The following is a 72,089-nucleotide window of genomic DNA, read 5'->3' on the forward strand; positions in this document are numbered from 1 at the left end:
ATGTTTGCTAGCTCTCTTAGGGTTTTTATTGTGTGATTTGATCAACCCATTGAAGTCAAGGAGTCCATAAAGACCCCTTCAAGTAGGAGACTTGGTTGTGAGACATTCACGTATAAGTACGTGTCAGAGTTAAATGTATGACTACTGCATTAGAGGTATGTGAATACGAGTACTTTGTAACTAGCTTTGTCTTCTGAATAGTGAATTTCCTAAGTTTGGCTGTCTCGGAGTGTTTTTTTCTCTTGATAATAGTTTACACTTTGTCAACAAAATATTTGTCTCTTTTAAATTCCGCATTTAAATATTTTATTGCACAATTGATCACGAACACATACGTTAAATTAAGAGTCTTTATTTTTTGCACATGTTTTGTCATTGAATTTGCTAACACTAAAAAATCTAACAAAATTAATATATAAACAAGGCCAATCTATTGTCCCTGTGGTGAGAGACCTGGTAAGAAAAAAAAAAAAAAAAAAAAGGTTATAAAATGTGAGAAAAGAAATGGTGGAGAATTTGCTAGCTAGAGCTATAGATAGTCCCGCACTAAGCTATTTTTAAAAGGGTGGTTGTTACGCAAAGAGGGGACAAATCGGTCGAATACAATACATTAATTGAGCAGTCTCATGCGCACGCGCAAATGGTCCTCAAGTGGGGGAATACATTAATCGTGGCCGTTGTTTTTTTCTAATCTACTTTGGATCTCCCCCGGCCTGGGCAATCATTTTCTAAAATTTTTTCCCGACTATAAATACTGAAATCAGAAGCCATTGCTGATTCATGTACGTGTTTAATTAATATGATCCAAACAATGTTACCGCTATTCGCACCTTTGTTTGGATGGACGACGTCGTTGGAGGATGATAGTATAAGGCCTGAGCAGCAGAGCTACGTTTACAGAGACACTACTGAAATTTCAGAGTCATATCTTCGTGTCCCTCCATCTTATCATTTGCCGCAAGATGATGATGATCACCACCATCGGCTTGCAAAGTCGGTGATGAGTTTTAGCGGCGACCCCACGACGGTTAAGAAGCTTAATCACAACGCTAGCGAGCGTGATCGTCGCAAGAAGATGAATTCTTTATACTCCTCTCTCCGCTCACTACTTCCCGCGACAGATCACACGGTAATAATTAATTTAATCTTAATTTTTCTCCCCTTCTTTTCGTCACCTTCAGTTATATATATATATATATCGAAAATGATAGAAAAACATCACAAGCACAACAACTACACTCACACAAGATACATTGAGGTTATATATATGAAATTTTTTTTTTTGCTGAAAACAAAACCGGCGACCAAAAGAATCATGGCAATTTCTGTTAAATTATCATTTTTTTTTTTGTAAAAGCTGATATTTTAAGTACTCTATCTCACGTGTTGGCTTAAACCATTTTTTAGAAGGTGAGGCTCGACATTTATAATATTTAATCAAAATGAGAAATAAATAAAAAAAACAAGGTTCGAATTCAGAATTTCTGCTTTGATATCATGTTAAATTATCATTTTTCTTTAAAGCTTAAACGGATAGAATGAGATGAATTTAATAATTTAATCAATACTTTAACAACTTCTTCAGAAGATCTTGCATTAATGCGTAAAAAATGTCAGTAGTTCATCACTTTTGCAGAGACCACTCTTTTTCAGAAAATTAAAAAACAATTTTTAAGTCAAACTTTTTTGCAACACAAAAAGTTAGAACTTGATGAAAATATATACAATTTTAATCGATAACTTCATAATATCTCACGTTTTTAATAAGTAGCATTTTTCAAACCATCGTTACAAATAACCGCCTGAATTTTTATAATTTTAAAATCTAGAATTTGAAAAAACTGACTGGCTACCAGAGGCGATGAAAGCATTGACCTAATTCATTGACACCATCTTTAAAAAAGGGGGAGTTTTCATTGATAATTATCAATAATCAATTATTGATAGTTAGTTGATAGGACAGCTTATAAATAACTTATTATATGGGATTGATTGTAGGATCCGGCTTACATGAGCGCGGTATATACCTCGACAGATAAAAAAAAAAGAAACTAATTAATTAAAAAAATCACTATATTTTCATCCTTGTAAACTCGAGATGAGCTAATTAGCGGGTTCGAGTTTAGTAAAATAAAATTTGGGTTTAATGATGTTGACCCAATTAGACACAATTAATAAAAGACGGTTAATTTTAGGTCAACCCGCTTAACTCACGTGTGACTTATATAATCCGTATAAATCAAAATATATGTTAAAAAAAATGATATGGTGCTCCTTGATATATTAAACGCAGCAAACATTTAAGAAGTGATTTTTAAAACTAAACAAAACCCCACTCAAGTAGACCATCCATTAGATATTATAATACACTATATATATTCATGGTTTTCACAGTTTTCATGGCCCTGTTACAGAAAAAACTAAGTGTTCCGGCAACAGTTAACCGTGTGTTAAAGTACATTCCACAACTACAAGAGCAAGTGGAGGGACTGCTGCAAAAGAAGGAAGAACTTTTATCAAGCTTTTCTAGGGAAGGAGGTCTAAATCGTCAAGAGACGAAGAGTAAAACTGTAGCAGGAAAGTCTAGCTCTGCTGTTTCTGCAATTTGGCTTAATGATAGAGAAGTTTCCCTTCAGATGACCCCCTATAAGTCCCACAACTTTTCTCTATCTGAGATCTTGCTATACTTGGAGGAAAATGGGCTTCTTCTATTAAATGCTTCTTCTTTTGAGTCTTTTGGAGGAAGGGTGTTCTACAATTTACATTTTCAGGTACATTTTGTATGTTTTTGCTTATTTCTTCTGCTAGCTCTTTCAATTTAACCTTTATTATACCTATCAAAAGACAGACATGAATATTGTTTGATAATCTATTCAGTACATTAAACGTTTTGTTTTGTATTTGTTTGGATTATACAGGTGGAAGGAACCAATAGATTGGATTGTGAGTTTTTGAGTGAGAAGGTCATGTACTTGATTAATAAGAGGCAATAATATTATTTCTGTTGTTACCGTGCACAATAATGATGAATATATGAAATCGAAAAGATCGAGAGTAAGAGAAAATAAAGACATAGATTTACGTGATTCAATAACGTACTTACGTCCATAGGAATGCGGCTAGCTATTTCAATAATGATTTAGGGTTACAACATAATATATTTATAACAAAATTCTATTGTACGGACAGATATGAAAAATTTCAAAATATCTTGTACCTTACCGACAGGGACGGAGCCAGACATTTTAATGGGAAGGGGCCGGGCCAAATAAATTTTTTCTTAAGTATAGGTTAAAGTATTTATATATATAAAGGTAAATTTTAAGTAAATTAAACATAACCCAGTTTTGATATTTTATTATTCCCTTCAAATTGAAAATCAATAAGCAAAAGTGAAAATAGTTTTTTGGAAAAAAGAAAAAGTAAAGAAAACCGTTGTCCAAAGATTCAAAAAATAAAAAATAAAAAATGTCTTAATTTCTGTATTGAAATTGAGAAATTTCAGTTGGTTGAATTGTGTGCTTTTCGGCCTTCTCGCAAGGCTTTACCTGAATGACATGGCTCTTGAAGCTAATATTATCATACTCCTTTTGTTATAACAATCCACTCCAACTAACGCAATAACCCACTAACTGTTATTTAAAACACATTTTGCTAAACACAACACAATACAAATGAAACGCATATCTTCTAGACTTTTCTAATGTCATCTTGCTATTTTTATCAATTTTACGTTATTTTTGCCACACATCCTTAGGAAATCGAGCTTTGTTAGGCGTGTGACTCCTCAAATCCACATATGTCTTCTTCCAATGCACTGCTTTACTAAACCCTTTTAATTTATTTTGAACAAAGCTTTTACAATTTTGTAAAGCTTATTTTATCGTTACCTTTTCAGACATGTCTGTTGCTACCGTGAAATATTAAAGGAAAAAGTTTTGATAATAAAGCTATCGTTCTAAATGAGATGAAATCAGTTGAAAAGATAATAAAAAGGAAAGGGCCAAGGGGCAAAAAATTTTTTTGTTAGGGGTCAATAGGCAAAACAAACTTTAATTTTATTTTTTTTTACCTTAATTATTTTTTTTTTCTTGAGAGTTGAGGGGGGGCCATGGCCCCCACCGGCCCCCCTCTCTCTCCGTCATTGCTTACCGGAAGGCGTCACAATGCGCTGCCAACTGACAACTATACTGGTATTCTCGTATTACTCTCTATGCACAAGCAAATATGAACCACTAGTTCCAATAATTTCCATGAAAAATCTTTCTCATCAAAATCCGGGCACCACATAACCATAATTAATTTATTGCTTTCTTGGATCAAAAGCGGATTAATGCTCAACATGATCTAATCGGTCCATTGTTGCACAGAAGTAACCACATTTGCAAGAGAATTTGGTAATGAAAATAAAGAGAGATGTGCTGAATACTTACATATTTTGCCACGTTAAAAATTGTACCGACTTAAACATACCCGATATATTTAATTAAATGGATGAGACTTTTTGCATCTAATTCCTAATTTCGTGTTAAGTTCGTAACGGATTCAAGCAAGAAAGGATGGAAGAAAAATTTCCAAAAACAATTGTCCCGATCACAATGAAAGTTGAGATTTCTTTTTGATGCAGCTGGATCAAGAGGGCGAGAAGCTTGCCAGCCAATCATAAAAGACTGGAATGTTTGGGCTCGTCGTTTAGTTAAGGGCGCCCCCTGTAATGCTCTGTTAGGAAACCCATCATGATTATAGAAAAGGTCTTGGTCTCACAAATCCCCCCTATTTGTCCATTTCGTTGGGGCTATTGAGATGAACCAGGGTTCATAAAAATAATAGGAGTAATTTGTAATCATAAAAAATAAAAAAATAAAAAAACAATTGCATGCAACCAATTCAAAATTTAAATCCTTAAAAAAGAAAGGAATAAATAATAATAAAAGAAAGCAGGCCTTAATTATCTGAGAATTGCTAATCCAAAAATCTCTCAAAGGTTACCAAAAAACAAAGCAAAATTGTAGAAACTAAAAGTCATGTTGCTAAGACTTGCATATAACTAAGGAAAAATTATTGTAGAGATTTATGTAGTTTAACTTTTTATTTTTTATTTTTTCCAAATTGTTTTTTAGGATTTAAAAATTATTAAATTATTCGATAAGAGAAATGATTGTCGTACAACTTTTATACAACTTTAACAACTTTTTATTTTTATTTTTTATGATCAATTATTGAATTTGTTTTCTTACATGTAGGACCTAAATATCCAATGGTTGATTTTAAAAAAAGTTATTAGAGTTGTACAAAAGTTGTGCAAGAAACATTACTCTGTAAAACTATGTCAAACCTAACAAAATGGGGAGGAGAAATGATCCCTACACTCATTTCTTACAACAGACCCACAACAAGCTGACGTGGCTAGTAATATTTTATTATTATTTTTGTTTTGTTTTGTTTTGTTTTTGTAAAAAAATAATAAAATATTACCAGCCACGTCAGCTTGTTGTGGGGCTGTTGTAAGAAATGAGTGTAGAGATCATTTCTCTTTCAAAATACTTCAACGTGAAAAAGGGGCTTGTTATTTGCACTTCAAGTGCACAACACCCCTTCACATGGGGGTGGGTCCCAGTGTGTGGGGCCCACCCTCATGTGAGGGGGTGTTGTACCCCTGTTGTGCACTTGAAGTGCAAATAGCATTTTCCTGTGAAAAATGCCACATTAGCTTGACATACAGCAAAAAGAAAACTAAAAACTGAAAAAAGGAAAAAAAAAAAAAAAAAAAAAAAAAAAAAAAAAAAAAAAAAACAGAAAATTAAAATAAATATAGGAAAGAAACTGTGTTGGGCAAGTTGTTGCCCACCCTGGAGGGAGGTGTTTGAGGTTGCCTCAATCCCTGTACCCCCCACCTGCAAAGTGGTGGGTGGGCTTTGCCCTCAAAATCTCAAACCACACGGACTAAAAATGTATTTTTCTAATATATATATATATATATATATATATATATATATATATATATATATTTAAAAAAAAAATAAAAATTGTTTGGCCATGGATCAAGCTAAGGTGGCACTCACGTACACAAAGTTATTTTATTGAGTTTGACATGGTGTTACACCTGTGTCACAATTTCCATTGAACACCCTAACGACATGTGTATGGAGGGAATAATTTGATAATAGAGCTTACCTTATCTTAAGTAGTGATTTGAAAAACGTTAAACCTCATGGACATTTATTATAATTTTCCTAGTAACTAATGGTCCTATTTTTTTTTATTTTTTATTTTTTTTATTAGTACTTAGACTAACTAGGATTCACATAAAAGATAATCATGTTAGAATATAGAGAAAAAGAAAGGATTTTTACATATAATATAGTTGGTTTTGTCTTGTGGCCAAGGGGTGAATAAACAAATATCAATTAAAACAACAAGGAAAATCAAGCGAGAAGCCAAAAAAATAATACACGTCTACATAGAGAGGGTTGATGGCAACAATCGATTGTTTGGGTGGTGGTCAAAAGTTGGAAAAAGTGAGAATTTGGGTAGGGAGACTAAAGAACATAGAGAGGGAGAGGGTAGATGAACTACGAGAAATAGGGGGAGAGAGAATAAGAGACAATAAGTGATGATCTGAAATCTGCACGGCCATTCCACCTAAAGAAGGACTTGAAATCACTAAGAAGAATTGCCTAGAAGCCTGCTGGGGTGAGCCGGCGGGAGATACCTCCGATGCCTAAGTCAGTTGAGAACATGGAAAAAAATATCTATTCCCCAAGAGGAAGAGTTATGGAATTAGTGTATGTCTTTCGAATGAGTGAATTGAATGAGGTACTCCCCTCCCTTTTTGAACCCTTCTACCTCCAATTAAAGGCCATTCCTTCCTCGTATGACCTTGCCACATGTTGTCTTCTGATTGGGTTGCGTGTGGTTTGTCCATGAATCAAGGTCATCGGCTTTGTCAAGGGGTGTCCCTGATAACCCTTCATATGTCACGAGTCACGTGGCATTAAATGCCAACTACCCTTGTGACGAGAGGAGAGTGGTGCTTCCATACCATCTCTACCATAGGTTCTTTAGGAAAGCTGGTGACACATCAAGGTTTGAACCATTTTAGGTAACATGAGATATTGTGCAACACCCCGCACTAAATTAGGGTTAAAGACACCCTAATTCATGCCTAAGTGTGTGCGTAGCGTTGGATTAGTCTTAAATCCCAAAAAGGAGAGAAAAATGAGATTTTTTGACACTTAAGATAATTTATGCGCAGACCAATCAAACGTTTCATGAGACCATTCCAATGGTGCAAAACATTTGAACGGTACTTTAAACGTTCGAAGGGTAACAATCTGCATGCAAATAAAATTAGGCAATTTTAGCATTGGCTCATGGGAGAAAGGCTATATAAGGGTTTAGATCGAACCCTAGACCCCCATTTTGTCACCCTTCAGCCACCAAACCCATAGAGAGAGAGAGAGAGAGAGGAGGAGAATGAAAGGGTTTGGAGGGTTTTGGGTTTCCATCTTTAAGGAAGGTAGCCCTAAACTCTAAGCTTGGTTTATTTCGTGGTTTATACCTTGTTTATTTCATGTTTAGTTTCTAATTAATGTCTTTTTTCATGTATATCTGTAAGAGAGTAGTTGTTGATAGAAGGTTTAAGTGTGATTTATTGTAGATTAATGATGATTGTAGGGTTAGAGAGTTGGTGTTCATTGATGACATGAAATGATTCATTTTTCATGCTGTTTAAAAGTAATTCTCCTACTGATTAAGGTGTTAATGTATAGATTTATGTGCTTTTGAGTTGTTCTTAAAGGAAAGCCTTGTCCTATTTAAGAAATGTCGAGTTTTTGGTAAAAAGCCTTGTCCTTTTCGCTGCTTTTATTTTGATGATTGTTAATGCATGCGGCACTTTAAGTCAATTACTAGTTAATTGATTTAAGGGTGTTGGTAGTGACACTCTGTGTTAATTACCATTGTTAATTAATTTCGGGAGCGTTACACTTCAAGCCCAAAAGAACTGAGTACTCTAGCTCCACCCAACTCCACAAACTGTACATAATTGGAAAAAGCTACATCTATTCCTTATGTCAAGTTGCACAAATCAGAACTTTACAAATCCCACCCAGTTTTTTAAGAAGGGAATTCACTTTTACAGGTTTTTAACCGTTTTTTTTAATATATTTTTTATAAGGAATTTCTAGTCAATTATTTGGGAGTTTTTATGCTATGGACTTTTCCTTCTATAGTGTAATAGCAACTCTTTTCCGAGTTAGTTTTGGACTTGGTCATGCGCTTTCGAGGTAGCTATCTTACAGGCTTTAATTGGCTTTAATTATTCGACTTTGTATCATCATAAATATGAATTGATTCTTAGACGTTGTTGAGAAGCCTTTGGCTTGGGAAGCTTGTTCTGTTGGTTTATTCAAACCTTTATGTTGTACAGAAGGAGCTCTATATGTGGTTTTCAGCTAAAAAACAAAAAAAATAAATAAATGCTTTTGTATTTTTATTTTTGAAAACAGAAACAACATTTGCCAAACGAGCCCTTCCATATCCAATTAGATCCTAATAGATTACTTGTATGATTCGGTTTGAAAGATATTAACAATTGTTGCTGAGGTTAGGTATGATATCCTCATTATGACCATTACTATCTAATGTTATGTTGCACCGAGTACTAAAAAGTTACATAACCATATGAATAAATTTTGTTCTTCTTTGTCTTTCTTTCTTCTTTTTTTTTTTTTTTTTTTTTAAAAAAAAAAAATTATTTATGTATTTTTTATTTTAGCGGTAAGATAAGCATGCACACTAGATTATGAACTTATGACTCTAGCCACTAGGGTTGGGGCACGGGTCAGAGTTTCAGGTATTCCGATTGCTGACCCATGGTCTTCAAGTTTAGAAACTAACTTTCGATACCTGATAATATAGAAGTATTTCTGTTAACTGTCAGGCATTGTGGGTCGGGGCAGAATTGGGTCGGGGTTGGGTATTCATCAAATGACATTTTTGTTATTTGTTTCAACTTATTGGGTTGGGCATCTAGGCTTATTTTTCGTTGTTTTGTTTCCAATTTTTATACAACATGCCATGAATATTATATAATTGTCTTTTTGTGTGTGAACCAAGTTCAAACATGGGCTTTAATTACATAAGGCAAAAGCTAAAAACTGAGAAACCAAGTCAAATAACATAAGGTACAAGCTATATTTTGAATCATAGATCATAAACATATTCAATAATTACATGCAAAAAAAAATAAAAAATTGAGAGCACTATAATGATTGTAATGACCCAGGGAAAAACGTTAGGTGGTCTAGTACCACATAGCCCAGCATTATTAGGTGGTTCTGATACCATTTGTAACGACCAAGGGAAAAATGATAGCCACATCTGCACTATTTAGGGCTGTAAATGAACCGAGTCGAGCCGAGTTCGAGCTTTTTTGGACCTACTCGAATTTCTTTTAGCCTGTTCGAACTCGACTCGTGAGCTCGAAAATTTTTGGAAATTCTGCTCGAAGCTCGGCTCGTTAAGGATTTTTGAGGTTCGAACTCGGCTCGAACTCGTTACATATTTTTGAAATGAACGAGCTCGAGCTCGGGTTTTTTTTGGGCACTTTCAAGCCATTATAACAAGCATTTCAAGTTTTTAACATTCAATTTCAAAGCAATTTAAAACATGTAAATTTAAACTGAAACATTGAAAGTTTTACATTGATTCAAACATTCATAATGTTAACAAGCTATCAAACTTACAACTTAATATTTAAACTTAAAACTTACAATTTACAACTTAAAACTTACAAATTACAATAACTTCCAAATAACAAACTACATTAATTTACAAATTACAACTTACAAAATACAAATTAAAAATTACAAACTACAAACAACAAATTAAAACTTACAAGTTGCGACTCACTTCAATGACTTCATAAAGCCAACATTCAACAACAAATTCCAGATTACACATTCTCAAGAGTTCCAACATTAAAAAAAAGACAATATATAAGAATTCTCAAGAATTCCAAGTATTTTAATTTTCCAACACATCCAAGTATCCATCAATGATCTATCCAAGCTTCAAGCTAACAAGATTTTCAAGAATTTCAAATTTCCAAAACATCCAAATACACAAACATAGAAAACAACATGAACTAGAAATCTAAGTTATCTAAGTTATCTAAGTTCTAACTTCTAACAATAAACTAGCAAGTATAGCATTCACAAAAACAAATCCAGTAGCATTTCCATGTGGATGGATAGTCCCCATCTCAAGAATTCCAACAAAAACTAGTCAATAGTTAACCTACCAAGGCTGCCAGCTTGCAAAGCTTCAAGCTAACAATATAACATCTTAACATACACAAAATAACATAAACTAGTAAACTACACAGTCTACACTACAGAACACAAGCATTAAAAAAAATTAAGTCCAATTGTTAAGCTTACAAAATAAACAAGTTTAAATACATGGCACTATGGCAGTGTAGCAAATCCCCCAGGAGGCAAGGATTAACTTCTTCACCTGTTTATTACACATTTACAAGAGAATAAGAAAAAATTAGTAAGAAATTAATTATAATAATAAAAAAAAGCATGTAAACAGAACATAATCAATGTATAACCAGTGTATAAATGAGTCTAAAATTACCATTAAATAAAGTATAATCAACTTACCATGAGCTTACAAAATACTAACAAAAACTTCCCCCAAATACAACACTTCCAGAATAGTTTCAATCTATTGGATTAGATAACGTAGAAGACTTATCGGCTAGTGATAACACCGAAGTATTCGAGTTAGAATAGGGTTCTTTCTCTGTTGATAAACTCTAGACTAGTTGAGTTGTGTTCAACTAGGTCTCTAGAGTTATACTAGACTAGTTGAGTTGTTATAAACTAGGTCTCTAGAGATATAAGATAACTTAGAGAGTTTGTGTTTTAGTCAAATACATGTAAATCACATCTAGAGTTTATCTAGATGATTCGGTTCTCTATATAAACAAACACACTGCAGTACATTAAAGTATGCAGATTATTCCAAACATCATGTAATTCTATATGGTATCAGAGCCATTGAAAGACAAACGTCTATGGCTATCCCAACTTCTGAAACCGAATCCACCCAAACCTCAAACCCACCTCCTCTCTCCATCACGGTTACCCCTTCTGCACCATTACCACATATCCACAATGTTCATCATCATATCTCCGAAAAACTCACCCAAGAAAACTATATCCTATGGCAATTTCTTATGGTTCCTTTTCTAGAAGGCCAAAACTTGTTCGGTTATGTTGATGGCACAATTCCGCAACCTCCCAAGCTTATTCCTGATAGTACCTCTGGTCTTCTCATTCCCAATCCTGCTCACTTATCCTGGTTTCATCAAGATCGAATGATCTTTAGTGCAATTATTTCCACCCTGTCCGTTGACACCCTACCCCATGTAATCGGCCTCACTACATCTCGTGATGTCTGGACTACATTGGAAACATTATTTGCTGCTCAGTCTCAATCTCGTATTCTCCAACTTAAGCAGCAGCTCTCAAATCTGAAGAAAGGTGCTCAATCTGTCTCTGCCTATTTCCAGAAAGCTCAAGGCTTAGCCAATCTTCTGGCCGCTATTGGCAAGCCCATTGACAATTCTGAACTCATCTCCCACATCCTTGCTGGCCTGGGTGTCGATTATGACCCACTTGTTACCTCTGTCACTACAAGGCAAGACTCGATCCCTCTCACTGATCTCTATGGCTACATGTTGTCCTATGAGCAGCGTCTTGAAGCCCACAAATCAGCACTTGAAGTCAACATCTCTACTGCCAACATGGCTCAAAGGCAGAACCCATCCTATTCACGGAACAATCGGGGCTCTCGCAACTTCAACTTCTCTCGGGGCAGGGGGCGTGGCCGTGGTCGTGGACCACCTCATCAACACTTTTCTGCTCCTGGCCAATTCCAACGTCCGATCTGTCAAGTATGCCACAAGCAAGGCCACACGGCTGCAACCTGTTGGTATCGGTTTGAGCAAGGATATCAGGCTGAAAATTCCCAAATGAATGCCAACTTGGCTGCTGTTTCTTCTGCATCAGATTCTCAATGGTATCATGACACTGGCTCCAATGTCCACCTCACCAATGATTTCTCCAATCTCAACATGCATGCTGAGGAATACAATGGCAATGACCAGATCCGAGTAGGCAATGGGCAAGGTTTGCAAATTTCAAATTCTGGTCGTGGACTCTTACCCACTCCATCACGTAACTTTCACTTATTTTCTCTCTTTCATGTTCCTCAAATACAGAAAAATCTTATCTCTGTTAATCAATTCACACGTGATAACAATGTCTTTATTGAATTCCATCCTACTTTTTTCTGTGTTAAGGACCTTCGAACTCGGCAGCTCCTCCTCCAAGGCCCGAGTAAACTTGGCCTCTATCCATGGCCATCCTCTTCCTCTTCCCTGTCCAGGAGTCTTGCTGCCTTCATTGGTGAAAAGGTTCCCCTAGATCAGTGGCATCTCAGGCTTGGTCATCCTGCATCTCCCATTGTCAATCAAGTTGTTCAATTCCACAAGCTCCCAGTGTCTCCAGCAAAGTCTTCCTCCATATGCTCTCCATGTCAACAAGGGAAAAGTCACCGTTTCCATTTTAGTTATTCCCCTTCAATTTCAAATAGTCCTCTCCAATTGTTGTTTCTTGACGTTTGGGGCCCTGCCTCTGTAACTTCTGTAAACAACAACCGTTTTTATTTAAGTGTGGTTGATGATTTCAGCAAATATACATGGCTTTTCCCACTTGCATCTAAATCTGAAGTTTGTGCAACCTTTCTTCGTTTCAAACAACTTGTTGAAACATTCTTTAACACTAAAATCAAATCGGTTCAAAGTGATAATGGTGGTGAATTCCTCCCACTTCAAAAATCCCTCAATTCCATGGGAGTTTCTTATAGGCTAAGCTGTCCTTACACCCATCATCACATGGGAACCGTCGAAAGAAAACATCGCCACATAGTTGAAACTGGATTATCTCTTCTTGCTACGGCTAGTGTTCCATTCACCTTTTGGGATACAGCCTTTGAAACAGCAACCTACCTCATCAATCGACTTCCCTCTAAAATCACCAAGAAAAAGTCTCCTTATGAGTGTCTATTTCATAGCATTCCCGATTACAAATACTTGAAAATTTTTGGTTGTGAATGCTGGCCATTTCTTCGACCATATAACTCCTCCAAACTTTCTTTTCGTTCCTCCTCTTGCGTGTTTATTGGATATAGCAAAAACCATCTTGGCTATAAATGCCTTCATATTCCTTCCGGTAAAGTTTACATTGCAAGACACGTTGTCTTCAATGAAAATAGTTTTCCATTCTTAACTTCCAAGTTAAACACCTCCTCCTCCTCTCCTCAGATATCTTCATCTCTATTGGTTCCTTATGTCCCCTCATCAATTCCTCCAACCTCTAGTTCCTCTCAGAATTCACCCAGTATTCCTCCTTCATCAACTTCTGCATCATCTCCCATAGAACCTCTCACTACCTCTCCCCCTCTTCAACCTACAGTCACTTCTGAATCTCCCTCTAGTTCCGAGTCAACTCCTTCACCTGAACCCCTGCCTATCCTTCCAGCTCGAGTCCATGGCATGACCACTCGGTCTCAGAATTTGATTCACAAACCCTACACATTCACTGATGGCAGAGTGAAGTATCCACCTCCTCGAGCTCTTACAGCCACTATAGCAGCACATGAAGATGAACCCACTTGCTATTCTCAAGCAAGTAAAAATCCTGAGTGGCGTGCAGCAATGAACAACGAATTTGATGCTCTTCTCAAAAATGGAACATGGTCCCTTGTTCCATTCTCCCCACAAATGAATGTCGTTGGTTCAAAATGGGTTTTCAGGATTAAAAGGAAAGCTAATGGGGATATTGAACGCTACAAGGCTCGTCTAGTAGCCAAAGGGTTTCATCAACAACCCGGGATTGACTTTGCAGAAACTTATAGTCCAGTGGTTAAACCTATCACTATTCGTACTGTGTTGTCTATAGCTGTTTCTGCAGGTTGGGAGATTCGACAAGTAGATGTCAGCAATGCCTTTCTCCATGGCCTTCTTCAAGAGACTGTATATATGGCTCAACCCCCTGGATTTCAGCATCCTCAATATCCAGCTGCTGTTTGCAAGCTACATAAAGCCATCTATGGCTTAAAACAAGCACCACGTGCGTGGTTTTCGCGTCTAAGTGCTCGGTTGATTGATCTGAAATTTACAAGCTCCAAGTCAGACTCATCGTTGTTTATCTACAATGCTAAAGGGATCACTATCTTTGTGCTCATATACGTTGACGACATCATCATTACCGGCTCCCATCCAGACACCATATCTCAGCTCATCACAGATCTTCACGACTCCTTTGCACTCAAGGATCTCGGTCGTCTCAATTTCTTTCTTGGTGTTGAAGCTACATGGCACCCGGATGGTCTTCATCTTTCACAACAAAGATACATCCATGATCTTCTCACAAAGACAAATATGCTCCTTGCCAAACCAATATCTACTCCCTTATCGGCCTCAACCACTCTCAGTCGGTTTGAAGGATCAACTATCACAGACCCAACCTCATATCGGAGCACAGTAGGGTCTCTTCAATATCTATCTCTCACTCGACCTGACATTGCTTTCGCCGTCAACAAAGTCTCACAGTTTATGCAAGATCCTAGGGACTCTCACTGGTCTGCAGTAAAGCGCATCCTGCGCTACCTGAAATCCACAATCTCTCATACATTTTGCATTCACAAGAACTCCTCCAAGCAACTCACTGCCTACTCAGATTCAGATTGGGCCAGCTGTCCAGATGACAGGCGTTCCACCTCCGGCTATTGTGTTCTCCTTGGGAAAAATATTCTTTCATGGAGCTCCAAGAAGCAACCAACAGTTTCACGCTCCAGTACTGAATCTGAGTACAAAGCTATTGCCAATGCAGCTGCTGAATTAACATGGATTCAAACTCTACTTCATGAACTTGGTGTTACATCTCCTACGCAACCAGTATTGTATTGTGATAACATTGGTGCCACCTACCTAGTCTCAAATCCTATCTATCATGCTCGCACAAAGCATATAGAAATTGACTATCATTTCGTCCGGGATATGGTTGCCAAGAAGACTCTACAAGTTTGCTTCATCTCTGGGAAAGATCAGCTAGCCGACATCCTTACAAAGTCCCTTGCTGCTGCCAGATTCAACATGCTTCGATCCAACCTCAACGTGCAACTTCCCACGTCGAGTTTGAGGGGGCGTATTGGATTAGATAACGTAGAAGACTTATCGGCTAGTGATAACACCGAAGTATTCGAGTTAGAATAGGGTTCTTTCTCTGTTGATAAACTCTAGACTAGTTGAGTTGTGTTCAACTAGGTCTCTAGAGTTATACTAGACTAGTTGAGTTGTTATAAACTAGGTCTCTAGAGATATAAGATAACTTAGAGAGTTTGTGTTTTAGTCAAATACATGTAAATCACATCTAGAGTTTATCTAGATGATTCGGTTCTCTATATAAACAAACACACTGCAGTACATTAAAGTATGCAGATTATTCCAAACATCATGTAATTCTATACAATCCACTTCCATACCAAGTATACGCTTAAACCGAACAAAAAAATAGATGAGTTATTTTTTTCAAGGCAAAGTACAGAATAGCAAAATAAATAAATAAAAAATATATTAGAATTTGATTTCATTAACTATAACAAAGAAAATACTCCACAATCCAACATTAAGGTAAGTCAATTTCCACCAAAGAAGGTTCATCCAACTACAAAAAAAACAAAGAACATTGGTTACTAACTTACTATTTATTTAAGGGAAAAAATAAACTCATTTAGCAACACACAAAATACTAACAAAAACTTCCCCCAAATACAACACTTCCAGAATAGTTCCAATCCACTTCCATACCAAGTATCTGCTTAAACCAAACAAAAAAGTAGATGAGTTATTTTTTTCAAGGCAAAGTACAGAATAACAAAATAAATAAATAAAAAATATATTAGATTTTGATCTCATTAACTATAACAAAAAAAATACTCCACAATCCAGCACTAAGGCAAGTCAATCTCCACCAAAGAAGGTTCATCCAACTACAAAAAAAACAAAGAACATTGGTTACTATTTATTTAAGGGAAAAAATAAACTCATTTAGCAACACACCTACAAATTATAATACTCACATTAGAAGATTTACTAAGTCCATGTAGTGCTCGAACCCAATCAGCTCCACACAGCAGAATCTCAACAGTTTTAGTAGATAAAGATGCACGATAGGGATCAATGACCCTTCCACCAGCACTAAATGTTGATTCTGAACTCACTGTAGTGATAGGAATTGAAAGGATGTCCCGTGCCATCTTAGATAAAATGCGGTACTTAAGTTGATTGGATTTCCACCACTCCAAAGCATCAAACTTCAAATCAGCACCCTCATCACAGATATAAACATCTTCTTCCAAATATATTTCCAGATCCGACTTCACAGGTTGAAAGGTATCAACACTTCTTACAAAAGAGTTAAACATAGCCATTCCACTTTTAGTGCTCCTTTGAACACCACTAGATGAACCATCACTTGAAGATGAAGCAGAATTAGAATTACTTTGATGCCCACGGTTTGGGGCAGCAGATAAGTTGTGGGCATCAACATACTCACCATACAACTCATTTAAGATACTATGTACCTTTTCAACATTTCTAGTGGCTTCAGGCTCTTCATAAATTTCAGGGAAACAAAATTGTATAAGTTTCAACTTAAACCTTGGATCCAAAACAGCACCAATAGCCATGAGCAGATTGCATTCCCCCCAGTATTTATCAAATTTCAAATACATTTTTTCTGCCATTGTTCTTACATAAACATTGGCATCCTTAGATTTTTTACCCAACACATCTCTTATTCTCCAAACCTCAGGAAGAAATAAATTAGAAGTTGGGTAGTTACTCCCTGATACTATCTTTGTCACCTCATTAAAAACCTCTAAAACATGACAAACATTATCAACTTTAACCCAATCATCAACACTTGACACCCAACGAAAGCTTTGATCCCTATCTTCATACCTTGGGAACACCTCCCTAAACTCTAATGCAGCAGACAACATCATATAAGTGCTATTCCACCTAGTAGGAACATCTAAAATCAGTTTCTTATAGGACAATTGTAACTGCTTTGCAATTTCAGCAAATTGCTTCAACCTACCCTTCGATGCAACTATATACTTTATACCATCCCTAACACAATCCACAATATCTCCAATTTGACTAATACCATCTTGCACCAACAGATTAGTAATATGAGCACAGTAACGTACATGAAAGAGTTGTCCCTTAACAGCTAATGTCTTTTTCAAAGAAAAATCATCTTTTAAAATTCGAATGGCCACATCATTGTTTCTTGCATTGTCTACTGTTATTGTAGATACCTTATTCTCAATTCCCCACTCAATAAAACTCTTTTGAAGTGCATCAGCAATTATAACACCACTATGAGGGGGTGGGACATTAAAAAAGTTCAAAACACGTTTTTGTAAATGCCACCAAAAATCAACAAAATGACATGTAACTACCATATAAGACACTCTCTGACCTGAGGTCCACATATTAGTAGTTATGTTTACTTTGTTAACATTTCTCAACAAATTTTTCAGCTTCTTTTTCTTTATTTCATAGGTAGATATACAATACTTTTAGCAATTGCACGTGATATCTTTTGCCAATAAGGAGTGTTAGCTCTCATAAACTTGTTAAACAAAACATGTTCCACTACCATAAAAGGATACTCATGGTAAAGTATCATATGAGAAGCAAGCTCTCGTACCTTCTTATGATCATAAGTAAAACATGATGCGGAGCCCACACTGCTACAATCAGAGTCAAATGTAATCACCTTCTACTTCTTGCTAGCTGCTATGCGTGGAATACAGCTATTCAAGTGCCTATGAAATTGAGTTGTGGCCCCCGAAGCAGGAATGCCAAGGATAGATTTATAGTGAATGCACTGAGCTTTCTTCACACCAGATTGCAGTAATTCCTTAAAGTCCTTCCAAATTGGAGAGGTCCTCTTCCTTGGCTTCCTTTCATAAGCATGCTTTTGAGGATCATTATCCTCCTGAACCTCCTCAGCCGCACAAGCACTTTCCCCACTGGGGATATGCTGGACAGCATCTCCATCAGGTGATTCAAGACTTGTAAGTCCATCATCATCATCTGATGCAATATTCATCAGATTTAGGTTCACATCAAGTAAACCTTCGTCTACATTAACTATCAACTCGTCCATGGACAGAGAGTGGTAGCAAACTACATTACAATAATAAACACAGACTACAGTTACATAAAGATATACAGAGTATTAAATAAAACAGAATGAATAATAAATCAAACCTAAAAATTTAAATAGCATCATGTTCACACTACAAATTAAAACCTAAATAAAATCATAGTATATTATACAGAGTATTAAATAAAATAGAATGTATAATTAATTAAACCTAAAAATTTAAATAGCATCATGTTCATACTACAAATTAAAACCTAAATGATAATCATGAAACATCAAAATGTATCATTTTTCATGAATTTCTCAGAACCCAAACAGAGACAGAGAGCTGAAAAAAATCATTGTGTATTATCTAGAGTATTAAATAAAACAGAATGTATGATAAATCAAACCTAAAAATTTAAATAGCATCATGTTCATACTACAAATTAAAACCTAAATGATAATCATGAAACATCAAAATGTATCCTTTTTCCCGAATTTCTCATAAACCAAACAGAGACAGAGAGCTGAAAAAATCATAATATATTATACAGAGCATTAAATAAAACAAAATGAATAATAAATCAAACCTAAAAATTTATATAGCATCATGTTCATACATTAATACCTAAATGATAAACATGAAACATCAGAATGTATCGTTTTTCTAGAATTTCTCAGAACCCAAACATAGACAGAGAGCTGAAAAAAAAATCATAGTATATTATACAGAGCATTAAATAAAACAGAATGAATAATAAATCAAACCTAAATTGTCATAAGACCCTAAAATCAATTTATGATCGAACATCAAACAATTGAAACAAATCAATTAATCAAACAAGGAAAAAGCTCTCTGTTTTCTGAAAAATGGATAAATGAGAAAAAATGATTTTTTTTTTTGCCTTTCTTGGTTACCTTAGACCCAAGACTTAGGGCAAGAGATATGGCAAGAAAGAGTGAGAGAAGATGAATAAAATCAGAAGATAGGCTAAAAGGATGAAGGAGAAAAAGAGATTCACCAAAAAAATCGGAAGGCCTTTGAAATTTTTGGACAAAGCACTCAAATCTTAGAGTTCTTTCTACAGGAGAGGAACCGAACCGACTAAACAAAGAACAAAGAGTAAATAACAAAAAAATATATATATTTATACAACCCATAAGCTGATGAAGCTGAAGATGCGAATCGTGGTGTGGGTTGTCGTCCTCATGCTCAAGATTTGACTGAAAATACTAGATGTGAAGCCTCAAGATCTACTGGTACAGAGAGAGGATGAGAGAGGCTGAGAGAGGGGTTGAGAGAATATGGAGGAAAAGCTGCTGGCGGTGAGGGTTAGAGTCTTAGAGACGTTTGTGAGAGAGATGAGATCAAATCTCATTAAATGCAACAGGTGTGTGGTTGAGAGCATTTACTCTCCTTGAGTCTGTCGAGGTGAGAAACGAAGAGTTGAGAAGAAACAAAGAAAGTGAGCGGCGGAAATGACAAAAATGAGAGAAACTCAGAAAAGAAAGAAACCCTAAGGCCTAAACTTAAAACAATATCTCTCCCTCCATCTCTTTTTGGCTGTTGGATCTTCATCATTGATGAAGATCCAACGGCCAAAACAAAGGCAACAAAATTGATAAAAAAAAAAAAAAAAAAAAAAAAGGGAGGAAGAGGCTGCTTGCCTACTTGGTAATTACTAATTCCTAAAATCCAAATGGAATCAGACCTAACTACTAGTTAGGTTTTTAAAATATTATTATATTTTAATATTTAACTTTGACATATATATATATATATATATATATTAATTACTTATTATTATTATTATTATATATATATATATATGAACGAGCCTAGTCGAGTTTCTACGAGCTTTGTTCATGATCATACCCCGAGCCGAGCCGAGTATTGACATGTTCAGCTCATTTATTAAACGAGTTTAAAAAAATGTTCAAGCTCTGTTCGTTTAATAAATGAACCGATCCCGAGCCGAGCTTTGTCGAGCCGAGTCCGAGTATGCTCACGAGTAGCTCTGCTCGCCTACAGCCCTAGCGCTATTACTCAAAATGACTTGTCAATTTGGAGTTTCCTTAGAATTTCTTATAATGCTTAGTTTTATTTAGTAATTAGGCAATGTGAGACTTAGCACCTATGATCATCTCTTATAAATCGCATGCTCTATGTGGGCTACTCCTTATCTTCCCAATGTGGGACAGATGTGTTACAATGATCCTTAACAATTAACCAAAATAAGAACTAAGCCTACTGATCAACATCTTACTATGAAAATAATAAAAATATAAGCTTGATCCCATTAGACTAGCAAGTAGCAACCTCACACAACAGATAACAAATAAAACATAAACCTAAAATTTCATATCGAATACATGAGTTAGAGCCATCTTGCTCACCCTAGCACACATTAAAACAAAACTTAAAACTAAACTAGTAGGCCTAGCCACCCAAAATAGTTACATAAAAGATAAACTAGCAGGCAACAACTTCCAAAAAACTAAACCAGCAGGCCCAACATATCAGAATGCTCAAAACACCAAAAAAAAAAAAAAAAAAAAAACAGCAAATAGCAGCCATCAAGCAACTAATCATCCTCAAACAAAATGCTGATGTTATTCAAAGTTCTTTCTACAAAGGAGAATAAAACAAAAGGGATTTACAATCATAATTCAAACCGATAAATGAAATTAGTAAATAGCTAAGTAAATTAAGAAGTGGATAATAAAAAGCTTACCTAATTCTAACCTATAACTTTCAGCATCACTAACTATCTCGGAATCATAACCATTGCCACTACGTATGAGTTTTAACCTTAACCAATTTTGTGAACATATCAATGATTCAACTGTTCTTGGAGCCAATGAACTCCAAAAAGAGTCTAACATACTCCCTCAGGTGCTAAAAGCCAATTCTAAAGCAACCATTGTAATGAGAATGACCAAAACATCTCGTGCTACTTGGGCAAGTATTAAGAATTTGGTTGAGTTCACCTTCCACCAATTTAAAATATCGAAATTAACACTTTTTTAGCATCCTCCATTAAATATTGATCTATCTCCGATTTACTTTCTACAACACTTTTAGAAGCACGGTACTTATGAAACTTATTCATGAAGTGAAGTGAAAGGTCAACACTCTCACTTTCATCTGTTGTGATTGAGGAACATTGAGGAGATTCACTACCATGTTGAGCGAGATGAATTCCCACCAATGTTGTCATAGTGATCTTATAATTTGTCAATGTGGTGCCTCAATTTTGTAATCATATGAGTTGCTTTCTCAACATCGAGAACTTCTTTGAACAAAAAATCTAATGAATGTGATTTGGTGTGTGGATCAAGTACAATCGCAACAAAAAACATCAAGTTTACCTTATCAAGATTCCCCCACTACTTATTATATTTTGTTTTCATCATTTTCTTAGCAATGACACTCAATAAATAATCACCACTCTCACAATATGCTTGTAAATGTGATTAAATGTAAAACATTTCTTGAAAGTACATATTAGATGTCACATACAAAGAGCCTAAAAGTCACATTGTGACATCATAAAAAAGTTTGAGAAACTTGAGAAAAATCCTAACATTGTCCCAATCATGAAAATGAGGAGGTTACAAAACCTTTGTCCCTTGCCCTTCCTCAAACAACGTAGAAACATAGTACCCATCTTCTTTTTCCATAAGTTGGAAAGCACTTTTGACATTTTTCAATGGCTTCCAACATATAATATGTGGAGTTCCATCTAGTTGGAACATCAAGACACAACAAACCTTTAAATGAAAGTTTTCCCTTTTCATATTACCTTTAAACTTCTCAAATTTTGAACTTAAGACTTCACATATTTCACAACATTTCGAACCTTTACTATGGAGTCACTAGCCTCTTTTAAACTAGGGTTGGCAATTTTTGACCATCGAATCCGACACGAACACGACACAAAGTTATAGGGTTTGTGTTAGGTTAAATGAGTTGACAGGTTGACCCGTTTATGACACGTTTATAAATGGGTCAACCCGTTTATTTATTAAAAATAAAAATAAAACAAAACGAAATATCAAAAGTTAGAAAACCCTAGCGCCTCTCTCTAGCAGCAGCAGTTTCTCACTTTCACATAACTTGCATTTTTCATTCACAGTCACAAATTCACTCGCCCGTCGACTCCACACCGTCCGTCCATCTCCACTCGTCAAAGTTGTCATTCTCTTCGTATATCCATTATCCCTCACTCTATGCAGCTATGCTCTTTTTTTTTTTTCTTTTTTTTTTTTTTCTTTTTTTTTTTTTTTTTTTTTTTTTTTTTTTTTTTTCAGTTTGTGTATATTTTGCTGCAAAGGAAACCCTAAATCAATATCTAAACCTACACTATCCTTACTTCTTCTTTCTTTCTTTTTTTTTTTTTTACTTTCTGTTTTCCTTTGAATTTGAAAAGTTATTTCGAACAAAAAGGGGGGCGGATTAGGGAAATGGAGCAAGATAGTGAGTCAACTAGAGTGAGCTTCAAAATCTACCAAACGGCAACAAGGGTTTGTAGGATTTGGCTTTGGTTCTAATTTTTTTTTTTTTTTTTTTTTTTTTTTTTTTTTTTTTAACAAGACCAGATACTTCTTTTTTCAAGTATCTGTTAGTTTTTTCAGCTTTTTCTAAGTTACTTGAGTTATTGAGTTATATGTAATTTTTTTATTTTGTTTGGGATTGCTATTGTTAATTTTTGTTTCACCCATTTATTAAAAAGGACAAAGAAAAAGAAAACTCGTTTTTATGAGAACCGTGGCACAATTTGTGAGGGGTACCTAAAATTTTGAATGTACTTTATGGAACTTTTGGATTTGAATGATAAATACTTTTCACTGTATATATTGTTGAAATCCTCTGCATTTTCTGGGTTTTGAGTTTTAATAGGTATTTTAGTAGGTTGTCTTGTTAATTTGGGGTTTGGATTTGATGGGTTGTGCTTATCTTTGCTTGAAGGGAATGTTTGTGGCGGTTCTTTTTTACTAGAAAGTTGGAATTTTTGTTGTGCAAAGGCTGCTTTGTTCTTTACTCTTTTTGTTGTGCAAAGGTTGTTTCTGTTGGGGTGCTTTGTTCTTTACATGAATCAGGATCAGGTAAAATTATTAGTCTTCCAAGTTCCAAGCTGTCTTTGTGAGTTAGATTTTATGTACTATCTAATTTGGATTGACGAACTAAGTTACTAACAATGATGTGTGTAGATGAGTAACGAAGTACCTGTTGTGATTTTATTGGAGACTTTGACGATGATTTGGTTGAATTAACTACGAATACAATAGAAGATGTATCTGTGTCTATAGGGAGAGATAAAAAGGTCCAAAAGCATAAGAGGACTTCAGCCATTTGGAAATTTTTTGAACTTATTTCTGGTACGGGTGATGACAAGCTAAAGGCAAAATGCAAGTTATGTGGTATTACGTACTTGGCTCCAAGTACGTATGGAATTGGAAATCTGAAGCGTCACATGGAAACTTGTATGAGGAGAGACACTCGTGATGTTGGGCAGATGCTCATATCTGGAAATCAGGGATATATGTCTGTAAGTAGCTCTAAATTGGCTCAAAAAATTTAGAGAATTGTTGGTTGCTTCAGTTATTAAGCATGACTTGCCTTTTTGATTTGTTGAGTATAATGGTATAAGAGAAATGATAAAATACTTGCATTCTGATGCACCGCTTATCTCCAAGAATACTCTTAAGGCTAAGTTGAGAAATTTGCATCTAAGGGAGAAACAAAAGGTTAAATCTATATTGAATGTTTGTCTTAGGAGGATTTGTTTAACATCTGATTTGTGGACTTCTTTGACTACTGATGGGTATATGTGTCTCACAACACATTTTATTGACAAAAATTGAGTCTTAAGTAAAAGGGTGTTGATCTTTTCATTCATGTTCTCACCACATAATGGTATATCTTTGTGTAAAAAGACGTATAATATGCTACAAGAGTGTGGGGTTGAGACCAAGCTTTTCCTATAACATTGGATAATGCTTCTTCCAATGATATTTCTGTTGGGTTATTAAACATCAATTGAACATTAAGAAAACTCTTATTTGTGAATGTGAGTTTTTTCACATTCGTTGTTGTGCTCATATTCTTAATTTGATAGTTCAAGATACTTTGAAAGAGATTGATAGTGCTCTCCAAAAGATTCCTGATAGTGAGAAGTATGTTAGAGGATTACAATTGACAAAACAAAATTTTCTTTAGGTTGTAAATCAAATATCATTGGATAGTAAAAAGGGGCTAAGACAAGATGTGCAACCCAGATGGAATTTTACATATCTTATGCTTGAGACTGCTATTCATTATCGGCTTGCTTTTAGTTATTTAAAGATGACTGATTCAGATTATAAGCATTGCCCTACTGCACTTGAGTGAGAAAAAATGACTAATATAAGTAGTTTCTTGGCTTGCTTTGACCAAGTTACATGTGATTTTTATGGTACCAAGTATCCCATAGCCAACTTATACTTTCCTGTGATTTATGTAACCTTGAAAGAAGAAGTTGAGAGCGAAGATGAGTATAAGAGATTAATGGAAACGAAAATGCTTTCTAAATTTGAGAAATATTGGTAAGAATTTAGTGTAGTGTTGACTATAGCAGCTGTCTTGGATCCTCGTTACAAGCTTCACCTTGAAAATTTCTGCTATACGAAGCTTTATGGAGTTAATGATTCTAGCAAGTTTTTGTATGCTTGTGAGAAATTGGTCTCTCTTTTTATGGAATATAATGGTTCCTATACAACTTCATCTTCAAGCACAATATCTGTTGATACAAGACGTGTTGATCCCTAACAATAGGTCAATCGGACTTCCGCAATGATGAAGGTAAAATTTTGTGTTTATTTTGTGATTTATGTGATATTATTAGTAACTTAGTATATATACCCCTAACTACTTAGTAAATGATGTTTATATTCTCTTCTCTTTTTTTATTATTATTATTATTATTTTTTTTATTAATGTAGGAGTTTTTAAGATATGGTGTGGAAGATGATCATTCAAAAAAAGTATCAATTAGAACTTTATTTGGATGAACCTATGATGATGGATGATATGAATGGAAATTTTGACATTCTTTCATTCTGGAAAGTAAATGAATTTTGCTAACCTAAAGTGGCTGCCATGGCTCGTGATATTTTGAGTATTCCTATTTCTACTATTGCTTCAGCATTCACTTTTAGTATTGGTGGATGTGTGATTGATCAATATAGGAGTTTGCTCAAGCCTGATATTGTTGAGGCACTAGTTTGCACTAGGGATTGGTTATATGACGAAATGTAATATTTGTTATTTGCATATTTTTTTTTTTTCATTAACTTATATTATTTTTTTACTACACTGATTCCTCTTATCTTTTGATGTAGAATTCACACAAATGAAGTTGGATGAGCTAGAAGAAGATATTTTGACATTGAATATCAATTCCAATGACATTCCAAATTCATCAGAAGCAAATCCTGTTAATATTCTTTAACTATGGCTTATATGTGGATGTGTTCTTTTTATACAGAACTCTTTTACTAGACTCTTGGTTTTTGCTTATGGGTTTGTTTGGCCCTTACTTGTTGACTGAATTCTCTGTTTGCTAACTTTTCTTGGAAGACGATCTCTAATTTGTTTTGGAAGATGGGCAGAAGATTTTGTTGATATTCTTGGTCAAAACTTGCAAAGATGGCTGTGCTGATTGCTAATATTTTTCAACAGTTGTTATAACCTTCTCAATATATTTTAACAGTTTTTATTCACATGCAGAAACTTCTTGTAACTTTGTTTTTGACCAAAAGTTGTAACATGAAATATGCAATTTGGTTGTGTTATAACCTTCATGCATTCTACGAATGAGATGCCAAAGGAAACTTATAACATGAAGATGCATGGCTATGGTTGGTGAAATCTGCAGCTATGGTGTGCGTGAACATCATTCCATAATTCCATTACTTGAACTTCTCAATTTCAACCTTTCTTCTTGTCCTTCTTCTTTAAAGTTGGATTGGAGATTTGATCTATTTGTTTTGTTCTTGACATTGCATTTTTCCTTGTTATTGTTATTACTTGTCTGTAAATTGTAATTCTCAGCATCCACATTTTATGGAAAGGTATGATGTTGCTTGACAATGGATTATTTTCAAGAGCTCTGATTCAATGTGGCCTAAGCAAATAAGACAAGTGGTTTCTTGAAATGCTAGATTCCTAATCAAAATTCAAAACTCGTTAAAAAAATATTTAATAACAGTCAGGTCATGTCAACCCAACATGACCCGTTAACTAAATAGGTTATCGTGTCGTGTTCGGGTTTTGGGTTTCAATTCGATTAACTAATCGTGTCAGGTTCGGGTTGGTGGGTCAACCGGGTTGACCTGAACCCGACACAACAACCCATTTTGCCAACCCTATTTTAAACCCTCAGTCATAATAAGATTTAGTATGTGTGCACAACACCTCATGTGTATCAACTCATTCTCCAATATAGTGTCCATTTTATCTTTTGTTCTCCTCTTCAAGTACTCAATAGCAGTAACATTGAAACTAGCATTGTCAATTGTGATAGTGAAAATGCTATTAATACCACACTCAAGCATACATGACTTCACCTTCTTCCCAATAGTCTTTCCTTTGTGATTATGAATTAAAGAAAAGTTTAGAATTCTTTTGTTTAAGTTTTAATCACTGTCAATACAATGGGAGGTAATACAAATATAATTATGGTTTTGCACCGAAGTCCACGTATCGGTGTTAAGACAAACCCAAGCATTGGTTGTCGTGAACATTAAACCTCAAACTTTTGATTCTCAGATATGAAGAGCTTAAAACAATCCTTCATCATAGTATAATGAGAAAGAATTGAAAACCTAGGCTCAACTGTCTTCATGAAATCTCGAAACTCTTCACAAACCTAAATGGCAACTCATCCACAATTATCATATTAGCAATTGCTACCCTCATTTTTCTATCATTGTATTTCACAATCCCAAGATTACTGAAATATCCCTCTCCCACTTGTCATTCCCTCTTAGTATCAAAACTCAACTTTGATTGTGACTTATTCAATTTACCAAACCTATCAGGATATTTCTTGCAACCGACCCTTAACTGTGATAGCATGGATAAGTACCTTGTTTTTTGGAGTGACAACTAAACAATTTGCTACAATAGTTGCATTTTGATTTAAGATCCTCGGGATACCCCTTCTATCTTGGTAAAATGTTCCTATGCCATTGGTGTTTGATTAGTTTTTTTAAGTTTTAGTGGGAGACTTGAACTAGGATTTTTGACTAACAACAGTCACTATAGGTTCACTACTAACACATTCAACATTCTCATTATTAATGGGAGGCATAATACTATCTCTAAAAGACTAGGACTAGACCCATAGTCTTAGCACCACTGTAAATTACCATCCATGAATATATAATAAGTGAAAAAAAAATAAAAAATCAACAATTTATAAAATACTACATTGTTACAAAGTATAAAATCAAAACCCAAAAATCAAAGAACAAAACCCAACATGAATAAAATTATCTAAATTTTACATTTACCAATAAAATTGGCTAACTTTTAGATTTTACATAAGTAAGTAGAAAGCTAACTTTCAAATTTTACATTCGGATTATTTAGATTTCTTTTTATTTTTATTTTTTATTTTTTAACAATAATGCTTTAACATAAGTTGGCATCAACATTACTACCATGTAACATACATCATACACTTAATGCATCATACCCATTAATTATATCAAATATTATGTTATGTTAAGAAGACCAAATATTGAGAGGAGGACATGTGAGAAACTATCATTACAATAATGACTCATTACAAAATTAACTACAAATCTAAATATTTTTCAAGCACAAAGACAAAACCTATATAATAGAGCACCAAATTAAATAAAAACTCAAGCATTCTATCACCAAATCCAACCCTAACTCAAATTTGCAGTCAACAATGTACAACTATTGTAAAAACCCAACATAAGAAGCAAATATAATGGACACTGAAATTCAAATATCAAAAGAAAAACCACATCAGATTTCGTTACTTGAGAGTCCGAGACTAAGACACAGCTTGATTCGGTGGGAACTAAATTGAAATAGTTGAAAGAAAGGGATAATTACCTTTTCTTTTCATGAGCTACCGGTCATTGTCAATATGTCACTACGAACTGATACCCTCACCAAAAGAGAGTATTGAACTACCATTTACATACCAAAATCCCCATTCTGTTAGGGAATCTTGTTAAATCGGACGGAATATGCTATTTTTAGACGTTAAATTTTGTTTAAAAATAGAAATGCCTTCAAACAGTAATTTAATAAAAGAAAATATTAAACTTTTATATATATTTTTTTTTAAAAAAAGGCAGCCACCCCATTTCTTTCTTTCTTTCTTTTTTTTTTTTTTTTTTGTAAGTTGTTTATTTTTTAGGGTATTTTATGTAAATTTTGATTTTAAGTTGGGGTATTTAAGTCTTTTCACGAATTTGACTGATGGAAGGGGGTTTTGGTATGTAAATGGTAGTTCAATGCTCTCTTTTGGTGAGGGTGTCAGTTCGTGGTAGCATATTGACAATAGCCAGTACATGGAGGGAAAATATAATTACCCGAAACTTATTAGAAACAAAGTAGAGAGAGAGAGAGAGAGAGAGAGAGAGAAACCTGGACGACATGCTGGAGTGGTGGTTACTGGTCAGGTGGAGGTCCGAGGTGGAGCATGGAGATCCATATATTGTTACTGGTTAGGTCTGAGGGAAAAAAAGGCATCATGTGAAGTGAAGAGATTAAGTCTTAGGGTTTATGAGGGGGAAAAAGTTGAATTTAAATGCCTAGGATTTTTTCGGGGCGGGGCAGGGCAGGTTGGGTTGGCAGCTAGCCAATATTTTTTGAAAAAAATATTACCGGATTTTGACTTGACCTAGTCGGAATTTCAAAATTACAAACCTTTACCAATTTTTACACCTCAGAATCTGTGCTCCTCGGGCAAGGTCGCCTCGGGGGCATCAGGTTGATCGGGTTCAGGTGGGTTTTACCCTCTCCTACCCAGCGTACTACCATATCTTTAGAAGAGGTACCATATGACTTAAAGTTAAATGACAACTATGGAGCAATTTTCATGACCTTGATACTAGTACTTCCTTCAATAAATTTTTTTTAGAGAACGAAGAAATTAAACTAATTAATCAAGAGCATGCAATTATACAGTATATATGCATTGAAAGTTGCAGCTAATTTTAAACAATATTTCGTTATAAGTTTATTCATTACCTAGCGATGGAAGCAAAAGGATACAGGAGAAGAATGTCAATTGTCAAGTAATTGTTTTTCAATAAAGATTGGGAGCCCTATCCGAGGGCTCAGAACTCACAAGGATGTGTGCTTCCCACGCGATGTTGCCCCTCAGGCACGTGCATATGAGTAGTAAGCCTAGTTAGAGCTCGTGCATGCCATGCCTGAAACGAGCAATATAGTGTCAAGGTAGAGCACTATAGTATTGCAAGTGGGGGGAATAAAAAAAAAAGATCACTAACATCAAGTCATCCAATCTTTTTTTCTTCATTATTTATTTATAAATGAAGAAATAATTATGAGCCTATATGATTGATTTTGTATAGAACAATATATATATATATATATATATATATATATATATATATATATATATATATTTTGTTTAATTATTTTATCAGTAATGAATATTCCCGTTAGTTTGTAATAAAAGTACTTGTAGTAACCGTAACAATACTCATTTTTCAATGTTTAATGTGAAAATAATATTATTATTTAGTAGACTGCTATACGACTTCCATCCAACAGGAATGAGATGACAATGAATATTAACCATTTATTTTATTTTATCTTTTTAATTTTTTTTATTAAGTACTGATCCATGATTGAATTTTATTGTCACATTGTCAAGCTGCAAGACAGTTATATAACAGGTTACAACGGGGCAGGTTTTTCTTTAACTGTATTCAAGGAGCTGTTACGTCCTGCTTGTTTGCTATATCCTTTAATTTAATATGTTTTAACATTATTCAGGTGATGGCTTTGTGTATAAATACATGTCATGATCATCTCACTTTATTAACAAACCTTGTCCCAAACAGCCCCCCGGCTAATCCACGATGTTAGCATTCTCACCGCCTTTGGTGCCATCCATTAATGGATGGTGCTTAGAGAATAGCGAAGGCCATGACCACAGCTATGTGCACGGAGATCACCCGGCCGAGATATCGGAGTCAGTGATCCATTTCTCAGCATATCAGACACAAGTCGTGGAGCTTGACACGGCGAGAGCACCAACAGCTATTTCTAGTGATCCCAAAACGTCTAAGAAGCATTTTCATAATGCTAGCGAGCGTGATCGTCGTAAGAAGATGAATGGTTACTACTCCACTCTCCGTTCACTGCTTCCAGGGGCGGATGGAATGGTATATATACGTACCAATTAATTGAATCCCCTCTTTATTATACCTTTTGGATTTCTTATCTTTCGCTCTTTTTCTTCTTTTTCATTACTATTTTGATGGTGTCGTTAACAGAAGAAGTTAGGCATTCCGGCCACAGTTTCACGGGTAGTTAAATACATACCAGAGCTACAAGAGCAAGTGATGGGGCTGATTCTAAAGAAGGAGGAGCTTTTGTCCAGGATTTCTGGGCAAGAATATCATCATGTAACTCGTCAAGAGAAGCAACCAAAAAGCATAGCTTGGAGCTCCTTGTCATCTGTTTCGGCAAGTCAACTCGATGATCGAGAAGCTGTGATTCAAATATCCACATGTACGGTCCACAAGAATGCATTATCTGAGATCCTTGTCAATTTAGAGGAGGATGGGCTTGCTCTACTAAACGCATCATCCTCTGAGTCCTTTGAAGGGAGGGTCTTTTATAATTTACATCTTCAGGTTTGTTTTTTCTAACCTATCGCTTCCGTTTTCTTTCTCAATATAAGAACCACATAATCTAATAAAGATGGATATGAGAACAAGAAAAAGAGACATGGAGAATTAAGATGATTTTATCTATGATTTACGTCTACACGTCAAAGTCCCTATATCTTTCTTTTATTTATTTGATTGTATACAAGACTCTATTTATAGAGAAAGAATTTCAACGTTACAAATCTCTTCTACTTCTACAATAACAACAATAAATCTAATTTATTATCTCGTAACTCTTTGATCTTAATTTATTTTTACTTTTGTTTCAATACTCAATTCTTTCTCAGCAATATTCATACGTATCAGAAAACAATAATCAACCCACCATCACTCTTTAACCATGCAAAATACCTTTTTGTAGGATTATTTTGTAACAGATTAATTCATTAATTAGAGACTATAATTTGTTCTAGCTAATACTTTTTTTCTTTTCCTGCTTTGGGTCATCCTGCAGGTCGAAAGAACGGAAAGATTGGAGTGCGAGAGTCTACGTGAGAAACTCATGTCACTGTACGCGCCACAAGAGGGAATTCTCCTTCCATGATTCGACATAATTTTAACCCTTGAAGTCATGACTTCTTATGTGCTTTAGATATTTTAACTAGACAACTGGCCAGGGTACATGCGGAAGTAATTAAGTAGATGTGTACGCAGCCTAAGCATGTAAAGGGAAATTTGCTTGACTTGGCCTTTATCTTTTCCCTTCAAAACGAAAGATTTGAGGCTGTATGTAAGAGCTAGCATTCACGGCAGTTATCTTAAAATTGTTTTTGTGTATAGGGAAAATCTAGAAAAAACTATAAAAATGGGCCTGCGACAGCTTCCTTACCTGTTCTGATCCCAAAACACCAGGAATATATGCTACAATTCTACCCAACACATTGTGTAGAATTGTAGTATACCAAATACATAATAAAATGAAGAAAAAAAAAACACTCTCTCGATCTCCTATATCACAACTCCCTATACGCCCATCATGTTCTACACGCAACATCTCCTATCATCACATCGTCCCTTCTTCTTCCTGAAATCTCCACACACTCGTAGACTCCACTTCTGCAATCTTCACCTTCACACTTTCATCATCTCTGCACGTCATGTGTGAGAGAGAGAGTATACTGATCGAAGAGAGACAAAGAATGAGATTGAGAGAGACAATGACCGTGCTATTCAAGCCAAGAGAGAGAGATTGAAGCACGGTGGTTGGGCCACCATTGTTGTGCATTAGGCAGCGGCGAGAGCTACGGATCTCGGCCTTCTTCCCTCTCTCCCACACGGCACCACCTCCACCATCCCACGCCTACCGCACCTCCCACGCGGCACTACCTCCACCACCTCAAACGCCCGATCTGCCTCTTCAACTGCGACCCACCCGATGGACGCCGGCCACTACTTTAGATTTGCACAACACCTAGCACTCAGCCCCGAGCCCTTCTCTTTCTTGCTCGTCCTCTCTCTCTCTCTGCTTAATGCCTCTCTCTCAGCTCAATCCCTCTCTGATGATCTCATCTCTTTCTATCGACCGTGCCTGGTGAGTGGTGAAGGACTGAAATGGAACTGATTGAGGAACGAATTGGTGCTTGAGCTTTCTGCATCTTGGATCCTTTCTTGACGAAGAGAAAGAGAGAGAGAGAGAGAGAGAGAATAAAATAAATGAATAAAAAGTTAAAGTAAAAGTTAAAAAATATATATATATATATATATATATATATTTGAATGCTATAGGGAAATATAAAGGGAAACAAAAAGTAGTTTTGTTCCCTACATTTAGGGAAAATCGTTAGGTAACTGCTTGGAATGCTCTAATTCTATTGTGTGGTCTATAGAATTTCGTAACAAAGTAAAGGAATGAGAGCATAGATAGAAAGGTACACAAATTACGTGGTTTGACCTATATATGGCTTACATTCACATATTAAAGGTCCGTTTAGGTTTGCGATTTCAAAAAGTGCGATCAGAAAAAGTGATTTTTAAAAACGCAGTTTAGTGTTTGGCAAAATCAAAATTTGACCTTTAAAATCGCCAATTAGCCTTTAAAATTTTGCGTTTTCAAAAAAGCACATTATTTCCTGCGATTTTAAAAAACAGTTTTTTTGCGTTTTTAAATCGCAACTTTTTTAAAATGCAATTCCCAAACGATTCATTTTCTGCGATTTAGTTTAAAATCATATTTTTTGCCTACGAAATCGCAATCCCAAATACGCCCTAAACTTTATGCGATACATCTTGTTTTGATTAATTTGATTGTCTATGTTGAAGTTTGCATGTGGGGTAAAACTCAATTATGAGAATTAGCGGAATAATAGTGGAAGTAAGAGAGACAAAGAATTACTGGTGGTTCAATGTTAGACACCTACGTCCGTGACTCTAAATGGCCCCCATCTAGGGCTATATTGTGTTCATTGACTTAATTGTTTACAATATACAAGATTCTTATTTTTAGTTGAATAAGTCGATCTATACAATTAGGGAACCTAAATCGACTTATACAAGGAAACATAAATCGACTTATATAGAAAACATAAATCAATAAGGTAAATATCATAATATTTTCTAACAGTGTACAAGGTTCTATTTATATAGCTTTATAGATGATTTGAATCATTTCAAATCTAAACAAATCATATAAATAAGGATAAATAAGTGCCTTAATTCAGGATAAATAAATCACTATTTATCACAAAAGATTTCTATTCTTATCATGGTGCGCGTATAGTTGCCAATGATCAAATAGGTTAAGCTAGGCTTTGCATAAGTTCTTAATCATGACTAGCTTGTCATTGAAAATGTAATACTTTGATTAATACCTTGATTATTTACTTTCCTCCAACTATTTAAAATGTGTTGTAGTTTTTTCAACGGTCGAGATTTAATTTTAAAATTTTTATAACAAAGTGAGTGATAGCACTAACCCGTTGAAAAACTAGAGTTTAAAGCACCTAAAGTTAAAGCCGAGTATATATATATCATATTAATCATGAATGGAAGACAAATCTAATCAAATCACACTGTATTGGTGAAGCAAAACTGATCGACCAGCCTCAATAATTTCTTTTTAATAGATGTTAATTGTGATTCAGAAGACTAATTATGAGGACATACAATGGTTTTGATTGAAACTCAACTTCCAAGCCTATCATTGTATTAATTACCTTCAAAATTCTTCTTCTTCTTTTTTATTTTATTTTAATTTTTTTTTTGGTGGGGGTGGCCATGGGGGTTGTTATTGTGGGCCTAAAAAGAGAAGCTTCTTGGGCGATGGTTTAATTGGGCCAAGATCCAATCTCGGTAGGCCGAATGATCTTGGACTTTCACAAGTCCTCAGTCTGAATTCTTTTCAATTCCTCTTTTGAAAATGCCTAAAAACAGTTAGTGTGACTATTAAATAAGCTCGATTCTTTTCAAACACAAAATAACGACAAAGCGAAGAGATTGAAAACATAACTCTTATGGGGACTCTCTAATTGTGGCCTTTTTTTTTTTTTTTTTTTTTTTTTTTTTTTTTTTTTTTTTTTTATAAAAAAAATCGAGCTCATTTCATATATTAACCATTTAAGTATAGCGCTCAAACGCAATAATATCCAAAAGTACATGGGGGGATTTCTTCAATTAAACATTGCTCCTCACAAAAGTATAATGCTTCCTTAGCTAGCCGGTAAGCCGCACCTTTCAAATTGCGACAAACATGATTAACTTGCCAACTTTGTAGGCTATTCAAAATCCCTTAAGTGTCCACCTCTAATTGTACGTAGTTCTTAAATTACAATACAGCCACCTAACTTTTGATAGGAAGATCTTCGATGTTAGAATATATATTTCATATTACATTAGTTTATATGTTTTACATTTGATTGTTTATTACCATTTTATATTCTTCTTTATTTTATTTTTTGTAGGCTTTATTCCCTTCCTTAATTAGTTTAGGTCTACTTTAAGTTTATTTATTCATCACTCATAGTCTCCCTATAAAATGAGAGCATTTTAATATAGCTTAAGAGATATACAATTCAGTCAAGATGTAGCCCATACGTTTTTTTTTGCTTCCGCTCTCTCTCTTCTCTTTCATATATATATATATATATATTCTCGATTTGCTTGGCTCCTTCAATAGCCGCATAATTACCAAGGTCCATATGTGTAAATTATTGCACTAACAACTTAACCAAATGGACCGCTGCATTCAGATTCACTAAAATTATTCCATTTTGTTATTTACTCTAACAATGTACAATGACAATTCGGAAGCATTGGGGTATATATAATTTTGAATATTTGAGTCAATAAATTAATAGGAATTAAGATCCGATTTTGTACCCACCCTATCTATGATTTGTTACCCTAACGCCGCATGTAAAAGTCAAATCTATGGACCCCATAGGACTAGAGTAGTTCAAAGTTATGTCCCTCTTGAATTAATAGTTGGAAAAGTACCTTTCAAAAATAAAAATAAAAAAAATAGTTGGAAAAGTAGAAGTTGGTCCGTTTTGGTCAATAAAAAATTGTTTAAAAGTGTTAGTTAAATTATTAAAAGTTTGACATTCATGTTATATATGGTGTTTAATTTTGTTTTATTCTGGTTATATATTTTAATTGTGGCGGTGAATTTTGGATGGTTATATTTTATTTTAAGTGAAAGTCTTTTGCTGCAAACTCTCTTCGGAGAGGATAAAATTTCCATAATCTTATTTTTTTCAAAATAAGACGGGATGACGAACCATGAAATTAACTATAAATAAGTTAATTTTACTGATGTGTTACAACTTGTTTCCTAGCTCGTTATAAAAAGTGTGCTAGGAAGAGAGTTGCCTTGAGAGAATTATAACATCATAATCTTATAAGAAGTGGTTCTTAAAACGAATGCTAAAATAAATTAATGTTTAGATAAAGATTTTGGATAATTTTATTGTTCGAATTATTAACGATTTAAGAACAAATATGAGAGGATTAATATAAAATCCTCTGTCGTAGACCATCTGTTTAAACAAATAAACACTTTTTCATATTTATTATCTGAATTATCAGCGATTTAAATAACAAATTTCTGAAAATTGGGATGGAAAATATTTTCTTCAAAGCTTCTAAGCATCAACATACACTTGTCTTTACTTTCGTGGGCCCGGGCGGTGGTTGGGTGGGGGAAGATGCATTGTATCATCTATTTGTAATAACTTATTCTCAACATAGGTCACCATCATGACGTCATAGGCAGCATCAATATGATGTCCCTTGCTGTGGCGTGTCCAGCTTCACAAACACAAACAGGCTTTCGAGTAATTATTTGCTGTTTATTTGTTTTTTATGTTTTTTCCATGACAACAGAGTCTGGAAGTGGACGTAATTATTGCAGCATTTTTATATGCTGAACAGCCTACCGGAGGGAGTTTTTATATAAACTGTGGGAATCACAATGAGTAATTTTTATTTTTATTTTTATTTTTTTAAAAATTAATGATACTTTTAAAATTATAGTTAAATTTAGAACCGAACACTATTAAAGTGTGATTTAATGAGAATTTAAAAATATATCAACTTTAAGAGGTTAAAAAAAGAATAAAAATATAATTTATAACATTATTCTGTATGAATAGAGTGCTGATGAATAAAGAATAATGGGTATGAGTCTTGTCTCTTTAATTAGTGTGGTGATTTTCTACAATTTAATTACCATAAGGATTGTGTATGATCTATGTAATCTAGACGGTTCACATATACAAGAAAATGTCATATATACTTCCGAGTTTGAGAGCCCCTTCTATCAGGCAAGGGCAGAAAACCCTTGTTTTCTGCCCACCAATTACATTTTGACACGTCACAAAATTAAGAGACCCTTTTATTAATTTTGCAAGCCACCCTTTTATTAAGAGACCGCCCCTGCCCAAGCAGCATTCCACCACAGCCAGGCCGGGCGCCGCCGGCACCGCCCAGGCCAGACCACGCCGGAACCGCCCAGGCCAGACCACGAACCCGCTGCCACCGACCGGGTCGGAACACCAGCCAGGCCAAAACCAACGCCCGTAATGGACCCGCTGCCAGCAGCGCCCAGGCCGGAAGACGCCGCCAACTCCTGAGTCGGAACACGCCACCGACTGCCCAGGCCGGAACACGCCGCCAACTCCCGAGTCGGAACACGCCACCGAACGCTGCTCCTCCTACGGATCGACGTCCACCCGGCCGACGGAATGGTTGGCCCGAAAGCCACCCCAAGGTTCGGGCCAACCCCAGACCTCGGGGGTGGCCGCGCGGCCTCCCCATGGACCGGGGGTAGCCGCGTGGCCACCCCCCAGTGGTCGGGGGTGGCCGCGCAGGGCCAAGGGTGGCCGCTCGGCCATCCCCGGCCAACTTTGGGTCCAAGCAGTTCGTCTTCTCCTTCCCGTTCGTCTTCTCCTTCCCGTACAGGGACTACCCACCACGTTCGTCTTCTCCTTCGAGTTCGAACGCCGTGGAGTCGCCGATCCAGCCGTGGAGCTGCCGCCGAGCTCGAGGTCCGGCGTGGCCGCGTGGAGCAGTGGCTGGGAGGAGGATTTTTGGTTTTTGTTTTTTTTTTTTTTTTTTTTTTCTAAAGACTAAAACTCTAAAAGAGTTAAGGAAGGAGAATGATCCGGTGTTTTTGCCTACACTTTCATTTTTGTGTTTTTTTTTGTTTCATGCTGATATGTCAACTTGCTATTGGTGAGCAAAAAACCACCACCGAATAGAAGTTATTCCCTCTGAGTTTTACTTTGAATAGTTAGAATAAGACTTGAAAATTAGGAGTTTTACTAATCAGGTCAAACTCAAAAGGTAATTATCAATTTGAGGAGGGGCCTAAATGAAAAATAAAACTAGTTTCAATGGGAGTAAGATACTAGTTGTAGTACTAGGTTACCATCAATTACAACTTATTCCACTAAAAGACTGTAATTGCACTCAATAATATGGTATTTGTTTTGATTAAACAAAAGCTATCTTGACTTATTATAATTGCATTGGACCCCTTCATGAAATATCCACAGTAAAATTAAAGTTAATATAAAATTTATTGTCACTTTATTTCACTATCTTTTAATCTTTAATTTTTTAATTTAATCTTTTGATTATTCTTATACTTTTAAAATCATATTTTATCGTGTATATTTTATTTTAATAATTAACTCCTTACTTCAATGCTCGGCTCGAGACTTAAAATAATAAATAAATTCTCATTAAATCTATTTGAAGAAAACATTTCACGTACATCTCTTTGATTCCAATCAACGTGATTATGAATTCCATCTCAAGATTATGTGTTCCTAGTAAGTCTTAGTCCTGATACAGGTGGTTGTTGTATTTATATGGGTTGCAATTTAATTCCTTGGTCTGCAAAGAAGAAAAATACAGTCTCTCATTATAGCACAGAAGCAGAGTATCGTGCTATTGCTGATACCACTATCGAGGTCATATGGTTATTGGCGTTGTTGAATGAACTTGGTATTTCACAATCGCAATCTCAATCTCCTACACTATGGTGTGATAATATAGGTGCTACTACTTATTTAACTGACAATCCTTTATTTCATACGCGAACCAAACACATAGAAATTGATTGTCACTTTGTTCGTGACAAAGTAGCATCCCGTCAATTGACTGTTCAATTTCTTTCTAGCAAGGATCAGATTGCTAACATCTTTTCACTAATCCTCTTGTTGCTACCCGATTTGCTACATTACGCTCCAAACTCAACGTTCGTTCCTTTCCATTGAATTTGAGGAAGCGTGTTTGAAGATAAAAAAACTGTTGAAGATGAAGAACCTCACATAGGTTACATTTGTAAAGCTTTTAATTCTAGTGATCGATCATAAAGAGTTGTCAAGTTTGTAACGTTTAGCATTTGCAAAGTCTTATTCATATATGCCTATATCAATATATGATCTGTAAAGATTAGTAAGAGAGAAAAACCAAAATCCATCAGAGTCTCTAACAATCATCCAAAACACCGAAATTTTCACTGTATATAATATCTGCTATGCTATTCACCTCGCCACCCACCATCCACCACTTCAGGAGATGGTGCATATATATATATATACTGAACGTACATAGATTGTCGAGGGACAAGCTACGTACGGGCCGAGGAATGTAGTGCTTGGCTAAATCAAATGTTCGTAAAAGTGGGGCTGAATCTTCATGATCACAGCTTTCATCCTCGTTTATTTTTTTCTTAGTGGCTGACACAGTAGTCACTCATAATCACGACATGCATGAATATGTAGCTTCGGAGCTATATGAATGTTGTACATGCATGGATCTCCACGTGGCATCTACTGTACTGACTCTCTTTTTTCAATGTGAATCCTAGCCAATCAGGTTTGAAAATGACCCCGGCCCCCAATCAGTGAATTTCCTTAACTCTATGAGCAAAGGAGGAGAGACGAAAGTGACAGCAAATAAGAGATCATATCAAACGACAAACATTGTATTTGTGCGGTGACATGATTGCCAAGAAAGTTGCATAAGATCAATTCCATGAATTTGGACTTAAAATTTAACATCCGGGAAAGTGGAAACCAAAAAATAAAGGAAAAAAAGCCAAATGAAGAAAATGAATACATACTTTGTAAATAATATTTTTTAAGCCATCTCAAAAGATCAAAGTTGATGGAGAGTGAATTTACTCATTATTTTAAAACTTTCTCTTATAACTCTAAAATTTATTTAAAATGAGAGGTAAAATATGGACTCATAATTTGAACTCAAGATTTATGATGGTAGCAAATGATAAATTTAATTGTTTGATCAATATTCTAAACTTTAATTTCTTTATGTGTGAACCTAACACGTGAAAATTTTAAGATAGAAAATAATAATTTATATTATTTTAATCAACGGTACTCTTACACTTTCCCTTATGTGTAAGTCTTACATGTGAAATATTTTTAAAATATTTATTTAAAATGAGAGATAGGGTATGAACTTAGAGTTCTAACTTAGAACCACTACTTTCATATAATGCTATCTTAAATCATTAATATTTTCAAAAGCTTAATTCAATAATTTCTCTCAATAATTGAGGCATGACCTATGGATTATTTAAATTAAATAAAGATATATAGTAGAGTTAGGGTTTGAATTCGTAATATATACTTATTACCATGTTAAATCACTAGTTGTTCCAAATCTTATAAAAACAAATGATATATTTAATCATTAAGTTTTGGGTAAATCTAAGATAAATCACTTGGTCAAATTGCCTTTTTAAATTTCTCCTTCATAGTGAATTAACAGATGTGGAGGATGCTAGCAGAAATTCCAAAGGTGTCATCACCGTGTGGAAAACTGAAAAAATCAGAGGAAAATATTGGAGTCCACAGGAAACTTGGCTATGGTACCTGCATGTTGATCAGATTTGTGTAAAATCTAAAATACAAGAATAAAAGTGGAAGCAATAGAGAGAAGATACAGACAAAGAATTACGGGTGGATCGATGTTAGACACGTACGTCCACCATTCTAAATGACTCCAAGGGCTACATTGTGTCTTATTAATTTTTTTTTTTTTTTTTTTTTTTTTTTTTTTTTTTTTTTTTTATCTACAATACAAAAATCGTTATTTACAGGGTATATATAGAGTAAATACAAGTATGATAATAAAATCTTCATAAATAAAGAATATTTCAATATCAACAAAATATGATATATTTGGAAAATATAAATATTTTTCATATATTCTAAAATATAGAAAAACAGGGACACAAAATCCACAACCCCCTTTCCTCAAAGAGGAGTGATTGTTACACTCATGCTACACAACTCCTGCACTCACACCAGACACAAGGAGTGTGACCTACACACTGGGCCCCACTTCCTTGTGTCTGGTGTGTGTGCTCAAGTTGTGCAGGTGAAGTGTAATGATCATTTTCCTTTCTCAAAATAAACACCAGAAGCGATGTCTTACTAGAAATATCTTCTTTCTGTACATGCTCCAATCCCATAAGGGTAGATTGATATTAAATTTGTAATGGCCCAATTTCTCTGATATTGGGTCCACACCAATATCTTCTTTTATGATGAAGCACCAAGAACTGATATTTATCATAATTTGACCATTCAAACTGTCAATATGCTATTATTTAGTTCCATTCGTGAGTATTGACCATTATATTGGTTGAAAAATCAAATTTGACTAAAATGTTCCAAAAGTACCCTTATTTTGACCGTTGAAAAAAAAAAAATCCTTTTTATTTATTAATTAGGAGAAAAAGTTTTTTTTTTTTTTTTTTTTTTTTTTTTTTTTTTTTAAAAAAAAAAAAAAAGAAAGAAAGAAAGAAAGAAGGAAATAAGTCCTATTAGATTTTTGGGATAAATGCGAATGCAAAATGAGTCCATGTGATTGGTCGAAATTACAATTCACTCCCTACGATGCAAAAAATAATTAAGAGGTAATCGGGGTAAGCCAAAATATCAATTTAGTTATTGCAGTCACTTTACGGATTCCGTTAGTGTGTCATGTCAACACCAATAGAATGACGACACATGTCACTCTTAATAAAAAAAATTATATTAATATATGAAATATATGAAACCTAAAAATTAAAAACTTGCATATATATATATATATATATATATATATATATATATATATATATATATATATATATATATAAGAAGAAAAATGACATCTATTTCTGATGGAAAAAACAGCACCTACAGTTTTCACTTTGATAACTTGATAAGGTGAAAATTGCGTTAAAAGAATATATTTCTTATTAATCTAAGAAATATATTATATTGATATTGTACGGTATTTTCCTTTAATATATTTCCTATATTGAAAGGAAATATATTACACAGTACTTTCCTTTTATAAAGGTGATTGTAATTAAGTTTGATGGTAATCAAATAAATCAAAATTGATTACCATTCTTACCTATCTCAATTTTCCTATATATCGATGTGTTCTATATTGTAAATCAATCAATGAATAAAAGCATAATGTAACATTTTAGCTTTATCCTGTGGACGTAGGTCGTAGACCGAACTAAGTAAAATCCCTTGTGTTCTTATTTTTTTCGCATTTTATCTTTAGTTTTCCATCCAATTATATTTTCTTTCATGATGTCAAAGGTTTAGGCTAACGCCAGTGTTCGATCCAATGGTCGTGTGAATTTTTTGTTTCCTTTTATCTCTGTTACTTTTTTTTTTTTTTATCTCTGTTTCTTTAGATCCAAAATTGTCCTGTGTAATTTTCTTCTTTATTTTTGTTCTATTATTTCCCCTACCTTTTCACGCTTCTGTCATCTCTATTCTAGACCCTTCATTGTTTTCTTTTTGTTTTTCACCATCATTATTTTCTTTCTCTATTTCCTAATGCTTCTCTTGTTCTTTCATTGCTTTGTCTATGATTTTACCCATTATATCATACGACAAGGCAATATGAAAGAGTACATTATTTTCTTTGATAATAGTGTGTGATTTTTTTTTTCTTTGTTCTATTTATTATCCCTTGTTTTTGATTGATTCCATAATGAAGGTTTTTTTTTTTATTCATGTTTTGTTATGTTTGTTAGACAAAAAAAGAAGAAGAAGAGAGAGAGAGAGAGAGAAAGAAAAAAAAGAAAGAAAAGAGATCACCATCCTACATGATGATACCGGCACCTTCGTAGCAGGTCAGTTCCACCAAGCCCATCTTCTTCGTCAATTTGCTGCCATACAAGGCCGCGTTGTCTCTGCCACAGTCCACCGCGGATCCATCCACTATCGATCGACTAGTTAACAGCACAACTCCGAGTTCCGCCTCTCCTAGCCACCTCTCATGGCTGTTTTCAAGTCTTTCTTTGATCCTGCAAGTCCCTTGTTTTTCTGTTAAAAAAAAAAAAAAAAAAAAAAAAAAAAAAAAAAGAAAGAAAGAAAGAAAAAGAAATCATTGATTTTATTTTATTCTTGTTGTGTTATGTCTGTTTAAAAATAATAAAAAAAAAAAAGGAAGAAGATTTGGGTTATACCCGACCAAACCCATGCCTATTTCAGCCCACAGTTGTCTCATTTTCTTTAGCTCATAGATGGACCATTATGTGTTTTTCCTTTAAAGTACTACCCAAAACCTCGCTACCCAGGCTCATTTAGCTCCCTGTTGGCTCGAAGAAGAAGAAGAAGGAAGAAGGAAGGAGGAAAAAAGAGAGATGAAGAAGAAGAAAGAAGAAGGAAGATAGAAACAAATTAAAATAAAAATGAAGATGAATAAGAAGCAAGATGTTCTTCTAACTGGGTTATACCCGACCCAACACACAAAAATAAAAATAAAAAATAAACTTAATATTTTAGAATCTTCCACATTCAGTTTGCAGGAGATGTTAGAAGAATATATATTTTTTTTATTAATATAAGAAATATATTATATTGATATTGTACGGTATTTCCCTTGAATATATTTATTATATTGAAAGGAAATATATTATATGGTACTTCCCTTTTATAAGGGTGATTGCAATTAAGTTTGATGGTAATCAAATCAATCAAAATTGATTACTATTCTTACTTATCTCAATTCTCCTATAAATAGGAGTATTCTGTATTATAAATCAATCAATGAATAAAAGCATAATGTAGCTCTTTGGGCTTTATCTTGTAGACGTACGTCATAGATCGAATTACGTAAAATTCCTTGTGTTCTTATTTTTTCTGCATTTTATCTTTAGTTTTCCATTCAATTATGTTTTCTTTCAAATTGTCCTCCTATCGAGAAAGGTGGTTGAGCCCAAACCGTCTAACGTGGAAGGTAAAAATCTCTTAGCAAGGAATGAATTTATTGATGAGATATTGAAATTACACTGTGATGCTTCCAAGGTTAGAATAAGAGCTATTCTTAGCTTGGGTAGTAGACTTGTGGCTTATTTTGGTGAGAAATTGAGTGGCTCTAAACGCAACTATAGCACATATGACGTGGAGTTCTATGGATTTGTTTAGGCCTTAAAGCATTGGAGATGTATAATGAGCTTTTCCTCTATTCAGATCATGAGGCTTTGAAATACATTCATTGTCAGAATAAACTCTCATCTCGACATACAATTTGGGAAACATACATTCATCAATTCTTTTTTTTTTTTTTTTATCAAGTACAAATTTGGTGCCTTGAATAAAGTGGTGGATGTGCTCAGCAGGAAGACATCATTATTGGTTACTATGTAGACTAAGGTACTTGGGTTTGATTTATTTAAAGATTATTTATTTGCTAACCCATATTTTGGTCCTATTATGAGTGACTTGGCAGTAGGATGATGACAATTTTCTGTTTAGGGGATCGAAATCAATTGTGTGTTCCAAAGGGTAGTCTTTGCTTGAAGATTATTCAAGAGCTGCATAACGATATACATGTCCATATGGGGAAGTGACAAGATGTTGAAACTTTATGAAGTCAAATGCAGTTAATGTGACTCAACTGTATTTTAGCAAGGTCTAATGTCTTCATGGTTTTCCGCTATCCATTGTTTCCAATTGAGAAACTCATTTCCTTAGCCACTTCTGGCGGTGTTTATAGCGCTTATGAAATACGTACCAAGCTTGATTTCATTAGTGCTTACCATCCACAAAATGAAGGACAAAGAGAGGTTGTTAACCGTTCTTTTAGAGATTTGTTTTGTTGTTTGGTTGGTGATCATCACAATTCTTTCGGATCATAGGCTATTTCAGGCAGAGTTTGCTTATAATCGCTCTACCAATAGGAGCATTAGATTTAGCTTGTTCAATGTCATTTATGGATATAATCCTAGTGCTGTGGGGACATTTTTGTGTGGGTTGTGGTTACGAATGCTAGATTTCCTATATATAGGTGAGTACAACAAGCTAGTTGTGAGGAAGATTGGACTCTTGGAGATAGTTGAGAAGATTAATCCAAATGCCTACCGGTAGAAGCTTTCAAGTCATATCAAAACATATGATGTTTTCAATGTTAAGCATCTAGTTCTTTTCAATGGCGATTCTTAGATGAATATGCGCATTCGAAGGCGAAATCCCTCCAACTCGAAAGGATCGATGATGTCGATAGAATTTTCCAAAGCTTCATGGAGAGGTTTGACAGGAGCAAGAATGCTTTAGAAATTCTACAAGTACCTGAGAATTCATTTGAGCGAAACTGTGATAAGCTTTCGCTCAAGTCTTGCTTTATTGTCACTAGCTCGAGCGAGATGCTACGAGGAAGAAACAAAGAGTTCACTCAATGGTTTGCTCGATTTCATTCGAGCAAATTTGCAATAAAGCTCGACACTCGCTCAACCTCTACTTGAGCGACTTTTGCGAGTAAGGCTAGTTTTTTAATTTTTTTTTAAGGTTGCGTTCCTAACTTCTATGCAAGCACAATAAGTACAGTCTAACTGCCTAATAGGTAATTATTTTCTCAATTTTATCAATAAGAAACATTCTTGAGAGAGTTTTTTCCTTATTCCCTATAATTGTTAGAGTTTTTAAGATTTATAGAAGAGTTGTATTTTATTGTATTTGCGGATTATGCTTCCCACTAGGCCACATTGTCTCACTATTGGAGACATCTTTATAAAGGCCTACAACTTTCTATTCAAGAAAGGAATGAAATAATTGACAAAATAAGAACAACCTATATTGAATATTATGAAGAAGGTTTGTCACATTTTTTTTTTTGAATGAAAGATCTGAGTATTTCATTGATCAAAGATCATGAGCATAAAGCTCTTACATCACAAAGCATAAAGTTCTGTAAAATCATAGCCACATATTATGAGGTTACATAGTCATAGATACAAACAAAATTCTTATAATAAAGTACTGTTATCTATGACTTCCATTTTCTACTAATACATGTACAAAAATAGTTAAAGAACAAATCTGCTCCAAGTAGACTAGATCTAAGCCAAGGGTAACCAAATATCCTAAAAATTTATTTAAACCGGTCGTGAGAGATAACCCTTCACACCGAACTATCTAGGCCGTGAGAGATAACCCCTCACACCTGACTAACCTTTATCCCATAGATCTCCCTTAAGGGCAGATCTAAAGAGAAGAAAACTATTTTTCAAAGCAAAAACACAACCAGCAAAGAGCAGCAGCGGCCAGGGAGGAAATGAACGGCACGACATGGAGGTAGATGGGTGGATGCATAGTGGAGATGCCAAAATTGCTGATCTGGTCGGAGAACACCTACAGACAAAAGTATAAACCAGAATAGGAGAGAGAGGGTAGGAGCGAAGAGTTGAAAATGAAAGGAAGAGGAAACGTGGTGAGTGAAAGTGAAAATGAGAGTGAAAAACAAAAAAAAAAAAAAAATTAACGAAAAGTAGAACTAGTAAATTCAGAAGAATTTGGACAATAGGGAACTAGTGAATTCAACACTGAAAATATTAATATTGTAGAAGATAAACCATCTTCTAGTAAAGTGAAAGTGGAGGACACCTCTCTACCTATTCCTCCATATCTGAGAAGAGATAATATGAAAAAACAGGTGGTTGCCCAAAACATAACCTATCTTGATCTTACAAATATTGCTTTGAAAGACTAACTAAAAGTGATAGATGATTTGTACCCTAATCCAACTTGAATGACACCTTTATCTTTGTTTCATTTGTACATTGTTTCTTTATAATTTTTCTCATTAAACACGTAACGATTAGTAAAAGGCAAAACAAATTAAATTGTATGTTATTAGGTAGCTAGAAAGAAATGCATGCACCAGCCATGATATCAACCTGTTGTTTTCAACACAATTAATCAAAAAGAAACCTTTGAGGAAAAAAAAAAAAAAAAAAAAAAAAAAAAAAAAAAGGATAATAAAGATAATGATCGACGCTAAAAGCTACAATTTAATTTAAAACCAATATTCTAACCTTCTTTTCCCCAGTCAAATAAACGTGCGTAACGTGGCAAGTGGACCCAGTATGAGTGAATTTGGTGTGGGGTCATTATTACTCAGAACATATTAATTTAATGTGAGAGAAATTGGTGTGAACCCAATGAGAGAAATTGTGCCATTACGAATTGAGAAGTGCAATATTTATTATTATTATTATTTTTTTTTAAAAAAAAATCATTTTTAATAATGTGTCAATTATGGCTGAGATATACTATTTAAAAAAATTGTCACAAACTCATAGAATGATGACACATTATTTGAGAACTAATTTTAAAAAAAGAAAATTTGAGAAGGAGATTATTTTCCTTACTTTAAATTTAATAGCAATCTAATCTTAATTAAGGGATTGGAGCATGTACAGAAAGATGAATATTTTGATTTGCGTTGGTGTTTTTTAGGAAAGGGGGTTATGGATTTTGTGTCCTTGTGTTTCTATGTTCCTACTTTGTACAGACAGAACGCAAGTGGGTTACATGGGAAGAGGATGGCACTGATCGATCATGCAGTGTTGCTTGGATTCCCTCATGCACAGTTTGGCAATATAGGATATATAGTCTTTCCTACATGGGAGGTGTGTCTTGTCTGTCTCTCTCTCTCTCTCTCTTATCATTAACGTACGTACGTAGACATGATAAATATAATATAAACTGCACCTCTTAATAATTAAAATTACGATTGGTATATAAAATGATTATTTTATTTAAAAAAATAAATAATTTTTGTTCAAAATAAAAAAAATATGGAATGAAATAATTTTAAAGTAACCACTCGCACTGCTCATGAGGATTCTTAAATTGAGAGTAGTCATTTATTTCAATTAGGAATAACTATTTCCTTATTTAAGGAATAATCATTCTCTTATGGGCAATGAAAATGACAATTTCAAATATTAAATGCTTATCATATACTCTAACACCAAAGTCTCGTATGGTTCGCGAAATGGGTATTCTATTAAAAAAATAAATAGTTATTACTAAAAATGAGGAGGAGTGGAATAGAATAATTATTCTAGTTCTTTAGTTTGGTGACAACACATATATACCACAATTGGAATTGAACCAACATTTGAACATTACGAAAAACTCACATAATTTTTTGTTTTTTATTTTTTTAAAAATCAAATCTTAAAAAAAAAAAATAAAAAAAATAAACCTTAGATCCGTGGCATGCCTCCCAAAGCAAACCCCGGGGGTGTAGGATAGAATTTTGTAATCTGATTTTCAAGAAGTCTTATCATGAGTCATTCTATATATCCTAATTCTGCATGTAAAAGAAATATTAATTATGAGAATGGTGCTATTTACGTACAAAAATATTTATGAGATTGAGTGGTGCAAAAATAATAAAATCGATCGCAGAAATAAAATAATTGCCTCTCTATTATTGTGTTAATTATGGCTTTCATGTTTCCTTTTTTGTGAACACAAGGTTTTCCTTTTGACCAAAACTACCAATCCTTGGCTAATTAACTTTAACATGATTCGGCTTTGAGTAACCTATGGCTGCTTTATTTGACCTTGTTTTTTGTTTTTTGTCCAAAAATTTGACCATCCAGTTGGTTGTGTAAGTGTAACCATCTGTGTAGAAGTTCTTTACAAACTAGTGGAAAATGGTTGTATACCTACGGTGATTCTTTCAGTCCTTTGAAAATTTACACACACACACATATATATGTGTGTGTGTGTGTGTGTGGGGCAGTCCTGATTTTTAATTCAACTAAATGATGTGAATTTATGAAAATGTTGTTGAATCTAATTAATTAGTGGGAATCGTGATCAGTATTTGCTTCATTTCATACATAGTGGGTATTGGCCATTATTTTTAATTAATTTTCGAGCCCATGAATGTCAATTCCACTTATTGTGGGTTTGCTGACTTTTGTTAAAGAGGAATTACGATTTTATTCAAAATATAACAATTCTTAATTGCGGATCATGAGAACGGAGAGGATTTGGTTTCTTATTTTATATAAAGGGTAAAATAGTCATTTTACATTTTAAAACTATTTTACTTTTTATAAAATAAGGGATCGGACCGGCTCCTCTCTATTTCAAGTGAAATGGAGAGGATCCAGATATTTAACTTTACCCCAACTCTCTCTCTCTCTCTCTCATTGAGACCACTTACCATAAAATAAAATAAAAATTCAAAAAAAAAAAAAATCAATTTTCTTTCTGAAAGGTAATATCAGATCCTATTATAAACTGTTGGCTCTTAATTTGGTTATCTCTGTCGTTTTATTTGTTTTTTTTTTTTTTCATTTAAATTTATAGGGTATATATATATATATACTAGCTCTATGAAAGCAAGTAGATCAATACGTACGTTCGATTATTTCTTCTTGTTATTCTTTTCATGGAGGTTCTCTTGAGATAAGTTCACGCCATAGCTACATCATTACTTTAAAAACACGAAGTATGAATCAGCTTCTGATCAGCTCTCACCCAAAAGTAGAAAGAATTGAAACGGGAAAAAGAGCATAGGCCTGGATTCAGAAGCCAAAATCCTCAGGACCTCAGAGAGAGAGAGAGAGAGAGAGAGAGACGAACTTTTCCCTGGAAACAACCCTCAGATTACACTTTCATAAGGATCAATATATTCTACTCGATCATCATGAAACAATCCCCCCGGGGTTATTGTAGTGTGATTTCTCACTTTAGATTACACTTTCATAAGGATCAATATATTCTACTCGATCATCATGAAACAATCCCCCCGGGGTTATTGTAGTGTGAATTCTCACTTTCTCTATGAATCTAAATTCTGTTAACCATCACCCTTTGAATTCTCACTTCCTTTTTTATTTTTTATTTTTAATATTTTTGTAAAAGATAATATCGGATCCCATTATAAACTAAATATGTCTATCTTTTTTCTAATTTTGTTTTTTTACCCTTTATATTACAAACATACATACATAGAGACATACCTTTACATATACCTTCCGCTATTTGTTTTTATTCTTCTTTCCCATGCTGGTTGTCTTGGGGAGAGGTTCACTCCATAACTTCATCATCACCAAATTTCTTTAAAATACGATCGTGGTTTCGATTATTTTCTTAGCTAGCTCTCAACGAAAAGAAAAAAAATGAATCCAAACACCAAAAACAGAGAGATCTAGAGAGAGAGAGAGAGAGAGGAATTTCAGGTAAATCTCCAAGATATATAATCCCTATTCATGAATAAATTTCTTCATTTATGTCATGCCTTTTCTGACTCTTTAAAACCCACACGAATTCTCTTATTAACCCGAAAGATGTAATGAGTTCAAAACTTTAATTTTATCTCTACTGCCAAAAATGGTACTCACTAGCTCTTGCCGCATTCTCACCCTCAATGAACTCTTCAAGAAAATTAGATTCACAATTGCAGCGCGAAATAACTCTAGCATGCACATTCACAATATCATATACATCTCAAACTACATCTATATATTAGATGAACAGCTCCTCATCTTCAATTCCCACTAGATATATAATATAGCTTTGTCTTAACTCAGAGAAAATGCCTCGGATGATCAAACGGAGGCGACCACGACATTTGGCATTTCCGATGGTAATAAGGCCATGACAATCAGAGCAATCATAATCAAAACCGGGATGAATAGAAGCATCAATGGTGGCGGCGGAAGCGGAGGCAGCACTAGTGGAAGCACCAAAAGCGAAACGGTCAACACGACCAAAACGACGACGGATATCAGCGTAAAATACCTTAGCATAACTCCGCCTGCTGCCTTCACCACCCTGTTCTTCTCTCTTCCTATCAAGTGCTTATGCCACCGTGGATAAACTTCATGCGTCTTCATCGTCATCCTCCATTGCCAGCAAGACCCTTCCTCGTTGACCGGCTCTCGGAGATTACCGTGGTGGTCTCGTGGGTGATCGGAGAGTGAGGGGAAGTCAAGAGGGGTTCTGCCAAAAGAGGTTTATGGAGGCATGGACGAAACCGGGGGGAGAAATGAAAGAGAATTTATATGGAAGAAGGTGAGGAGGTGCAGTTACCAGTTCTAGTCGTTGCCGGTCACCGTCAGATCCCACTCTTTAGTGTCTTGGTTCAGCCAACCGAAACGTACGCTTATTTTCACTGCAAAATTTATGACTTTGTGATTATTCCACACCCTGGCCCCATTTGAAGATTTTTTTTTTTTTTTTTTTTTTTTTTTTTTTTTGTTTTTTTTTGTTTTTTTTTTTTTAATTTCCAAATTTTTTGTAACCTCTAGACGCATGTCCAATTGGTTGTCAGGAGAAAATTAAATGAGAGAGATCGAAGCTAGACTTGAATAGGAGAGAAGAAAACGGAAGAGATTGTATGAGAGAGAATCATTAAGGACAAAGGTTGTTGGGATGTATCTCATTCCAAGTCATCTCTAATGAATTTTCTAGTTTATACGATATGGATATGAACAGGGACAGAGTTAGGAAACTCCTAGGGGCTAAGGATAAAAATAAAAATTATTGATAGGGGCCATATGCTAAATTTTATTTTTTTTACCTTATAATTTATTTTACCTACACTACAAAAAAAATAGTTTTTCGCCACTTGCAGTTCGCCACGTGTACGGTCACTATACGCGTGGCGAACTGTTGGCCACGTGCAAGTGGCCACGTAAATACACGTGGTGGATCCGGTTGACACTAACTGCACAGTTGGCCACGTGTATTTTAATACACGTGTCCAAGTGGCCACGTGTATTAAAATACGTGCGGCCAATTGTTCGCCACGTCTAAAATACAGGTGGCGAACAATTGGCCGCGTGTATTTTAATACACGCGGCCAATTGGCCACGTGTATTAAAATACACGTGGCTACTTGTTCGCCATGTGTATTTTAGACGTGGCGAACATGGCCGCGTGTATTATACACGTGTCCAATTGGACACGTGTATTTTAATACACGTGGCCAATGTTGGACACGTGTATTTTCATACACGTGTCCAATTGGACACGTGTATATTAATACACGCGGCCAACATTGGCCACGTGTATTAAAATACACGCGGCCAACATTGGCCACGTGTATTAAAATACACGCGGCCAACATTGGCCACGTGTATTAAAATACACGTGGCCAACATTGGCCACATGTATAATAATACACGTGGTCAACATTGGCCACGTGTATTTTTATACACGTGGCCAATGTTAAATTTATTTTTTAATATTTAATTCTGTTTTTTAATTTCTTTTTATTTAATATATATATATATATATATATATATATATATATATATATATATATATATATTTTGGTAGAATTCTCCAAATTTATTTTGGTAGAATTCTCCAAATTTATTTTATCCAAAAATATCACAAAATCAAATTACACAAATTAATCAAAACAACAATATTCAAAAATTTGAATACCATGTACTAATAAATGTATTCGTTACTAACAACAAATACTTACACAATAATATCAACAAATTTGAAAATCTTGATCTAATAAAATTATTCGTTACTAACAAAAAAAAAAATACACAAAATATCTACAAATCTGGAGGACGTCGCTGCGGATCACGAGGTGCAGTCCCGGGTGTGAACTCGCCAACCGGCGATTGTCTCGCAAGAGATGGTGTAACGGGCGATGGAGTCTCGAGAAGGGATTGTTGGCTCAGCAATTGTCTAACAGGCGACAACGGACCAACTGTTGTCGCATTACTTGCAAGTAATAAAAACAATTAACCTATATAATATTATATGCAAATTTAAACAAGTAATGAGAACAAATTAAAAATAAACCTAAGTGTATACATAATATGAACCATACCTGCAGGCGCACTACTAACAGACGACGTACTACCTACGTGTGCAGGTGAAGACTGCTGAGCACCAGGGCATACGAACGATAATCCTCTAGAGGACATGAAGGCCTCAAACTGTCACATGCGCTGCTCCATAGCATCAAACTGTCGTATGCGCTGCTCCATGCTGTCAGCCCGCTCTCTCTCGGCCCGCACTATGCCTTCCAACCCGTCATTCCTCTCTCTCTCTCGGCCTGTAACATGATATCCATCTCCGCAATTTTGTGGGCAGCCCAATCCTGAGACGTGCCCTCGGCCGGTCCCCCTCGTGTGCGGGCCCTATACGAGAAACAAGTCCCGCGAACAGGAGTAACGTTCGGCCCAACCTGCCGAACCCTACCTGCATACTCGGGTCGCCCAACCGCCTGCTCGTAGGTGTCGCCAGGTGCCCAACGCGGGAATTTGTCATCCTGAGTCTCACTATCGGGGTTGACTGGCATAGGTGGTGTAAGGGGGTATGGATAGTACAGCGGGAATCTGTACGGATCATGACACTATCGCGCCCACCATCGATCAATATGACCCGGTGAGGTGATCCCCAACTACGAGAACGTCGGGTATGGAGAAGGAGAATATCCAGCTGCGCTCGTCTGGCCGGAATCTGACCTGCTCATCCCCGTCTTACCCGGCGTCCGGGTGGTGTGGCCACGGTGTAGTATGTAGTGCCGCTAACATCGCCGGTGTGGATGTAGTCGGGTATGGAGAAGGAGAATATCCAGTTGCGCTCGTCTGCCCGGGATCTGACGAGCTCATCCCCGCCGTACCAGGGGGCAATGGTTTATAAACGGCGTCTGGGTGGTGTGGCCACGGTGTGGTATGTAGTGCCGCTGACATCGCTAGTGTGGATGTAGTCGTGCAAGGCACGGGTAGGCGTGGTGCACGATGTGCGCAAGCAGGGGGTCTCTGGTCCATCGAAACCTGCGAACAAATGTAGACAAATTAATTAAAATTCGTATTAGGGATACTAAAAAAGAATATGCATATTATACAATGAGCTTTATGCAAAATAAGAAAGTATTTTGAGTTTAAGCGAATTGTACCAACAATAAATATAGCAATCATTGTATAACAGGAGCTTCAATCGGATCAATGTCGGGCCTGTCGTGATCGAATTCATCATTCATATCATGCAGGTCATCAGTGGGTAGTACGAGCGGTACGCACTCGTGATATGCATTATCTGCATCACTACTCCCTTCCCCCTGACCAACATCGTACACGTTGCGCGGTTTAGTCCTCACGGCACAAACCCAGTTTGGGTTCCTTCTATCCTCGACATAAAACACTTGGTCTACCTGAGATGTAAGCACGTAAGGCTCGTCGGTAAGCAGTTCTCCCCTGTGGACGAGGTGAGTGAAGTTGACAAACACTAGGCCATAATCGTCGATTTTGAATCCTCTGTCCATCGTGGGGTCCGTCCAATTGCACTTAAATAGGATGTACGTAGTCCTATCGTAGTACTCCACCTCAATTACATCGGTTAACTGCCCGTAGTAGGTTTCGCCTTCAACGGTTGGCACACATACGCCGCTGTTCTGAGTCCTTCTTCCCACATCATGGGCTAGCGTGCGGAACAGTTTTCCGTTTACCACGTACCTGTTATACTTCACTGCTGTCTCCTTCAATCCTCTACTGCGCATAACCAATTTCTGCCCCAATTCCTCCCTACGTTGATCGTCCAAGCCATCAACCTATCTTATCATTTCATATATTAAAAGAATACATCGGTTAATAGCGGCATATTGTTAAACCCTATCTTAAAATGACACTGAACATAGGTAAATATTATATACGAAAATACCACTATTTCCTTACATATGCGCGGTACCACTCGCAGAACTGCTCATGATGTTGGGCTTCAATTAGAGTGTCCGTGATGCAACCCCTAACGCATGATCGCCTAATAGCGTCTTTGTGCATCCTACATTCAGCGGATATAATTAAAAAACTAATTATTATTAATAATTTTATTTGAATCCGGTTCAATATGTAAACACTACTTACATTTGCAAATTGAGAAACTCTTCAGAGTTGAACACAATATAACGATGAATCTGATGCATCGTCAACTGGTTCAAGCTAACTCGCGTTCCCGCCCCCTTGGAACCATCAGGATTTCTCAGAGGTCTGTTGTGGAAGGTTGGTGCATTTTCTAGATATCTCGAACAGAACGTTACTAGCTCGGTCGCTATGTAACCCTCCGCAATGCACCCCTCAGGAGCCGCTTTGTTGCGCACATTCGACTTGAAACCCCCAAGGCTCCTGGTGCACACACATAAACATTAAGGATTTGTCCCCGTTTAAGGAACCAATTACATGAATATATATATTCTGCGAAATTTTACCTCTCTGCCGGGTACATCCACCTATATTGAACGGGTCCGCCAAGTCTACACTCGCGCACAAGATGCACGACCAAGTGGACCATGCTAGTAAAAAACCCAGGAGGAAATACCTGTTCTAGCTTGCACAGTGTGATACAGACGTCACCCTGCAGTCGGTCCATCTCATCTTGAGTTAGCTTGGTCGAGCATATGCCTCTGAAAAATGCTGACATCTCAACGATAGGTCTAACCACTTTGTCTGGTAGTGACTGACGCAATGCAATTGGTAGAAGCTGCTGCATCAGTATGTGGCTGTAATGACTTTTTAACCCTGAAATTGTACGGTCATTCATCCGAACACACCGTGAAATGTTCGAGGCATATCCGTCTGGAACTCTCACATTTTGAAGAACCTTTAAAAAGCTTTCTTTATCCTCCCTGGACATCGTGTGACAAGCCGCAGGTATATATGTTTTACCATTTGCGGCTGTGAACGGATGCAATTTAGGTCTCAATCCCATTTCCTGCAAATCCAGCCGAGCTGCCAGGTTGTCCTTCGTTTTCCCTTTGATGTCCAAAATAGTGCCAAGTATATTGTCCATGACATTTTTCTCTATGTGCATGACATCAAGATTGTGCCGAAGCAAATTGTCCTTCCAGTACGGCAATCTGAAGAAAATACTTTTCTTCTTCCACACAACATCATCAGCACCCTGTGCACCCATCTTCCGCTTCTTCCGTCTCGTCTTACCCGCGTTCTCATCCCCAAATGCAACTCCGTCCAACTGTTGGAGGATCTCGTCCCCGCAAGGCACATCAGGAGCACATTCTAACTCCTCAGTCCCATCAAACGTTCTTCTGTTCAACCGCCACAGATGTTCAGTTGGCAAGTACCTCATGTGTCCCATGTAACAAAATTTACAACCGTTCTTCAAATGTTTAGAACGTGTCGAATGCATGCAACAAGGACATGACTTCACACCTTTGTTAGGCCAACCGGATAAATCTGCATACGCCGGGAAGTCATTTATTGTCCACATCAACTAAGCTCGCATATTGAAATTCTCTATCTTCGCAGCATCTAGTGTTCATATCCCTACATCCCACAGCTCCAACAGCTCATCAATCAGTGGCTGAAGGTAGACGTCGATATCCGTACCAGGTGAGCTCGGTCCGGGGATAACCAGTGACAGGATGAACGACGTTTGTTTCATGCACATCCAAGGAGGCAAATTTTACGGTACAAGCAATACGGGCCATGTGCTGTGGGATGTGCTCATGTTTCCAAATGGATTGAATCCATCTGCTGTCAGTCCAAGCCGCACGTTCCTACTGTCTGATCCAAAATCTAGATGTAGAGTGTCGAACGATCTCCATGCCTCACCGTCGGCGGGGTGCCTCAATACGCCGTCCCTAGTGCGGCCTTCTGCATGCCATTTCATATTGTGCGCAGTGTGCTCCGACATGAATAACCTCTGTAGCCGTGGGATGAGTGAAAACCATCTCAACACCTTCACTGGACGTTTTTTCCTCGACGATATTACCTCACCATCCCGATCTAAATGTATATCAGTCATCCACTTAGATTCTCCACATACGGTGCAGGTATCTAGGTCTTTATTGTCTTTCCAGAATAACATACAGTCATTACGGCACACCAGAATCTTCTCATTCCCGAGACCCATGGAACTGAGGAATTTCTTCGCCTCGTACGTATTAACTGGCAATGCCTCATCGCAAGGAGGCAATAACTGACTGACAAGCTCCAGAATATCAGAAAAAATCTTGTTACTAATACCGCCAATGCACTTCAAGTTGTAGAAATGTACAGTAGCACTCAATTTACTGTGCTTTGTACCGGGGTGAAGTGGCTTGTCGGCAGTCTTCAACAACTCATGGTACTTCAATGTGTCCCATGCAGAGGTTCCTTCATTTACTTCTCCCGACTGGCCAACATCATCGGTTTCACCTACTTCGTGCACGCCGAAGGCGTCACGCAACATGGCGTGCATGTCACCACCTTGTTCCAGGTCCCCGCCTTGTTCTGTGACTTCTACATGTTCAATACCACGGGTAGCCGTATCTGTGACACTGGGATGGTCATGACCCCGAACAGGAGCAGCAGGGTTTAGGGTAGTCTCACCGTGCATATACCAGAAACCGTATCCCGTGGACATTCCCTTCCCCCCTGTCAGGTGGGCAAGAACGTAATCTAGGGTGTGCCTCTGGTTATTCCGGCAGTACTTACATGGGCAGTAAATTTTGCCATCAGCAGCCCTACAGTTACGAACGACGAATGCCACGAACGCTCTACACCCGTCGTTATACTGTGTCGTACCCCTAGGTGCTGACATCCACGACTTGTCCATATTCCTTTGTACGTGAGTTAACAGTCTGAAACGAAATATGTTATTTGATTACAGCAAATAAAGTGCTTGTTTGTTTAATGTTTGTTTTAAACAGTTAACTCAAAGTATCGTTTTTTTCTATTTTTTTTTAGGGTTTAGGGTTTAGGGTTTTTGTTTTTTCTTTAGGGTTTAGGGTTTAGGTTTTAATATTTGTAGGGTTTAGGGTTTTTAGGGTGTAGGGTTTAACTAAAATAAAAGAGTAATAATAATAAAAAAAAAAGATCTCTCTTTTTTCTTTTTTCTTTTTAATATTCTTCTTTCTTTTTTTAGGGTTTAGGGTTTTTGGTTTTTTTTCTTTCAGGGTTTAGGTTTTTAGGGTTTAGTTTTTAGGGTTAGGGTTTTAAGGTAGGGTTTAGGGTTTAACTAAAATAAAAAAGTAATAATAAAAAAAAAGAGATCTCTCTCTTTTTTCTTTTTTCTTTTTTAATATTCTTCTTTCTTTTTTTAGGGTTTTAGGTTTTTGGTTTTTTTTTTTTTTTAGGGTTTAGGGTTTAGGTTTTTAGGGTTTAGTTTTTAGGGTTAGGGTTTTAAGGTTAGGGTTTAGGGTTTAACTAAAATAAAAAAGTAATAAAAAAAAAAAAGAGATCTCTCTCTTTTTTTTTTCTTCTTTTTTAATATTCTTCTTTCTTTTTTTAGGGTTTAGGGTTTTTGGTTTTTGGTTTTTTTTTTTTTTTTTTTTTAGGGTTTAGGGTTTAGTTTTTAGGGTTAGGGTTTTAAGGTTAGGGTTTAGGGTTTAACTAAAATAAAAAAGTAATAATAATAAAAAAAGAGATCTCTCTCTTTTTTCTTTTTTCTTTTTTAATATTCTTCTTTCTTTTTTTAGGGTTTAGGGTTTTTGGTTTTTTTTTTTTTTTCAGGGTTTAGGTTTTTAGGGTTTAGTTTTTAGGGTTAGGGTTTTAAGGTAGGGTTTAGGGTTTAACTAAAATAAAAAAGTAATAATAAAAAAAAAGAGATCTCTCTCTTTTTTCTTTTTTCTTTTTTAATATTCTTCTTTCTTTTTTTAGGGTTTTAGGTTTTTGGTTTTTTTTTTTTTTTTTTAGGGTTTAGGGTTTAGGTTTTTAGGGTTTAGTTTTTAGGGTTAGGGTTTTAAGGTTAGGGTTTAGGGTTTAACTAAAATAAAAAAGTAATAATAAAAAAAAAGAGATCTCTCTCTCTTTTTTTTTTTCTTCTTTTTTAATATTCTTCTTTCTTTTTTTAGGGTTTAGGGTTTTTAGTTTTTGGTTTTTTTTTTTTTTTTTTTAGGGTTTAGGGTTTAGTTTTTAGGGTTAGGGTTTTAAGGTTAGGGTTTAGGGTTTAACTAAAATAAAAAAGTAATAATAATAAAAAAAGAGATCTCTCTCTTTTTTCTTTTTTCTTTTTTAATATTCTTCTTTCTTTTTTTAGGGTTTAGGGTTTTTGGTTTTTTTTTTTTTTTTTTAGGGTTTAGGGTTTAGGTTTTTATGGTTTAGTTTTTAGGGTTAGGGTTTTAAGGTTAGGGTTTAGGGTTTAACTAAAATAAAAAAGTAATAAAAAAGAAAAAAAGATATCTCTCTTTTTTCTTTTTTTCTTTTTTAATATTCTTCTTTCTTTTTTTAGGGTTTAGGGTTTTTGGTTTTTTTTTTTTAGGGTTTAGGTTTTTAGGGTTTAGTTTTTAGGGTTAGGATTTTAAGGTTAGGGTTTAGGGTTTAACTAAAATAAAAAAGTAATAAAAAATAAAAAAAGATCTCTCTCTTTTTTCTTTTTTCTTTTTTAATATTCTTCTTTCTTTTTTTAGGGTTTAGGGTTTTTGGTTTTTTTTTTTTTTAGGGTTTAGGTTTTTAGGGTTTAGTTTTTAGGGTTAGGGTTTTAAGGTTAGTGTTTAGGGTTTAACTAAAATAAAAAAGTAATAAAAAAAAAAAGATCTCTCTCTTTTTTCTTTTTTCTTTTTTAATATTCTTCTTTCTTTTTTTAGGGTTTAGGGTTTTTGGTTTTTTTTTTTTTTTTTTTTAGGGTTTAGGGTTTAGGTTTTTAGGGTTTAATTTTTAGGGTTAGGGTTTTAGGGTTAGGGTTTAGGGTTTAACTAAAATAAAAAAGTAATAAAAAAAAAAGAGATCTCTCTCTTTTTTCTTTTTTCTTTTTAATATTCTTCTTTCTTTTTTTAGGGTTTAGGGTTTTTGGTTTTTTTTTTTAGGGTTTAGGTTTTTAGGGTTTAGTTTTTAGGGTTAGGGTTTTAAGGTTAGGGTTTAGGGTTTAACTAAAATAAAAAAGTAATAACAAAAAAAAAAAGATCTCTCTCTTTTTTCTTTTCTCTTTTTTAATATTCTTTTTTCTTTTTTTAGGGTTTAGGGTTTTTGGTTTTTGGTTTTTGGTTTTTGGTTTTTGGTTTTTGGTTTTTTTTTTTTTTTTTTTTTAGGGTTTAGGGTTTAGGGTTTTAGGGTTTAGTTTTTAGGGTTAGGGTTTTAAGGTTAGGGTTTAGGGTTTAACTAAAATAAAAAAGTAATAATAATAAAAAAAGATCTCTCTCTCTTTTTTCTTTTTAATATTCTTCTTTCTTTTTTTAGGGTTTAGGGTTTTTGGTTTTTTTTTTTTTTAGGGTTTAGGTTTTTAGGGTTAGGGTTTTAAGGTTAGGGTTTAGGGTTTAACTAAAATAAAAAAGTAATATATAAAAAAAAAAGATCTCTCTCTTTTTTCTTTTTTCTTTTTAATATTCTTCTTCCTTTTTTTAGGGTTTAGGGTTTTTGAGTTTTTTTTTTTTTTTTTTTTTTAGGGTTTAGGGTTTAGGGTTTTGGTTTTAAGATTAGGGTTTTGGGTTTTATGGTTTATGGTTTAGGGTTAAGGTTTTAGGGTTTAACTAAAATAAAAAAATAATTAAAAAAAAAATCTCTCCTTTTTTTTTTTTTTTTTTTTTTTCTGATATTATTATTTTTTGTTTTAGGGTTTAGGGTTTAGCGTTTTTAGGGTGTACGGTTTTAGGGTTAGGGTTTAGGGTTTATGGTTTTTGCTTGTTTTTTAGAGTTTAAAGTTTAGGGGTTTGGTTTTGAGATTAGAGTATAGGGATTTTTGTTTTAGTTTTGATTTAGGGTTTAGGGTTTATTGTTTAGACCTTTGTTATAAATTGAATAATAAAATAAATTATTGTAAATGGTAGACGGTGGCCAAATTTATTTTTCTGTATCTATCCAATAATTGTTGGATACGATCATTTTATTATAAAATGATGGCGAGTTTACTTTGAAATGTTTTTTTTTTTTTTTTTTTTTTTTTTTTTTTTTTTTTGTAAAAAAATTACCTGAAAATGAACGATTAAACTTTTTTTTTTTGTTCTTAAAAAAAAAAAATTGTTGAAATAGTACCGCATACTTATTTATATTTTATTGGTTTGCGTCATTGATTTTATGATGAAGTTAATAAAATAATGGCGAGATTGTTTTTTCTGTTCAAATGTTTTAACATAAATTGCCAAAAATAATAATCGCAACACAAATTGGTAGTACAGTAAAACATATCACAAAAAAAGAAAAATAACAAAACCGTACGAATATTTTCCATGCATAACGACCAACCACATCAAAACACATAAAATTACACCACAATAGATATACAAACCCAACAAAATCAACAGCATTGCATGGACCATTTTTAATTGCTAAATCCACAATTATTATATGAAACTATTAAAACAATTAGGAACAGATTTTAAAAAAATTAATTTAAATGCACCAAGTTTATTATAGCCAAAAATAAAGAAAAAAAAATATGTCAAAATTACTCACAATTTATGCACAAATATTTTTTGGGGTGTATTTTATGCTCCTTAGCCAAATTGTACCTGCATTAAAACAATGTTAGTCCCAAAACAATATCCCCCATTGTCGAGGTTTCAGAGAGAGAGAGAGAGAGAGAGAGAGAGAGATGTAGAGAGAGATAGAGACAGAGAGATGTAGAGATTACCCCAAAGAGATCTTTAGAGAGAGAGAGGTCTCTCTAATAGACCTTTAGATCAAAATCAAATAGGTTTCGACTGTGGTTCAGTTAGAGAGAGAGAGAGAGAGAGAGAGCTAGAGAGAGAGACAGAGAGATAGAGAGAGCACGCGTGGTGCTATGACGGCCGGAGAGGGAGCTGGCCGGAGAAGACAGCGGAGGGGCGGTGGTCGGTGCGGACGTGAGTGACGGAGACGGAGACGGAGAGAGAGAGAGTGAGAGTGAGAGAGAGAAGGTTTGAGAGAGTGAGAGAGTGATCGAGAGTTGAGGGAGAAAAATGGGTAGCTTCCTCCGGAAGCTACCCATTTATTTATTTGTAATTTTTATAATTAAAAATTGGCCAGGTGGCGCGCGGGAATTGTCCCGCGCAGGTCACCTGGCCAAATTTTGGCCGCGTGTGGCGACTTGTATCAGTATACACGTCTCTAAATTGGCGACGTGTATACTAATACACGTCGCCATTTGTTTGTTTTTTTTAAAAAAAAAAAAATGAAAAATTTTATATATATATATATATATATTTGTATTTGTAAACGCAAACACAAACACAAACCCTAACCCGACCCTAAGTGTATGTAATATATATAGTGTTAAACCCTAAGCCCTAAAACAAATATGTTTTAAGGTTTATGTAAACTCTAACCCATAAAACTAAACCTTAAACGATAACCCTAAAATTAAATCTTAAACCCTAAGTCTAGGTATATATATGTATATATATACTGTGAATATAAATTTCTTGACGTGAATACTGTATAATATTCTATATAAATGATATATATATATATATATATATATATATATATATATATATATATATATATATATATAGGTCCTATATATATATAGGGTTAGGGTTTTATTAGATTAGTATTCCATTAACGCAAAGCCTAATTAGAGTTAGGGTTTACTTATAAGTATACCATATATATGTAAAGTACTCAACACGTAAAACGTAAATATACTATAAACATATTGCACATAGCCCATAAACCCTAACCCTATGTCTATATACTATATATAGCCATAAATCCTAACCCTAAGTGTATGTACTTTGTTATGTTGCATATTTTTTTTTTGTTCCTCACCGTATAATTATATATATATATATATATAGCACAAATTTGGTTTAATTATGCATTTAGTACTATATATAGACATAAACCTTAACACTAAGTGTATATACCTATTATATATATCTATAAACCCTAACCCTAAGTGTATATACTATATATAGCTATAAACCCTAACCGTAAGTGTATATACTGTATATAGTTATATAAGTATACTATATATATATATATATATATATAGCCATAAACCCCAATGTTAGGCTATATACAAGTTGTTATAAATGTATATAGTTTCGGCACGCCGTTTACATGCATGCATGCATATATTATATATATGTATATAGTATTATGGATAGGATTTTTAACTTGTTATGTTGCATTTTCTTTTTTTTCTTAACGTAGATGGTTTACAAAACCAAACATTAATTTGGTGTTATAATATATATACCAAACCTTTTTTTTTTTTTTTATTTTTTTTTTTTTTTTTTTTATGCTTACAATTTGATAAAATTCATAAATCAACATTATGGGACTTGAGCTGGTGACAAATACTGTTTTCACCCCCGTGGAGTGAGTTAGTCACAGTTCGACCAATTTTTGAACATTGAACTGGATCAAATGATAGAGGCATGCAAAATTATATTTGTATAATGTATGCTATAATGATCGGGACCACAAGGCCAACATATTGAGATGGATGTTCTATTTGACAAGTTTGGCTTCTCTGCAGGTGTAAATGAAGTACACATCATGGTAACTAACTTCGGGGAAAAAATGAGAGGTATATCATTAAAAAAATAAATTATAATTCGATATAATTTAAATTATATATATATATATATATATATATATATATATAGATATAATTAATTGATGTAAATACAAATACAAACACAAACTCATGGAACCCTAAGTGAATGTACTGTACACATTGCTAAACCCTAAGCCATAAAACTAAACCGTAAACTATAAATTAAAACTAAATCCTAACCCTAAATTTAAACCCTACCACTAAGTATATATATATATACTATACTAAACCCTGACAATAAAATTGAACCCTAAAACCCATAATCTTAAGTGTATGTACTATATATAGTTATAAACCCTAACCCTAAATATATATACTATATATATAGTTATAAACCCTAACTCTAGGATCAAATGATAGTTCGACCAAGTTTTGAACATTAAACTGGATCAAGTGATAGAGGCATGCAAATTTATACTTGTGTAAGGTATGCTATAATGATCGGGACCACAAGGCCAACACATTCAGATGGATGTTTTATTTGACAAGTTTGGCTTCTCTGCAGGTGTTATTTGTAATACGCAAATACGAACCCTAACCTTGAGAGTATGTACTACACATACACGTGTCCACTTGGACACGCGTATTAAAATACACGTGGCCAACTGTGCAGTTAGTGTCAACCGGATCCACCGCGTGTATTTACGTGGCCATTTGCACGTGGCCAACAGTTCGCCACGTGTACAGTGACCATACACGTGGCGAACTGCAAGTGGCGAAAAACTATTTTTTTTGTAGTGATCAACCTGCATGTAAACCCTAAAACATAACAATAAGTACAATACATACTATATATAATTATAAACCATAACTAAATATAGCACAAATCTAAGGTTGGGGTATATAATAAGAATTTTTTATAAAAATAAATTCAAAAAAATTTAAATACAAGTATTTATTTGAATACTGTACAAAACTAATTAGTTTATAAACTCTAATTTGGTATAGTGTACATAGTAATATTATCATGTACATACTATTTGTTTGTTTTTTTTTTTTTTTTTTAAAAAAAGAATTCCAAAAATATTTTTTAAAAAAACACCAGTTGGCCACGTGGCGTACTTACACGTGGCCAATAGAATGCCACGTGTCCAATTCGTACAAGTGGCCAGATGGCCACGTGTATTAAATCCACGTGGCCAAATTCAGCCACGTGTATTTTTACACGTGGCCATCTCGCCACGTTGATAAAATACACGTGTCCAGATGGTCACGTGTATTCATACACGTGGCCAATTGGCCGCGTGCATTTATACCCGAGGCCAATTCGCCACGTGTAGAAATGCACCCGGCCAATTAGCCGCGTGTAATAAATACACGCGGCTAATTGGCCGCGTGTAACAAATACACGCGGCCAATTGTTTTTACGCCACAGATGGCCACATGGCCAGTAAAAGACGTGGCGATCTGGCCACGTGTCTACAGTAACCGGTACTGTAGACACGTAGCGATTTGCGGGGTTTTTTGTAGTGCTAATATTTTTTTGTTGTTTTTTGGAATTGAGGAGGGGCCATGGCCCCTGCCAGCCCCCCTTAGATTCGTCATTGGATATTAAATTGGAATGGATAATGATTATTGAATGTGAAAGATGGATAATGAATAAGGAAGAGTAATTTGAGAAGCCTAGAACTCCAATAACTGAGTTGAGAACAGCTAATCTCCAAGATACATTTTACTGAATAATCATTTTGATACCTAATACAATCATTCCCTAAGTCTTATATAGACTCAGCAAACTATGGGTCTAACTACTAATATTTAGCCCAACTAACTATTCAATTATATCCCTTACATCATCTTATCGTTGGATTATATGTTTCTTGTTTAACTAAATATAAATATTAGAAATCATACACAACTATTTTTCACAATGTTTATATAGCAATCTCAACAAATGTTATGAAAGTAGAATTCTATTGAGGGTAAAAAAACGGTGGCATGACTCACAAGCACGTATCCTATGAAGCTCTTGAAGTTATCTTGGCTGTAGCTTATCTTTGACTAGTCGTAGTTTAATAATATATAGATAGTTATAGTTATCCATCCTTCTAAGTCAGAGTCTTTTAATTATTTGTAGCATCATATTGCAGAAGTCATTTAGTAGCAGTTTCGTGTAGAAGTTTATCTCCAATTTAGAGTAGGAGTTTATCTCCAAGTCTTTTAGTTTGATTCGTGTAGTCGTGTAGTTTCTTATTTAAAGGGTGATCAATTAATAAAGATAAACCATAAATTAAACTCAAAATTTGTATTTGAAAATGTCTAGGTTCCCTCAGAATCTAAAAGATTTAGGTTCCCTTAAAATCTAAGGTCTTGGTTCCCTCAAAACCTAACAGTTATCCTGTTATTTTTATGTGAAATCATTCACGTAACAACTAACTCTGGTGTTTTTTTTTTTTCCTTCCCCAATGACTACCACATCAACTTTCTAAACGGCATTTGCTAGCAAAAGCAGCACAAGAACGGGGAAAAAATTACTAAACATATTACTAGTGCTCATTTTGATTTGTTACAAGCTGAAGTTAGTGAGGCTGAAATCCATGCCACGATCTTTGCTATGAAGAATGATAAAATTCCTTGGTCGGATGGGTTTTCTGTGGAGTTTTTTAAGAAATCTTGGTTTGTGGTTGGGGATGATGTGATTGCTGCCATTAAAGGTTTTTTTCTCTTCAAGGAGGCTTTTAAAGTCTACTAATGCCACTATTTATCACTTTGGTGCCAAAGAAGGTTAATCCTTTAAAGATGGGTGATTTCAGCCCAATTTCTTGTTGCAACTTGATTTACAAGTGTATCACAATGTTGTTGGCCAATCGTTTGGTTTCTTATTTGGATATTTTGGGTAGCCCAATCAAACAACATTTATCTCAGGTCGAAGTGTTGTTGAAAATGTGCTTTTAGCACAAGAAGTTTTGAAGAATTATCATAAGGATGATGGGAGGGCTAGTTGTACTATGAAAGTAGATCTTATGAACGCGTATGATTGAGCTAATTGGGATTTTGCTCTTCATTGTCTTGGCTACTATGGGATGCCTATGAAGTTTGTCTCTTGGATCCGTGAGTGTATTACTTCTCCTCAATTTTCTGTGGCAATTAATGGCACTCTAGTTAGGTATTTTGAAGGTAGGAGAGGTTTTCGGTAGGGTGACCCTCTTTCTCCTTATTTGTTTGTGCTAGTCATGGATGTCTTGTCTAGCTTGCTGGCTGAGAGTGCTCGAGGGAACGGGAAGTTTGCTTACTATCATCAATGTTCTTGATTTGGTTTGACCCATTTATGCTTTGCCGATGATCTTTTAATTTTTTCAGAAGCCAGCATGAGGTCGATTGTAGCTATTCATCAGGTTCTATCAGAATTTGAAAGTATCTCTGGTTTGAAAGCTAATCCTAATAAAAGCACCTTTTTTTTGTGTTGGTGTGCCTCCCTTGGTGAAGTCACATATTGTTGATTATCTAGGGATGAAGGAAGGTAAGCTACCAGTTCGATACTTAGGTGTGCCTTTAATTTCTTCTCGCCTTTGTGCTGCTGACTGTGATATCTTATTAGAGAAGATTACTAGGAGGATTAACTCTTGGCTTTCTCACCACATTTCTTTTGCTGGGAGATCACAACTTATTTCTTCTATTCTCTACAGTCTTCAAGTATATTGGAGTAGTATTTTCATCTTACCAAAGAAAAATATTCGAGCTAGTGATCAAAAAATTCAATAGATTTCTTTGGAATGGTAGAGATGAAGGGATAGTTAGAGCCAAGGTTGCGTGGAGCATGATTTGTTTTCCTAAGCAAGAAGGTGGGGTGGGTGTCAAAAAGCTTGTGGAGTGAAATCCTGCGGCTATAATGCGCCATATTTGGAGCCTTTTTGTTAGAGCTGCCTCTCTGTGGGTAGCCTGGGTGGAGGCTATTTTATTGAAGGGGAGAAGCTTTTGGCTGGTAAGCATCCCCCAAGTCTGCACATGGAGTTGGCGTAAACTTTTGAAATTAAGAGATGAAGCTCGGCATTTCATTAAGTTTTCTGTTGGTGATGGCTCTAAGATTCATATGTGGTTTGATGATTATCATCCTAATGGGGTTCTTCATTCTAATTATGGGCCTCATGTAGTTTATTATGCCCAAAGCAAGCTTGATGCTCAGCTTTCTACGGTCATTAAGGATGGGTAGTGGGTGTGGAGGCCTGCAAGGTCTGATATGCTTGTTGAGATTCAGAGTAAGCTGTGTTTTGTTTCGGTTAGTGGTTAGGATACTCCTCAATGGACTGTTTCTAAATTTGGTAAGTTCTCTTGCTCAAATACTTGGAATGCAATTCGTATCAAACACAACCAAGTGGAGTGGTGGGATTTAGTTTGGTTTTCTCTCTCCATCCCAAAATAAGCTTTTGTGGCTTGGTTGGTGATGAAGGATGCTTGGGCCACTGGTAGAAGGCTTTTAAATTGGGGATATAAAGGTAAGGTGAAATGTGTGTTTTGTTCCCCCCCCCCCCCCCCCCCACCCCAACACACAAGTTTGGATGATGTTGTTGATTTGGGAATGCAGAGTTGGAAGGGTGCTAAGTTGAAAGCTTATCTTTGCCAGTTGGTTTTTTGGTTCTGTTGTTTACAACCTTCGGAGAAATCGTCATGTTATCCGTTATGTTAATCATCCCAAAACTGAAGAACAATTGTTCAAACAGATTGTATGGGATGTTAGAACTAGGATTCTCTGTACAGTTAAGTTTAAGGTCACTAAAGGAAATGTTATCCTTTGCAGGATTTGGGGTTTAGATGGGATTTTAGTTTGATTTTGTTGTTTTTTCCCGTTGTTCTCCTCTTGTTCAATTCTTTAGGTGGGTTGTTGTCTTTTGCTTTAGTTTGCTAAAGTTTCTTTGCAATTAGATATTTTATTGATAATGAAAATTACTCATTCATAAAAAATAAAAAAAAATAAAAAAAGAACGAGAAAAAAATTTGAGAAACTCAAGCGACCAGCTTGCATGCAAAAGGTTATTTGAGACAGGGGTAGAAGATTTTCTACCATTTGTTTGGTTGCTGAGAATTTCCTCTTATGTTTTTTTTTGTTGTTGCTTGTCTTAATCAAGTGCTTGGGCTGTTGGGTGCTTGAGTAGGACCTCAAGCAACCGGGTTGTGAGCAAAAGATTATTCGAGACAAGGCAGAAAAGCTTCTACCCTCGGTTTGACTACTAAGAACTTTCTTTTGTATTTTTGGGTTAAATGCTCCTCTGGTCCCTAAGTTTTGGAAACTTTATTTTTTAGTTCCTGAATTTCAATTTGCATCACAGATGATACCTCAGTTTTGGGAAATGACCGAATTAGTACCTCGGTTAACTTCTTCGTCCAAAAACTAACGGCCTGCCACGTCACTGACACTTAGCACCACTAGAAAGTCGACACTTGTCCAGTCAGACACGTCAGCATCCACTTAATTTCCAAATCACCTAAACACCTCCACATCACACACACACGTCATTTATTTATTTTGGGGGGAAAATATTTTCTGCAATTGAAACTTAAAACTGAAACTCAAATATTTCAAACAAAAAATTGAAATCATCTCATCGTTCATCTTAAAAAGAAATTGCCGGAGAGAAGAGGACGGAAGAAGTGAAGAACCCTAATCCCTAAACTCCCTCCCATCGAATCCACAAAACCGGCCGACTACCTCCCTACTCTCTCTCAATTTCTCTCCCAAACACGATTAGACGAAGCCGGCCAGTGTTTTTGGAGTTGCAGACTCGATTCCTCCATTAAGTCTCCCGGAGGTGAACGGAAGTTGGATGACTTGCCTAGCTCAAACATAACCATCTCCGGAGATGGCTTCTTGTTGCACACAAGATTCTAAAGGGAATGAAGTTTCCCATGGTGTAGAGAAGGTCGGTTCTTAGGCTCAAATTTTTTTTAAAGTTTGTAATTTTTAATTTTTTCTTAACTTTTTTTGGTTTTAAAAAAAATGCTTCGTTTGAAGATTTAGACAATTTTTTGTTTGTTATGTGTTTTGTGTTGTTCGTTCCTTTAAGTCGTCATCCGGATCGTCCTCTGTGGGCTGTGTTGACATATCCTTTTTCTGTTTTTGCGATTTACCTGCACCATTGAAGACCTCGTGGACTACAGAAAACCCTGGAAGAAGATTTTGGGGTTGCGCCACTTACTACTCAAGAGTAAGCATTTTGTTATAATTATAGATAGTTTGATTGAGTTTTTGTTGACTTAATGCTATACTTCAACAAATAGACAAAAGCTGCATGCAAATTTTTCAAAAGGCTGGACAAGCCAACTTGTGCAAGGGGTGTGGAGGTTTTAAATGAGATTACCAAGAAGCTTAATGAAGTGGAGGATGTAAATGGTACTTTGGTAGCAATGATTAAAGATTTGGAGAATGAAAATGTCAGTTGCATGGAAAGAGTTAGGCAATCATAGAAGGGGGACGATGAACAAATGGAAATCATCAGGTGTCTAGAGAAGGAAAATAACAACTATAGGTCAAGAGAGAAATTTTTTATGAATGCTTTGTTCTTGTCATGGTTTACTATTCTGTTTATTGGTTGTTTTGTACTTATGAAATGAAATGTAGTTTGAGATATGAATTGTAGATTATGTAGTTTGGATATGTAATTTGTATATGTATGAGAAGTATGTAAGTTTTATGGATTGAGCTACTGGTTTGAATGGATTCCCGTGTATCACATTTGATACCTAACTTTTGTCAAATTATCACAATAGGTACTTAGGGTTTTGAAACGTATCAGAAATTCTACCTCAATATTTTTAGTGTTCCATTATTTCCTAAATGCACAAATTTGTCAAGAAATGTACATTTGTGCTCAAATTTTGGTCACTTCATACATGTCCTAATTTATTCCATTGTTTTTTAAACAATATCACAGATGGTACCTCATATTTTCATTTATATCGTATGGGGTACCTCAGTTTTACATATGTATGACATATTGTTCCTTAATATGTTTTTAATATGTTATGTCAAAAAATATTCCTTCATGCACAAATTTGTCAACAAATGTACATTTGTGCTCAAATTTTGGTCACTTCATTCATGGCCCAATTTATTTCATTGTTTTTTAAACAGTATCACAGATGGTACCTCATATTTGCATTTATATTATATGGGGAACCTCAGTTTTACATATGTATCACATATAGTACCTTATAGGGTATCTTAATATGTTTTTAATATGTTATGTCAAAAAATATCCCTTCATGCACAAATTTGTCAACCTTGGCATCTTCATCTTCTGATTTTTGGCTACCCTAATTCATTCCATTAATTTCTAAATGGTATCACAACTGGTACCTCGGTTTTTAATTTATATCATAGTCAGTACCTCAGTTTTGCATATATATCACAGATATCTTAGTATGGGTTTTAATATGGTATGTCAAAAAATATCCCCTCATTCACAAATTTGTCAACCCTTGTCAGCCTTTGCCCTTTCATTCACTGATTTTCGGTTACCATTTTGTTCCATTATTTCCTAAATGGTATCACATGCGGTACCTAAGTTTTTAATATGTATCACAAATGATACTTAAGTTTTGGTATTTGTATCATAAGTAGTACCCCCTGCCTGTATTTTAGGTATGACCTGCCTGTATTTTGGATGTGACCTACCTGTACATCCAATAATCAAACATGTACACATATGTACATCAACAGCCCTTTTTGCAAAATATCAATATAACAATAACACAAAATATGTACATCAACAAACACGAGCAAAATGTGCACATGTGCACATCACATGAACATCAACCTATGCCTTGATTTCAAATAACCTGCTTAACAAATAGGTGCAAATAGGTACATCAACAACCAGTACACACCCAGCAACACAAAATACATTAACAAAATGTGCATCAACCAAAATTTGCACATGTGCACATCAACACAACAAGTATGTACATCAACAACTCGGATACACTCATCAACACAAAATACATTAACAAAATGTGCATCAACAAAAATTTGCACATGTGCACATCAACACAACAAGTATGTACATCAACAACCCGGATACACTCATCAACACAAAATGTGTCTTGTCTTTGTCTTGTACATCAATCTATTTCAATTGGTTGTGATCCACCTTGCTGCAACCGAACCAAGAGATAGGTCCATCAACATGTATTTAAATAACTATTAACCAGCCCACTTAGGGTAACAAAAAAAAAAAAAAAACCGTAAGTGGCTAACCTTTGGTTGCCTCTTGTATACGAAAGACATTCTCCTTTCTCTTAGTCTTCGACATATGCTTGTTCTTTGAGGTATTCTTTGTCTTGGAGGTGTCCTTGCCGTGTGCACATGTGCACATCACATGAACATCAACCTATGCCTTGATTTCAAATAACCTGCTTAACAAATAGGTGCAAATAGGTACATCAACAACCAGTACACACCCAGCAACACAAAATACATTAACAAAATGTGCATCAACCAAAATTTGCACATGTGCACATCAACACAACAAGTATGTACATCAACAACTCGGATACACTCATCAACACAAAATACATTAACAAAATGTGCATCAACAAAAATTTGCACATGTGCACATCAACACAACAAGTATGTAAATCAACAACCCGGATACACTCATCAACACAAAATGTGTCTTGTCTTTGTCTTGTACATCAATCTATTTCAATT

General features: G+C 35.2%; 3 protein-coding genes and 1 pseudogene across 3 annotated transcripts; 3 read left to right on the plus strand and 1 right to left on the minus strand.

Moving 5' to 3' along the window:
• The first annotated feature begins 767 nt into the window (after window positions 1-767).
• LOC133874165 (transcription factor ORG2-like) lies at window positions 768-3,066 on the plus strand. The gene is made up of 3 exons (XM_062312012.1): window positions 768-1,129; window positions 2,415-2,771; window positions 2,919-3,066. The coding sequence occupies exons 1-3, from the start codon at window positions 800-802 to the stop codon at window positions 2,991-2,993; spliced, it is 762 nt and encodes a 253-aa protein (XP_062167996.1). The 5' UTR covers window positions 768-799; the 3' UTR covers window positions 2,994-3,066.
• Window positions 3,067-11,629: 8,563 nt separating this feature from the next.
• On the plus strand, window positions 11,630-11,728 carry LOC133874415 (small nucleolar RNA Z247; annotated as a pseudogene).
• A 4,184-nt stretch (window positions 11,729-15,912) lies between these two features.
• Window positions 15,913-17,613, minus strand: LOC133873231 (zinc finger BED domain-containing protein RICESLEEPER 2-like). The gene is made up of 2 exons (XM_062310965.1): window positions 16,222-17,613; window positions 15,913-16,131 (listed from the first exon to the last, which is right to left on the minus strand). Exons 1-2 carry the CDS (start codon window positions 17,611-17,613, stop codon window positions 16,093-16,095), a joined length of 1,431 nt encoding a protein of 476 aa, XP_062166949.1. The 3' UTR covers window positions 15,913-16,092.
• Window positions 17,614-30,388: 12,775 nt separating this feature from the next.
• Window positions 30,389-31,977, plus strand: LOC133872495 (transcription factor ORG3-like). The gene is made up of 3 exons (XM_062310008.1): window positions 30,389-30,752; window positions 30,864-31,226; window positions 31,717-31,977. Exons 1-3 carry the CDS (start codon window positions 30,447-30,449, stop codon window positions 31,804-31,806), a joined length of 759 nt encoding a protein of 252 aa, XP_062165992.1. The 5' UTR covers window positions 30,389-30,446; the 3' UTR covers window positions 31,807-31,977.
• Window positions 31,978-72,089: the final 40,112 nt, after the last annotated feature.

This window comes from Alnus glutinosa, chromosome 7, assembly GCF_958979055.1.
Source record: "Alnus glutinosa chromosome 7, dhAlnGlut1.1, whole genome shotgun sequence".
Classification (NCBI taxonomy): Eukaryota; Viridiplantae; Streptophyta; class Magnoliopsida; order Fagales; family Betulaceae; genus Alnus; species Alnus glutinosa.

Bases quoted from the DNA above. Each gene is read 5' to 3' on its own strand.
- LOC133874165 (XM_062312012.1), top strand. From the start codon at position 800: ATGATCCAAACAATGTTACCGCTATTCGCACCTTTGTTTGGATGGACG. The intron at 1,130-2,414 runs GTAATAATTAAT...GCCCTGTTACAG, and splicing joins TTCCCGCGACAGATCACACG to AAAAAACTAAGTGTTCCGGC. The intron at 2,772-2,918 runs GTACATTTTGTA...TGGATTATACAG, and splicing joins TCTACAATTTACATTTTCAG to GTGGAAGGAACCAATAGATT.
- LOC133873231 (XM_062310965.1), bottom strand. From the start codon at position 17,613: ATGGTAGTTACATGTCATTTTGTTGATTTTTGGTGGCATTTACAAAAA. The intron at 16,132-16,221 runs GTGAGTATTATA...TTTTTTTTGTAG, and splicing joins GACTTAGTAAATCTTCTAAT to TTGGATGAACCTTCTTTGGT.
- LOC133872495 (XM_062310008.1), top strand. From the start codon at position 30,447: ATGTTAGCATTCTCACCGCCTTTGGTGCCATCCATTAATGGATGGTGC. The intron at 30,753-30,863 runs GTATATATACGT...TGTCGTTAACAG, and splicing joins TTCCAGGGGCGGATGGAATG to AAGAAGTTAGGCATTCCGGC. The intron at 31,227-31,716 runs GTTTGTTTTTTC...GTCATCCTGCAG, and splicing joins TTTATAATTTACATCTTCAG to GTCGAAAGAACGGAAAGATT.